Source organism: Neltuma alba, unplaced genomic scaffold (assembly GCF_004799145.2).
Source record: "Neltuma alba isolate B1F8T4 unplaced genomic scaffold, ASM479914v2 tig00013379_pilon, whole genome shotgun sequence".
NCBI lineage: Eukaryota > Viridiplantae > Streptophyta > Magnoliopsida > Fabales > Fabaceae > Neltuma > Neltuma alba.
The window spans coordinates 18,316-90,404 of NW_021637641.1; the positions used below are offsets into that span (position 1 = coordinate 18,316).

The 72,089-nt window shown below is 32.2% G+C and overlaps 6 protein-coding genes and 1 pseudogene across 6 annotated transcripts; 3 read left to right on the forward strand and 4 right to left on the reverse strand.

Moving 5' to 3' along the window:
• Positions 1 to 2,898: 2,898 nt before the first annotated feature.
• LOC114736888 (BTB/POZ domain-containing protein NPY2-like) lies at positions 2,899 to 6,848 on the reverse strand. The gene is made up of 4 exons (XM_028924773.1): positions 6,649 to 6,848; positions 5,571 to 5,640; positions 4,196 to 5,383; positions 2,899 to 3,736 (listed from the first exon to the last, which is right to left on the reverse strand). The coding sequence occupies exons 1-4, from the start codon at positions 6,705 to 6,707 to the stop codon at positions 3,158 to 3,160; spliced, it is 1,896 nt and encodes a 631-aa protein (XP_028780606.1). The 5' UTR covers positions 6,708 to 6,848; the 3' UTR covers positions 2,899 to 3,157.
• Positions 6,849 to 23,956: 17,108 nt separating this feature from the next.
• LOC114736887 (zinc finger protein ZAT10-like) lies at positions 23,957 to 25,052 on the reverse strand. Its single transcript, XM_028924772.1, has one exon. The coding sequence runs from the start codon at positions 24,991 to 24,993 to the stop codon at positions 24,241 to 24,243; it is 753 nt and encodes a 250-aa protein (XP_028780605.1). The 5' UTR covers positions 24,994 to 25,052; the 3' UTR covers positions 23,957 to 24,240.
• An 8,926-nt stretch (positions 25,053 to 33,978) lies between these two features.
• Positions 33,979 to 37,541, forward strand: LOC114736886 (ATP-dependent Clp protease proteolytic subunit-related protein 1, chloroplastic-like). Its single transcript, XM_028924771.1, has 9 exons — positions 33,979 to 34,335; positions 34,819 to 34,934; positions 35,119 to 35,322; positions 35,512 to 35,616; positions 35,724 to 35,786; positions 35,892 to 36,003; positions 36,801 to 36,862; positions 36,950 to 37,132; positions 37,210 to 37,541. The coding sequence occupies exons 1-9, from the start codon at positions 34,113 to 34,115 to the stop codon at positions 37,294 to 37,296; spliced, it is 1,155 nt and encodes a 384-aa protein (XP_028780604.1). The 5' UTR covers positions 33,979 to 34,112; the 3' UTR covers positions 37,297 to 37,541.
• A 2,262-nt stretch (positions 37,542 to 39,803) lies between these two features.
• LOC114736880 (zinc finger protein-like 1 homolog) lies at positions 39,804 to 44,282 on the forward strand. Its single transcript, XM_028924767.1, has 9 exons — positions 39,804 to 40,026; positions 40,340 to 40,420; positions 40,728 to 40,848; positions 40,972 to 41,066; positions 42,100 to 42,171; positions 42,487 to 42,735; positions 42,948 to 43,056; positions 43,245 to 43,431; positions 43,930 to 44,282. The coding sequence occupies exons 1-9, from the start codon at positions 40,003 to 40,005 to the stop codon at positions 44,015 to 44,017; spliced, it is 1,026 nt and encodes a 341-aa protein (XP_028780600.1). The 5' UTR covers positions 39,804 to 40,002; the 3' UTR covers positions 44,018 to 44,282.
• Positions 44,283 to 54,925: 10,643 nt separating this feature from the next.
• On the forward strand, positions 54,926 to 56,460 carry LOC114736884 (transcription factor bHLH84-like). Its single transcript, XM_028924770.1, has 5 exons — positions 54,926 to 55,528; positions 55,611 to 55,868; positions 55,961 to 56,026; positions 56,202 to 56,267; positions 56,362 to 56,460. The coding sequence occupies exons 1-5, from the start codon at positions 54,926 to 54,928 to the stop codon at positions 56,458 to 56,460; spliced, it is 1,092 nt and encodes a 363-aa protein (XP_028780603.1).
• Positions 56,461 to 58,565: 2,105 nt separating this feature from the next.
• LOC114736882 (vacuolar-sorting receptor 1-like) lies at positions 58,566 to 64,313 on the reverse strand. The gene is made up of 12 exons (XM_028924768.1): positions 63,990 to 64,313; positions 62,657 to 63,349; positions 62,474 to 62,562; positions 62,295 to 62,364; positions 62,141 to 62,224; positions 61,953 to 62,029; positions 61,786 to 61,867; positions 60,635 to 60,717; positions 60,468 to 60,534; positions 59,749 to 59,877; positions 59,560 to 59,669; positions 58,566 to 59,003 (listed from the first exon to the last, which is right to left on the reverse strand). The coding sequence occupies exons 1-12, from the start codon at positions 64,294 to 64,296 to the stop codon at positions 58,905 to 58,907; spliced, it is 1,890 nt and encodes a 629-aa protein (XP_028780601.1). The 5' UTR covers positions 64,297 to 64,313; the 3' UTR covers positions 58,566 to 58,904.
• Positions 64,314 to 70,288: 5,975 nt separating this feature from the next.
• Positions 70,289 to 72,089, reverse strand: part of LOC114736879 (cytochrome P450 704C1-like) — a 3,522-nt pseudogene continuing 1,721 nt past the window's right edge.

Here is a 72,089-nt window from a genome sequence, read left to right on the forward strand (position 1 = left end):
GCAACTTGTTAATGAAACTGCTAAAATTACATATAATCTTAGGGGTGCTTCAACCTCATTTCCAAGCAAGTGATTTGGTTTTCACAAATAATTTTACGGTCAATTTTATGTGATTTCGGTAATTTAGTTTTGAAGAAAATAAAGTTGGATAATGTTTAAATCTGACCCACTCAAATAATCATATAAAAGAGAGAAAAGTTATAATAATAACCTTATACTTTAATGATATGAAAACTTTCCACTAAGTGAGAGGCGGGAAATTCAGGGTCCGTTTGGAATAGCGATTGGAAAAGCAGCTTATAGAAAAAGTAGCTTATGGAAAAGTGAAGTTGGTAAAAGTTAAATTGGATAAGCTGAATTGGTTTGGATTGGAGTTCAGATAAGCTAGTTTACAAAATGAGATTGGAAAAAGCTTGTTTGGATTATAGTTGAGTAAAAGTAATTTTGGCTGAAAAATTACCAAAATGGGCATGAGTTTAATAAATAATGAAACATGATGAAAAATTGATTTAAGACAATACAATAAAATTAAAATAAAATAATATGAAGAAATAAAATTTAATGAGTGGATTAAATTATAAAATATTTAAAAAATCAACCAAAATATATAATAATGAAAGCCACATTATGTAATCACCAAACAAACATATATACTATTTTCTTAATATTATTGTAAATGCATTTGTTATCAAAACTCCAATTATTATTATGAAATATAAAAATATTAATTAACACATTATAATTGTAAAAACTGTTTTGCTTTCTTATTCAAAAACTCAATTAATCAATTGTTTTTCTGATTGTTTGAAAAAAATTGTTCATCTTTCAATTAGAACTGCCATATTTTAACATAAACTTGTTAATTACATTATTAAAACCAGCATTATAATGACTAAAAAATTGTTATCAAATTACTTTCTTCAGTCTATTTCACATAAAACCATTGAATGATCAGTGTAACACTCTGATATACACTTCAATCTATTTCACATAAAATTTTTTGTTTTTTTGTACATTTTTCTATCAAAATTCCAGGACCATTGCAACCCAATAATCAGTATAACACTCTGATATACACATATACACAAGCTCATACGCACTACAATATCCAGAATGATCATCACGTTTTCACCAAAAAAAAAATGAATCATTCATCACGTATACATCGGGTCCATTTAAAAACCAGAAGCAAAACCACCAGCAAGCCGTCGAAAAACCAGAAGCAAAACAAAGCAATTATCATAAACCGACCGAAAAAGGCACCGGCGACGGAGAACACCTGACTTCCACCGGCGACAGAAACAGAGCACCGCAACAAACCAGACCGAAAAAGTCTTAAACCGAACACCGGCGACGGAGCACTCTTCACTTCCACCGGCGACAGCAAATCAGACCAAGAATCAAACCAGAAAAGAAAGAAAAATTGTAATCACCAACCTGTAACAGATCAACCGAATCGAAGGCAACTAGAGATAGATCCCACCGTGTATCGCAAGAGAAGATCGACGCACAGCTCCAAACCACAGCAGACGGCGGCGACCTCGGTTGCAGACGGCGTGACCAGCTCGGACTTGCAAGGAAGAGGCAGCTCCAGCCGACCACGGACACCTCACACCCACGACTCGAAGCGCACGACGGTGCTCACGGCGCTCACGGCGACCAGACCGCAACCTTCAACGGGGCGACCTTCAGCTCACGGCGGCAAGAGAGAATGGGAGAGGAAAAAAGGAACAGGCACGAGGGAGAGGAAAAAGACGAGTTGTGTGTGAGACGGGGAAATGAAAATGGGAGAGGAAAAAGACAATACAGCATCTGACACCCCCACAACGGTTCTTTTTTTTTTCCCCGCGAGAAGCTCTTCTGGGCTAAGCTATAAGCTCCTTTCTTGAGCTTATGAGAATCCAGCGTTCCATCAGCCAATTTTTTCATAAGCCCAATCTGATAAAAGTGAAACCAAACAGGCCTATTGGGCAATCTAGCTTATTTTATAATTTAAACTCACTTTAAGCTTGATAGAAGTGAATCCAAACAGGCACTCAATCTTCTACGTAATCATCAAGCAAGCTAGTGCATGCCCCTCTAATTCAAAATAAATTAATTAATTTTGAATGATCCACTAAGTGTCGCATTTAAATTGGTGAAAATACTAATATGTAGTAGTTTAATAATACACGTACACCCTCTCTTTGTATTATTTTCATTTTATTTGCTGAGATATCGTACGGTCAAAAGAAATCATATGCGGCGAATGATTTGAAAGTAATTGACTAAGGGAGTGTTTGGATAAGATCAAAACCATAGTTTCAGAAGTGCTTTTACGGTATACGAAGCAAATATGTGAAGGAAATTGTCTCAATTTGCAGAAAAGTGCTTCTGAAAAGTGATTTTAAGGGCATCCAAACACTCCCTAAAACGACAAAAACTAGCAATGTACAGCAAATAAATCAAACCAATCATACGATAGTTTTTCAGTCCCCACACACATACACAAACACCAAAAAGCATTTTTGAAAAGTTGGTATTTAGCAATCATAAAATAACAGGAACAATGCATAGTTGTAAATCGATCAATAACTTGCTGTTTATTATACCATTTTAAGAGAGAAAAATGAGTGACTATTTCAAAATATTATCTTGATTTTAAACAAAATAAACATTTTACGGGAATTTTTTAATAGAAAAAAGGAATTAATTAACAAACCCACTAATATGTATAAAATCACTATTAAATAACTTGATCTACTTATAATTTGTAAGCTGCAGAGAATCACTAGAATAAGTGTATAGTTGAAGTTTTGATGACAATGCTGAAGCTGATGCCATTAGATTCCTTTCCTAGGAGCAACTATTACTACCATTAGGGATAGGAATACAGAATATAAATACCAAGGATTACATCTCCATTCTTCAAAATACACTGCTCTTCTGAACTATTGAACTTGGATCACTGGAATCACTTCAAGTGGTGTAAAGAGAGAAAACGAGAAAGATTGGACCCACCTCCATAAGATCTATATAAAGGGACACAAAAGTGAGCCCCACCTCTCCTCATTTTAACTTGCAGTAATTCTTCAAGTGATCTGTGCTCTTCAAACTATATGTACCTCAGTTTTCTCGTGTTAAAGAAAAGAAACTTGAAAGGAAGAGTCAAACCACTTTAGGAAACTGAATACCTCCTATTTCTTGAAGGTGTGGATTTAGCTTCTTCTGGGTTAGCAGAGCCAATACTTTCTGATGAGTCTGATCCACTATTTTCTCCTCCTCCTCCTCCTTTGCTAGTCCATGCCTTCATGAATGACCTTTTTGACTTGAGCAGACCCTTCATCTTTGTAATCACAGCCTTGTCTGAGTTAGATTTGTTATTGTTATGATCTCCGGTATCTTTCTCACTGCTCATCCTCAAGGATGCAAGTTCCTTCCTTAATGCCTTCAGCTCCTCTGCTGTTCCCAAACCGTCCACTAAGTCATCTTCTGTGTTAGCTGTTGTTCCGGATTTTGAGCTGCCATGTGAACCCCCATTGTTGAGATCCTTCATTCCTCCTCTGTGTACATCAGGAGTGCTGGCGCCAGATGATGCGGCAGTCCTCACCTGCTCAAAATAGAGCACCTGCACAACTACTCGCATCGGTAACCTCTCATTTTGCACAGCATGCATGCAAGCTTCAGCTGATAACTTTTTGCAGTCCATCAACTTGCATATCCTCTTCCTCTCGCCTTTGCTGATCCCGGGGTGAACCTTAAAATTGACAGAATGCATCAGTTACTTTCGCACACAGTCAGTCATGCAGATTTCTAAGATGTGTTGTCTGTCATCAATGGATTTGTCCATGAGCAAGGCATGCCAATGGATTTTTTTGGTCCGAGCCAAAATTTGAGCCAATTGACTAAAATCCCAAGTCCGTGTAGCAAAGACTTGCAATATTAAGCCACAGGCATGCCTAGGCTTGGACCACTTCAGTGCTTCATATATGATGATTATACCCAAATGGCAAAAGCCAACAGGCTTGAGCAGTTGAGCCCGAGCCCGAGCCCAGCCCACAAAGAGGCATAACCATCATATCAGAAGCATTGAGGAGCAACTAGTAACAATATGATAGACAATTTTAAATCTCCCACTAAACGCAAGATCATATATAGAACTTTAATGTTATGCAATCCAAGTCAACGAATTAATCTTTTCATGAACAGTAGTTACCTTAAGATACATATCAATGGCCCTGTAAAGCCCATCATGAGCTGGACGAGGGATGCCGGATACCAGCTCAGCAAGATCAACAAACTGAGACAAAAGTAAATTGGGGTCCTTTGCTATTTCAGCAAGATATCCATCTATGAGTTTTGCAACCATTAGCTTGGAAGCATCTGATAAAATCCCAGCAGGCTTTCTTGAGTCCTCAATATCACCATCACCTCCAACCGATTCAATTTCAGTATTGAGATCCTGCATCAAATACTCCTTTACAATTTTCTGTACTATACTAACATCATAAATGGTGCTAGCATCACCATCCGGGGCTCGTATCAAAATATCGCTTACAGAAACTTCCTCCAATTGCTGTCCAATTCTCTTCACCAGCTCTTCTATGGTCATGTCTCCTGACTCCAAAGAAATGGCAGCTTTCAATAACTTGACTAAGAATCTACAAGAAACAGAGCCTTTCTCAGCTGGCAATAACCATACAATTGTTTCAATGATCAAATGATGTTTAGACACATCCCCACATTGGCTGGTACTCTTGCTGAAATTTGGCAATCTTCTGTGAGCATAAGCTTTGAGAGCTTCTCCAATCACTTCAGCAGAAAGAATTGCCTTGGACTTGATATTAGTAATTACCGACTTAAATAAATCAACTTCAAGCTCACACAAATCCTCAACCCACCAGTCTTTGGGAACTGACCGAGTTCTGACAACATTCTTGTTTTGATCAATACCATTTTCCTCTAGAAGCTTCTTTCGGTTATAGGTATAGGACCAGTCAACTCTGGATACATCAACACATGCCTTGTTTGCTATCGATTCGATGCACCGGTTGACCACTTTTAGGTCTTCAGCCAAGGGTGAAATAGACTTGCATGTCTGAAGAACAATGATTGAGTCCTTCCAACTGAGTAAAATGCTAGAGCTAAGGAAAACATCAATCTTGTAGATAAGGTTCCCTTTCTCAACAGTCTCATGCATTCCAAGGTACTCAGCTGCACATCGAGTTGAAACCACATTGTAAGCATTGAGGGTAACAACCATGCCATAGCAAAACTTGGCACACATCTCAAAGGCAGCAGCGCCTCCAGGAATGTCAGAAATTTGAACTTCATCTCTGTTTTCTTCTTCATTAGTTGCAGTGATCAACTTCTGCAGGTGAGAACTCTTTGACAGAAGAGGAAACTACACGGAAGAGTAATGAGTTCATTCATAACAGAACATGAATGAATGACATAGCTGTTTATATGTAAATAAAACGAGTCAACTTTGATCAACATTTTTTAGGAGTCGGGTCCTAAAAACAAGACACTGCTAAAAGTTTATATAGAGTATATCAAAAGCCTAGAAAGAATATCGGGTTGAGGCATACCTTATGTAAATAAAACTTTATATCCCCTACATTAACAACGATATCTGATGCCAGCTCATTTGCCACATACCTGCACATGTAATGGGTCCTTTTAAGAACTCTCTACACAGTGTGCATTATAAACTAACATTTACACAACGAATAGAGTATAAGACAAGTTTGCTAACTAGGTCAAACAGAATGAACACAAATTCCTGCATAGATATACTTTCTGAAAAGTTTTTACCAAGTCACAGTTATCAATTGCTTAAATTATGGAGAGCAAAAGCACTTGTCTTCAACAATAGTGTATAGATGAGCATCCAATGTTTATTAGGTTTAACAACATTAGTAACTATGGTATACCGAAATCTTTATTCTACAGCACCTTGCGCCCTTGCCCATTCACCCCAATTCCCATCATCATTTTTTATTCATTTTTCTCACACCTATGCCTTTTAAAAAGTCATACTCATTTGCATTAATTAAAACTTAAAGAAAATCAATTTGTGGCAAAACACATAAGAACATCCATCAGTTTGCCCTCCATTCTAATGGTTTTCAGCTTTGACAGCATAAACAAATTTGGCAAGATAATTTCATCTAGCATCAAAAAATTGAGCAAGACTTCGCTCAATTATTATATTTCCTGCTTTCGAGCACTTCTATACTGTGATTACAAAGAACAGGCAACTCGACATTGACATTACCAAGTGCTTGCCTTTGGATGTACAAGAAATCATTGTTTTTGATAGCTGTAGATGGCATCAACAAATGGCCAAACACAAAGCTTCAGAGAAAATTAAAGCTAAATATGAAGGATAAGAAAATAGAATATGAAGGATCATCGATGTTCATTCACATTGCAGACCTATCAGAATAGTAACTTTAGTATAAAACATTGATCAATACTGGAAAGCCTTCGCTTAATCACATAAAAGCAGATCCCACAACTGAGTAAGCACTTGAAATGAAGAAAAATGGAGGAAAAAATCAATGCATATAAATTACAGCTGTAAAATAAACAAACTAGTACGAAACAACTTTTTTTCGGGTGAAAGAAACAAAAATGTCTTATAAATAACCTGTGTAATCTCACCTAACATTACCATCAGTCTGAAAGGTGTCTGGCTTGGAACCAAGTTTCATGAACTTCATCTTGACAATACAAGATCCGGTTCTTCTCTTTGACACTCCAAACAAGGAAAAAAAATAAAACTTCCCAGAACTCAATAACTAATTGCTAAGTCCAATAAGCCATCGCCAAACATCCCTAGCGAACCATACATAGTAGCCTGAGCTCTATGAAAAATTCCCAGAAAAGGGAAAAGGCAACCCCACCAGTGGGGACCAATCAACTCATTGAATGAATCAAAGTTTCTTGGCTTTAAGGATCAACAGTTTGGAGTATGACCGAATCTTGACAGCAAACAAGGCACAAGCTGAATCAGAGAGAGAAAATGAGAGAGAGATGAGATCGGATTGCCCAATATTTTAGGTAAAGGTTCTCTTGGACGGAAGAAGACTCAAAACTAGGGCTTGTTTCCTTGGTCGGCGGCAAAGCCCAAAGAGCCCGGGCTTACCGAATCAGCTCAGGGGACATGGCCAGCAGAGTAAGAGCACTAAATAATTCTCAAAACAGAGACACCCACAAGCACAAATCTGACTCCACCTCACTTCCCCATATTTCTTTATATTTCACTCTCTGATTCATCTGTTCTATGTTTTCCCCTCCTTTTTTAAAAGCAGTGGCTTTAAAGCTTCCAACACAGAATTATCTAATATAAATGGTATGATCCCTGTCTCTCCTTCTTTCTTTCCTTTTCTTTTACCGTTGAAGTTTGAAAACCTGCAACGGAAAACAGCATCTCGGTATCAGTTGAATAAACCACCAAAACGGCAGACAACAAGCATCTTTTGCAAGGGCATGGGTTGGGTGAGGAAGATCAGGAACATGGGGTTATTTTTATAGTAATAAAAAACGAAGCATGGACTACTTGCAAGTTATTATAAACAAACTTGAGCTGAAATATGAGGAATCTACCAGAATATATCGCAGAAATCTAGTAAAATATTGAAGCAAGATCATGACTTTATGCTTGATAGGGATGAGTATCTCAACCCCACATGAAGCAATATGCCTTACAAGTCGCAAAGGTCACTCTCCGCGTCATTCCCGACATATAATCTCAGGACCCATTTTTCAAGTTGATGAAGAAACAAGCAACTAAATGCATTGCTGCACCCACCACCACCGGGGGGGGAAAAGAAAAATAAGCCGTGCAGAGAGAGAGAGAGAGGGAGATATGCGTTCCCTTTGTGACTTATTAGAGCTGAAGTAACCTTACTATCACAAGACAGAAGACGAAACAAAACCATTGAAAAGAGAAAAAATGGGATCGAGATCTTACACTAGAAGTTCAGTAGAACAGGGACACAACTGCAATAGTTGCTGTGCATGCCAGTGAGTGTTTTTATCGAATCAGGAGCACCAAAACTGACCCACCAAAGAGATTTTCGCAAAACCACGTGACAGAAACCAAAATAAAATCTTAAGGAAAACCAGCACAGCCCATCAGAGAATATGAACAGAAACTGAAGTTTTCAGGGAGGCTGAAAGCACACGAAATGCCGAACTGTTCGGAAATGAAATGCTGTATCAGTGTGGCTCTCTTTTCTTTTCCCTTCCAGCTCCACACTTTCCCAATACACTTCGTCTTTTAAAATGGCGAGAAAGCTAGAAGCATATGGTTCAATTTTGGGAATTCATCATCATCAATGCACTCACTCATCACGTTGCTCAGCTATGCACGCCAAAACTGACACTTCAGCTTTCTTTCGGGTTTCAATAACGCGGAGCGAGGGAGAAGTGTAGTATTAAATGAACCTCATTTCTTGCGTGCTGATCAATGCCGACTGAACCCTAATGAATCCTCTACCATTTTAATTCAGAGAGAGAGTACTATTGTATCAGGATCAGGAAATCTTTTTGCTAGTGGACAGTTGGCAAAAGCAAATCTTTTGCCTTTGACATGTTAACAATTTAACTAATAAGCAATGTATAAAAAATATCGGCGAACCTTTTTGGAAAAACAACAATTTAATGAAGAGTTTAGAGAAAAATTTGGTGGTCTTTGGTCTTACTATGCATTTAACGGTTTTGTACTTTGAGAGTATTTGGATATTCTCATAACTACTTTTTAAAAATATTTTTTTATGAATAGAGATAAATTTTTTTATATATTTATTTTATATATCGTAAAATCACTTTTAAAACTATAATTTTATTTATATCTAAATACATTTTAAATTAATACCTCAAATGATATTTATCATCAAAGTTATCACGATTCACGAGCATCATATTTTGAAACCTGGTCTTTAACGAATAAATTATAAAGCAATTGCTTCAATAAAGCAAGTTTGATAGTATTACTTTGGTTTTGGTTTAACAAGTACATCAAAATTTATTCTTAATATTTAAATTATAGGTTTTGATCTCTTAAATTTTTTTCATTTAAAACATAGGTCTCTATAATTCAATAAAAATTTAAATCAGTGTGCTCATTGAGAGACCAAAATCTATAATTTAAAATTTGAAGGACCAAAGTCAAAATAAAGACAAATTTGAAAAGCCAAAGATCATATTAATCTTATTACTTCTTAATCATTATTTATGCTACTTCTGGTACTGATACAATTAATTAATTTGAAGAAGTTAAAAAATTTAAATAACTTATTTTAAAGTATTTATATTTATATTTTTTAAATTAATTTATCTAACTTATAAATTGATATATAATCTAATGATGATGCATATAAATATTTCAGAGATAATGTAGCATACACTATAATTAAGTAATTTATTTTAAGTTTATTAATCTTTTTAAATTTGTCAATTGGGCCTGATAATATGAATTAGATATTTTTTATAATCACCTAATATAGATTTTCGTTGGGTTAATATTTATTTTTTTAAGAATAAAATACACTCATCAATTCAATCACACAGACTTTAGATGAAAAAATTCAAAAAAAAATATTACTTGAATTTCAAAACCCCTTGTTTCCTTTACTTTAATAGTAATTAACTATATTTAAAAAGCAACTGACAATATATTTTTATAAAAAAATTTTATTTGAGATTTTGAAATTTAAGTTTTTTTTTCAGATTTTCCCAATTTACATAAGCCTTTTATAGAAAAGTCATGTGACACGAGTTTTCCTTTTATTTTTATACAGTGTTTATTATAAAAAAAAGTGTTTTATAAAAAATTTTAAAAAACGCATCTAGCGGACCATGAAATTATTCATTTTGAATCATAATACTCTTTTCCAACTTAAATACTATACTTAAAATCTATTTAAACACTGTTATTACAAAAGAAAATTAACTATAATTCTATAATATTAACTTCTTTATCATAATATTTAAAAAAATCTTTTAAACATGCATACATAAGGATACTTAATAAATTAAAGATTATATATATATGGACTAAATTGGACAACATAAATCATTTAAATATAATCTTATTAATAAATATTTTCGAATAGAAATGTTCCTAAAGGTTTGACTATAGAATTTGAACGTAAATCGGACCAAGTTTTGTCCCCAAAAAAAGGGAGACCAAGTCGCCCGTTTTCTAGTCATAATGGAGAGGGAGCATGAGGTCTTAAATTCTAATCTATGTGAAGTAAAAAACATAAGAATACTATACCAAATAAATCTAATAATATTCGAATATGACCTAATAAGATTAAATATCAAATAATTATATGAAAAAATATAATTAAATACCAAAAGGAAAATTAGAGTATTTTGTTCTCCAACTTGTCAATGATTAGGGTAAATAAGGGCCCCATTCCTTTTTTTATAATCCTGAGTAAAATCATGTAAGGCTAAAATATATTTTTAGTCATTTAACTTTACACAAGGTTTTATTTTAGTCCCTTAACTTTGAAGAGTATACTTTTAATCCTTTAACCCAAAAATTATTATTCTTAAAAAAAAATTTTGTAACAATCATGGTTGTTTTGAATATTAAACTTAATATGTTAATATTTAGTAATATTTTATCAGTATTCAAGAGTTTAATATCATCATTTTTTGTTAACATTTTTAGAATTAGAGGACTAAAAGTTTACTTTTTAAAAATAAAAGACTAAAATGAAACTTTATGTAAAGTTACAGAACTAAAAATATACTTTAATCATCAGGTAAAATAAAACATGAGATGATTTTGTTATTTTCATCATGTTCCTAAAGGTTTGACTAGACGTTGACTGTATGATGACACTATTTATTTATAATAAGAAAATTGAAACTGCTTCACAATATTTTCATAGGAAGAAATGAAAATCTATTTATATTAATACATATAATTATCGGAAGCCCTTTCAGACCAAACAAAAAATATTGGAAGCCTTATTTTTGAATGTTATGTACTTATTTTAGGAAAAATCATCATAAATCCCCATTTGAGAACTTATTTAAAAGGTAGTACCTAAGGTATTTAAGCAATTGAAGAGAAATAGAAAAATATGTGAAATGACCACATTGTTCCTAATAATATGCAAGTCATCTATAGATCAATTTCCCACATATGGATCTTTTCTAAGCAATTCATGGGGTACTTGGTAAATACCTATATGATCATATTTATAAGATAAGAAGAGCGCACATTACCTCTTTGTGATATAAAATGTTTATTAAATAAGAGTAAAATTAGAAAATTATTTAATTTTAAAGCAGAGCTAATAATTTTAAACCGAATTAACAAAGGAATTTCATATGTATATAATATAAAGAATAAATGAGGCTCTCAAGATTCAAGAAGGATTGGTCAACGGTTTAATGTGATGAAGGAATTAAAAAGTATCCAACTTTGCTTTATTTTAACGTTTGGGATCTCAAAAGAATATAATTTCTCTATATATAATCTCTCCCTGCCAATCAACATAATTCAACTGCCACGAATTTGAATGTATCTTGTTAGTTGTGTAATGGCATTACAAACTTGTTCTGGAGCTCTAATAGTCTTTATGATCATACCACTTTTATCCTTTTTAATTATCACTTATAGTAGTTTCTTAGATATTAAAGAGATCATTAAATATATAAAATCTTTCATGTTTACCCTTATTAAATAGTTAATACTCCTCTAATCCTATTTATAAGACACTTTTAACATATTTCACACAGACTAAGGAAGAGCTTAAAATGCATTAACTCTCCATTAAAATATAACAATTTTTTAATTTTATCTATATTTAATATATAAACCTTTCAAAAGAAATAACTACCTACACTATAATAAATGAAGGACAAAATAGTACATTTATGCTGAAAATTTAATGAGGTGACTTATAAATAGGACAAAAAAAATCTTCTCTCTCTGCTCTATAAATAGGACCAGAAGAGTATTTTTTTTCTTACTTACTCTCTCTTTTCACCTTATATTTGTCTCTATTAATCAATAGGGACAGAATTGAAAATGAGGCATTAAAAAGAGTACAAGTCACAAATAAAAAGGACCAAAATTCCTTCCTACAAGTGATAATTAAAAAGGATCAAAGTGGTACTTACTTGACTAAGTTAGTAAAAGTTCAATGTAATTTCATCTTTTAGGTTTCAATTTTTAATTTTCTGAAATTCTTTAAGTTTAAGATAGTATTCTTTAATCTTTACATGTTACTCCTTCTCATCCTAAATACAAGAGTTAGTTTGTATGTTTATTTTTTTCTCAAACATAAAACATCAATATACTCTCTTAAATTTATTTTTTTATCAGGTTATCTTTCTTTTCTTTGGCAATATTTTTTTGCTAAAGCATAGGTATCCTCCTATTGGAAGCAATCTTATTCGAGGCATTGTCATGCACTAAATGTGGACACATTTTCCAGTGGGGATTCGAACATTGGTTCACCACGTTGTGGGAGACTAGTTCTTTCCGTTAGATCCAATCCTATTGTTTTTTCTTTGGCAATATTTGGTCTCATTCTGAAACATCGATTTTTGGCCCATTATGCTCCATTTCATTGATCTAAGCTAATATTGTAAAATAGATGTTTTCCTTGCTTTTATATAAACTAAAATAGAATGATGATTCATATATTGCATAAATGTGTCATAGGTTACTAGATTGCAGGCATAACACTCAGTGATCAACAAATTATAATTACTAATAATCATGTAAGTGTTTTAAATAAAACTAACATAACAAAACAAAACTATACCTATCAAATTCCATCATTATTTATAGGTCATTAGGTTTCAACAAAAATTATATAATAATTGATAATTGATGATGGATTAATTATAAGAAGAAACTTCATAGTACATTTAAGGCCACACTTAACTAGATGCTGTGTATTGCATGTTTGTTAGGAAAATAAACTAAAATAGTAATAATCTATAATAAAGTGTAAAGTATCACTCAACACTTCGATCTTATTTTTCAGGTGCACCTAATACTTTAATTTTCTAGTAGTGTAATTTTATCTAATTTTTAAATTTGATACAATCTCACTCTTTATTTATTTAAAATCACTATTTTACTTTTATTTATTTTAATAGTTAAAATTAATAACTTTAGTTCTTTTTATTAAATTAGTAACAACTTTGATTCTAAATTACAAAGTTACTAAATTATAATCAGATCAGAAAACTGAAACATAAGATTAATATGCTGAGTGCATTTTTATACCTGACAAATGAAAATTTTGATAATGACAATGATATTAACACCCATTATGGCAGGAGCCTGTAGATGTAATTAACACCTGTTCTGTTCCCCCAAAAAATACTTCTTCTGCTTCAGAATAATTAAAAACAGGGAAAACATTAATTAAAGCTCATAATGGTGAAAGCAGCCACATACAGAAATTTGTACCAACATTTAAATGTACAAGTTAAAAATTCTCCTCATAATGCAGCAGCAAACCACGTGGCTTTTCATCATTTCATTTTCTGCGCAGCACTTTTTTATTCGTCTGTCCGGTGAACAAAATAAATTAAAATATTTTCATGAATATAAAAATATTTAACTTTTCACTGATAAATTCAAAAAAGAAATAACTGTATTAAATGGGATATTAAAAAAAAAAAAAAGCTGCGGCACAAAATTGTTTGGGTAACTGTTTTAATATTACACCCTAGCACCGGAATGATACGTCGACTTTAACTCCATTTTGGCAATTTTGACCCATCAAAAGAAGAGCCAGTTTGGTTCGGATGTTGAAAGGACTTTTAAACGAATTGAATTAGAAATAGGAGTGAAAGCAAATAAAGTAATCACTTTTGTTAAAACCCATGTACTGGCTCTTTGGGATTTTTTTTTGGAAAAAAAAAAAGCACTTTTACATTTTATATAACAATTTTTTTTATATATTTATCTCATATAATACAAAACTCAAATACATATATAAGTTGATGATATCTACAAAATTATTTTTATTAAACTTGACAAATACTTCTCCTGGTTAAAAATATAAAATAAATTTTATCTATTTACATTTATCAATAAATTAATTAAAATCAGTTTAAAACAATAAATATATAAGGGATGTATTTTTTTTAAATATGATCTTATCAATAAAGAAAATAAGCAAAAGATACAATAAATGAATTGAAAAGGAAGGAGAATCTATGGGGGTAAAATTTTAAAAAAAAGTAATTAAATATTTAGATAAAAGTGAATGCTATCTTATAAAAAATAAGCCTGTCTAACAAAATTTAGCTTATACTCCTCTAGTCCTATTTATAAGACAGAGAGAGAAGTTTTTTTATCATATTTATAAGTCACTTTATTAAATTTTTAGCGTAAATGTACTATTTCGTCCTTCATTTATTATAGTGTAGATAGTTATCTTTTTTAAAAGATATATATATTAAATAGGGATAAATTTGTAAAGTTTTGTTATATTTTAATGGAGAGTTAATGTATTTTAAAATTTTTCTTAATCTCTGTAAAACATACTGGAAGGATATTATAAATAGGACCAAAGAGTATTTTAAGCCTGTTTAATGAGAAAATATGTTAAAAAGAATAAACAGCTGACCAACTTTTCAAAACCATCGAGAAGATGCATGCATACTCTGAAATGTTGGCGGGTGGAGCAAATGATGGAAAAAGGAATCTAGAAATTAAATAACTTTGTAAATAATAATATATTGGAATATTAATAGTAATGAAAAAGCAAAGACCTAAAAATCATATGGTAATTATGAGGAAGAAACATCATTTTTAAAGGAGGGGGGCATAGGCACAGAACCAAATATTTATACGACTGGCACATGACAATATGAATGCTTTTGGTCATTCACATGTCCCCCTTTCCCATACTCTTTATTAAACCCCAAATTTCTATTAAAGTATGGACCACCATACCATTTACCCTCTCCCTTTATCTTTTTGTCTTTTATTTTTACAATAAGTGTGAATGGGTGTACAGGGTTTGAAAACTGACTCATACAGTACATACTTCATAAATAATGCATTTTGTTAACATTTTGTAATATACTCTATCTATTTTTTCAGGTCACATTTTAGAGAACTTTTCATATTCCTATTTATAAATCATTTTGCAAAATATGTCAAGCAATAGATGTTGTTTTAATAGCGCCCTTATGAGGAATTTGTTTATCTTGGAAATGAGTAATTTCAATAAAATCAACTAATTTTCCCCACTATTTTAACTCATTTTCTTAGCATTTTTTGCTATAAAAAAATTAGGTGAGTTGGATCTTGTAGACTTACTAGGATCAACACATGCTTTCAATCTCAGAACGCTTACGGAGATACTTACAGATTGCTTACTAATAAAGTCCTTACATTAGAAGCGGGATTCGAATTTACGAACGTGTGAGTTGTGAGATGGTTTTTTACTATTTGGACCAACTCTTGGTGGTAACTAATGTTCTTAACTCGTGTAAATTAATTAACTATGACTTATAAATAGGAATGAAAGAATCATTTTTACTTAATTAGATTGGGCTAACGTGTTCCTTGGTTGCAATCAGCCCACCCCGAGACGTGGGCTTCAATGTATTGTGTTAAAATTCTATAGATCCACTAGATGAGGACCCATTGGGCTCTATGCCTGCCAACACTCATCATAGTTACAAATACCTAACATGGGCGTACAAATAAGAAATTAATAGGGTTAGATCTAATAAAAGAAACTAATTTTTCACAATACAGTGAATTAATATTTGAATCCTTTTTAAAAGAGGTGTTCACATTTAGTTTTTGATAGAATTGTCTCCAATAAAAAGATATCTGCGTGTAGCAAAAAAAAAAAGTATTATTCCAAATATTGTAATTAAAAATACATAATATTATTTTTTTTCTTTCTCATGCATTGAGGGATTGAGGAGCTTAGGCTAGAGAGGATTTGTTACCCGTTATCTTCTTTCAAGAATTACCTGATCTCTACTATTTTGCTGTTGTGAGGAATATAAAGAGAAACATTTTGTTTTTCTTTTTGCCCCAAAGACTAAAAAGCAACATAGTTTTGTTCTTTTTGGAAAATTGGAAGGGTTTAAATCCTAATTTCCACTTGTGGACGTTAAGCATTAAGTCATTAAAATCCAGCAACAACTTGATGAACTGAACCTTATCTACTTCATTTAAAAAGAGAGCTGAGTCAAGTGGGGATTTGGGTATTGCAATTAATTAACTAATTAAGAATGAACCTAAAAACCTTTGATGTAGACCCAATTAATTTATTCGGTAATCTTCCTAATCAATCTTATTCATTACCTAATCATTTTCGTTTTTGCCCATTGCAAATCCACTTGGAGCCTAAACTGACCATACTGTTTCACCCAAAAAAAAAAATTCCCATATTAATGTCTAATATAATAAGAATCTCTTTCTAATAAACTCTTATGACAAATAAATATCCAATATTTATTTTGGAAAAAAATGGCAAAAAATCTCTATCTAAAAATTCTATTGGTTAGGACAAGCTAAAATCTGGAAAAAAAAAAAGACATAAAATCCTTTAGAGCATTACTATTTTCTTTTATTCCATTCCTCTTCTAAATTATTATATATATACTCCTGTGATCCTTAATATATGACTTAATTGTTAAGTTGATTTTGGTCCCAAGCATAAAACATATATCTCATATTTATTAATTTTTTCTAAATTATCCCTATAAATACTTCATCAACCATAATCAAGTAAAAGATAGAAAGGAGGATATTAAAAAAGATGATTATAGTGTTTTAAGAAAAATGTTATATTTTTTTGTTATAATTAACTAACTTACCTAACTTCCTTAATATAATCAAATTAGTTAAATAAGTTTTATACTCCTCCGGTCCTTAATATAGGACCAATTCTTGAGTTGGTTTTGGTCCTAAATATAAGACCCATTTTTCATATTTATCAATTTTCTCTAAATTACCCCTATGAATATTCTCTCAACTATAACCAAGTAGAAGAGGGAGAGGGGTATTAAAAAAGATGATTATGGTGTTTTAGGAAAAATGTGTCACTTTTCTTATAATTAACTAATTTACCTAATTTATTTAATCTAATCAAATTAGTTAAATGGGCCTTATATTAAGGACCGAAGGAGTATTACTTATTTAGAAAATGAAAAACGCCAAGTCATTTCCTCACCAACCACCAAACAAGAAGCCGCCATCTCCCTCGTGAACTAAATTAATTAATTAATCAAAATTGTTAATGTCCGTATAAGTGACTTATAATTGTTATTTGTGATAGATCTAATCCACGGATTGGATTAGCTTAATATCTTATTGGAACAACATAGCAAAACGTGGCAGAGGTGAATCTATAGAAAGGAAAAACCGATACAAACATATAATGATTATTATTAATAATTAATTAATAAAAGCAATAGCGATCCCTAATTTTTCACATTGTTAGTACTAAATAACGTGACGTAAAACATCACAAAAATTAATGAGCAGGCTGATGAATTTATAATCGGTAACCTTTAGCTTAGTATATAATATCGAAGTTATCTTCAGAACAATAAGATCCAAGTTAATAATCCCAATCAAAACCGCAAAAGACACAAATACATTAATTATATATGGGTTAAGTTGTATTTAGCACCCTGAAGTTCAATACCTCTAAATATTTTGTAGTGTGTCTAGTACCTTAAAGTATTTTTCAAGGACATCCAGCACCCTTAAGTTTTTTATTTTTTTTGGCGTTAATGCTAGATGCACTAAAAAATATTTTTGGGCTTGGAGAATACTTTAGAGTGCTAGATGCACAAAAAAATCTTTCAAAGTTTGGATTCACTTAGAAAAATATTTCAGTGTGCTAGGTGCATTACAAAATACTTTAGAGTGCCGATATTCAGAAAAATATTTCAAAATACTGGGTGCACCTTAACCCATTATATATTGATGGGGTCATTAAAAAAATATAACAAAATGAAATAAATGTCGTGATTTCAAGAGAGAGATATATATATATATATATATGTATATATAACGAAGAGGCTTAGAAATATGTTTAACATAGGAGCTACTTGAAAATTAGATTAGTTACAAATATAAGACTTCAATCCAATAAATCTCTCATATTTTTTATAAACTAATTTACTTAACTAATAAACTAATATATAATCTTATGTTATAATGAGATATTTTAAGAATATCGAGTCTCATTTATTGTGATTGAATAAGTTATCTAATTTTTTAATATATTTAAATTATTTAAATAATTTTTATATTAAGAATAGAAGTAATACTAGTATTATATTGGATAATGAAGGTGGTGTTCCTTTGATTTTGCACGTTTTTCAAATGTTTTCCACTTAAATTTCTTAAACAACGTCTTCGCTGTTGTCCACTTACCCCGACTTGAAGTTGGTCGGCTTAAAACCTTATATTTCCCCTCAGTGCTGAGTTCTCAGTTTATCAACTTAATTAATGAATCTAAATTTGTTTCTTGTGTAATTTTTGATTTTTTTTTTCCTTTTTATTATTCTTAATAAAAATGAAATAATAGGCCCCATGAGTGTGAAACATTTGCCATATATAATTAAGATATATGATTAGCGCCATTTTTAAATTGGCAGGGTAATTCAAATCCAATTTATGGAACATTTGTTTAATCTTGAAAAATAAGAAATCTTCATTTTTTTTAAAAATGATTTATTGTTTGAAAATTTTATTAAAAAAATAGAAGCTAAATTACATTATTTAAAATGGTAGAAAGGGGTCCTTATTTAAAGGTGTTTCAACAAGAATACACTGCGTAACCAAAATGAACATACACGTAACTCAAAGCACTACAAGGAGTGCAAGCAAACTCTGGTCAACAAGTTGATTGGATAACTTTGCTCCAAAAGAAAAAGAAAAAGAAAAAAAAAGAGTTTATGGGATGATTATATACGTTGGGAAGAAAAAAATTGATTAGGCCTTAAGGCTCTTTTTTTTTTTTTTTTGGGTAGGGGGAGTACACGTGTCTCATGTGGCAGCAAACACCTAGCAAGTAATGACACGGAAAGCGAGACGAGGGGTATGAGTGTGTGAACTTTGTGACTTGGTGTTGAATCAAGGGATATGCAATGTGATGTATTTTTGACATCGCTTGTAAATTTTTTTTAAAAAAGTCAAACGCACGATTTGGAATGACTTATGATAAACAGTACTCTTCCGGTATTTAATATAGGACCTAATTATTAAGTTGGTTTTAGTCCTAAATATAAAACTCATTTCTCATATTTATCAATTTTCTCTCAATTATCCCTGTAGATACTCCCTCAACTATAATCAAGTAGAAGAAAGAGTGGGGGTGTTGAGAAAAATGATTATGGTATTTTAGGAAAAACGTGTCATATTTCTTATAATTAACTAACTTACCTAACTTTCTTAATCTAATCAAATTAGTTAAATAGGTTTTATATTGAAGACCAGAAGAGTATTTCAATTGTGATTTACATAATATAAGATAAATACTACCTCCGGTCCTTAATATAAGACCCTGTTGGACTTTTATTTTGGTCCTAAATATAAAACCCCAATCCACTTTGTCTCTCATATTTATACATTTTTTTTCAAAGTAGCCTTTGTAATAATGATAGTTCTAGTCAATACACTTGATTAGTAAGGATATTTTAGAAAAGACAATACCTATTTAGGACAAATAACTAACTCAAGTTACTTCTTTAATCTTCGTAAATTAGTCAACTGGCTCTTATAATTAAGACCGGAGGTAGTATGTAAGAAAAATTTTATCTTGATTTATATAAAATATATTTTATTAAGAATTCCTCCATCACAGTGTCTGAATGAGAATATTTATTGCGCTTGGCTCAACTTATGGTTTCAAAGTCACGTTCTGTACTTTTCATAATTAATTTTGTTTGCAATTCTTTACAATCCCCATACAATTTCATTTCATTCATTCATTGGCCCATGCCTGGTAGGCATGTTTTACGCTCCCTCCCCGCCTCCCGTCTTATATGTAAACTTTCCTTAAAAAAGTAAATCTAGTTTAAAATATAAACTTTATTTTTAAATTTGTCTAAATATTTATTATTATTTTGGGATAATTAATATATAAGTCCTTATAGTTTCAACTGGTTTTTAATCAGGTCCCTATAATTTTTTTTCTTTTTATCAGATCCTTATACTTTCATATATTTTTAATCAAGTCCTTATAATTTTTTTTCTTTTTATCAGGTTCTTATTGTTTTATTTTGTTTTTAATTAGGTCCTTCTAGTTTTTATTCTTTATTTTACAAATAATAACATTTTAAAAATAATAAATTATTGTAACAATCTTATGTTAATATTCTTTTAAATTTTTAGTTAAACAAATATATTATTTATTTTCAATTCAATTTATAATTATAAAATTCAAATTATAATAATAAATTTATCTAAAATTAAAATATGATTATAAATAATTTATATTTGAGCATAATTATTATTCTGATTATTTATTAATTACTAAATGATTATATTAATTATTTTGTCCAATTATATAATTATTAATTTAAAAATGAAATTAATTTTAAAGAATAAAGTTAATAAATAATTTTTCAAAAACTACAAAGCACGTAATTAAAAAATAAGTGAAACTATAAGGACCTGATAAAAAGAAAAAAAAATAGAAGGACCTAATTAAAAACACACGAAAGTAAAAAGATCTGATAAAAAGAAAATTTTTTATAAAGACCTAATTAAAAATCAAATGAAACTATAAGGACCTGGAGATTAATTATCCCTATTATTTTTTATTTTTCTCTTAGTTGATTATATCTCTCTTATTAATATTATTTCTATATTTTTTTCATTATTTTTTTCATTTATTGTCTCTTTTCTACTTTTTTAATAAATAAAGGCAAATTTCAAAAAAAATACTCCTATGGTTTTATTTATAAATCATTTACAACATGTTTTATATAGACTAAAATTTCTTTTAGTGCCCTATAAATATAACTAAAAAATATCTTCTTTCTCTACCTAATAAATAAGATCAAAGGGGCATTTCTTACCTATTTATTATTTTTAACTAATTTTAACTGTTAATTCATTAAACATTATTCGTTTATTTAAACTTTATAAATAGGACCGGAGAAAGTACTAACAATATATACACATATAATTAAACTGACAATTAAGATAATATGGCATCCAATTTTATTGGTGTTTTTTTTTCACCTTTGGACGATTTTTAAATTGTAGGAAATGTTTGGACGTGTTTGGATTGGGGGGGGGGGTGGTGGGAACACAAGGTGACCAGACTTATAAAAACACGCTAATCGCAGTGATTTGGATTCAAGCTTCACATAAACACGTTAACACGGGTTGACTCTATCATTATAATAATTATAATTATAATTATAATTATAATTATTATTATAACAAACCCACGTTTAAGCATTCCCCAGACAACTCTATACAGATGGAGTTTGGTGGCTGCGGACGCAAATGTAGCTTCTAAATCTAATCCTACTCTTTTTAATAAAAATCTTAATTTTCATGCAAGTTGATATTATTGAAGAAAATTGTACTTTGGAGTACTTTTCAGAGACAAAAAGAAAGTGGAAAAGTTAAAGTATGATTATGAAGCGTTTTCCCACAGCGAGAGAGAGAGAGAGAGAGAGAGAGAGATCTAAATTAAAGCATTAAACCTTTAAACAAAAATAATAAAAAAGAACTTTTTAATTTTTATCCGTTTAAAAAAGTTAAAAATACCTCACGTGTTTTTTTTAGCCATCTATAAATACCTCACGTTTAATGCAACTAGAATATGGTTTTTTTAGGTATATTTTCTTAAAATCATGCCGTGTCCAGGATCACATAAGAAAGAAAGTGAAGTTCAGCACGAATTTTCTTTTCCAATAAAAAAACCTTCGAATATAAAAAAAAAAAAACGAGCACATATATATAAATATCAATGTATCTATAATCGGTACAGAAACAATTTAGCAAGAAAAAAGGTGGCAAAAAAGTAGCTACGCACAATTTTATATACTTTGGAAGATTATATTTAAGACCATGAATCTTAGAGTTTTAAAATTAAAATAAAAAACTAAATCAATCAGTATATAATCAATACAAAATTTATAACAGAAAGTACCATATAATTCACATGAATTTTTCTTATAAATTTTTTCCCCAAAATATTATTATAACTTTTGTTAAACTGTAAAATTTGCAAGAAATCTCAATAATTTTTAAAATAATTACATCCCTTCACCTGAAACCTTTTAAAATTCAAGTTCACATGCCAAAAGTTATCTATAAATAGGAGTAGGCGAGTGCATATATTAGTGGAAACGTGGAAACCAAAGGGGTGTAATTAAGAGGTGTTTAAATTAATTAATTAATTAATTAATTAGTGGGGTTTAGCCAACCTGCAAATGAAGGACAAGAGAGTACGTATGGAATACAGAGTGTGTTAAAGCCACACAAATAAATTAAAAAAATATCTTCTCAAATTTGGTATTATCATTACCAACATGTGGCTTCTGCCTCTGAACCACATGCCCTGGATTTTTGGTTCACCTCACCTTACCCTTTTGCCTAACTCACTGCCCGTATTCGCCCACTTATTATATATATCTTCTACTTAATTATCTCCTACGTTTTTATTTCTTCTTTTATTTTCTTATTTCTTGAATTAGAATTTATAAACTAGAATGGTATATCATATAGGGGCCCCACTGTAAAAAAGAAAAAGAAAAAGAAAAAGAGACATAATATAGTTAGATTCATGTACGGGTGGGTCTTATTGGTCTGTCTTGGACTTCAATGGGGACAGGTCATTTAAGCTGTGTATAAATGGAATAAAATGACTAGTAAATATATATATATGTCAATAATAATAAATTATCATGGCTTCCCCTTCTGTTTCTGCGTTGTTCACGCGTAGTTGCATCATTCCTCCCCCCCTCCTTTTCTTTTTTCCTTCCTCAATTTCCCGGAAAATTTTGAGTCCGATAAAATTTCCACACCCTGACTATTCACATTCAATTATTAGTTGTGATTTAGTATCACACAGCACTTTGAAGATTCAAAGAGACTTATGAGGTTGTTTGGATAGAAAACAAATCATAATTTTAGAAATGATTTCACGATACACAAAAAATATAAAAAACTTATCTCGATTTACAAAAAATATTTTTAGGAATTACTTTTAAACAAATCCAAACACCCCATAATATCTGTTTGTGTATTATAGTTTTTTTTTTTACCTTGCGCTTGTGTGTTAGTTGTTAAAACTTACCATAATCCAATAAAATTAGTTTAATGAATTTTTTTAATTTAATGAATAAGAAATAAATACATAATAGGAGTTTTGTCTCAAATGGAGTAAATAAGTGCTTTTGAGAATCCGATCACCACCCCAACCAAGCATAATTAAGGGATTGTAAGTTGGATCAATTTTAATTTTTTTCCTTTTGGTACTAGAGCTGATCATTCAAAATTATAAAATGTAATTGATTTAATTCAATATTTTAATTACACATATCATTTACCCCTTTTTCTTAACTATATAATGTGCAAATTTATGAGTTTGGACTTATAAGGTAAGCAAAGTTAGAAGACAGCAGAATCACGTTGTACTCCTCCGGTCCTTATTATAAGACCCCATTTGACTTTTTATTTGATTCTAATTATAAGGCCCCAATTCATTTTATCTCTTATATTTATGCATTTTTTTTCAAGATAATCCTTCTAATAATGATAGTTTTAGCTAATATACTTAATTAGCAAGGATATTTTAGGAATGACAACACTTATTTATTATAAATAACCAACTTAACTTACTTCCTTAATATTCTCAAATAAGTCAATTGGGTCTTATAATTAGGACCGGAGGAGTATTATTTTAAAGTGTAATTAGTCTAATAATTTTTCATGAATCGCTATCAAGATGGTAGAGGCTGCGAATGAACTAAATGGATATGCACAAATGGTGAGAATATAATTAAATTAAAATCACAGAGAACTAGCTTCCAAAAACAATAATGAACAAATCTGTCTGTCTGTACAGAGCAACAATGCAACTAAAACAAAAACAAAATCTCGAACTTGTGAGTTAATCCGGTATACCCAACCCCCCCAGGAAAAGCAGGAAAAAACAAGAAGATATGATCAAATTCTTGAATCTATCTGATTCAATACTCTAAATTATAAGAATTCCGATCAATTTTTCTGAGGAAGAATCATCGTCTTCACTCTTCGTCCATGAACAAACGAGGCTTCTTGGTGGCGGGCGTCGGTAGCGGGCTTTCCACCTCTTCTTCTCCGATCCTCACACTCTTCCCGGCGGCACCGATGATCCCAGCCGGGGAGAAGTCGGTCAAAGGAGCAGGGAGGTTCAGGTCAAACCCGCGGTGGTGGCTGTGCGTGACCGATGAGGTGTTCCCCTCAGACGATGTGATCACCGTCGTTCCACCGCCGGTGCCACTGTTGTTGGCGTTGCCACCGTCATAGTGGCAGCGCTTGTGGCCGCCGAGGGCCTGGCCGGTGGGGAAAGCCTTGTGACAGATTGAACACTCGTGCAGCTTGCCGCCGCCAACAACAGGTGCGGCGGTGGAGGTGGAGGCGGATGAATTGTCGGCTGCGGGAGGGTGGTGATCGGAGGAGGAGGATGACTTGCGGTGGCTGGCCTTGTGTCCTCCGAGCGCTTGGTAGGAAGGGAAGGACTTGTTACAGACAGAGCACTTATAAGAAAGCTTGACCGGAGAAGCAGAAGAAGGATCAGGGGAGGAAGACGAAGTCGTATTGGGATTGGCGCCGCCACCCTGAGCGAGCATGAGGAGACAGATAGCGAGGTACTCTTCCTCAGCGGACGGCGGATTCTGATCAAAACGGTGGCGTCTGGATCGCTTGCCCTTGGTCCAAGCCTCGATAGAGTGAGGATCATCGTCTTTGAACACAGGATTGGGAGTAGCAGTGGGAGAATTGAGAGCCTCCAAAGCCATTTTAGAGAGAGAGAGAGAATGAGGAAGAAGAAGTAGTGAGGAATGAGTGGAAAATGAAGAGGAGGATTATATATATATATAAGGGGGGAGAGAAAGGACCTGGAAAAGGTTGGAGAGTGAAGTGGGTCAACTTAGCAAGGCTTGCTTGTTAGGTAATGTGAGGGAAAGAGAGTAGTGGAAAAGAGGGAAATAAATGGAATAAATGACTGATTCCAAGTCAAAACAGAGGTACGTCATACGTGTGCGCTTATGGAATTGGGAAGTGGGAATCTGATGCACCTGTGGGCTTCCCTTACCCTGTTTCTTTCATGTGTTCTGCATTTAACAATTCTTTTTTTTTATTTAAAAAAAAGTAAGTTAAGTTAAGTAGTGTTTGGATTTGTTTACTTTAATTGGGATAAGTGTTCCAGATCATGGGTAAACATTTCCAGATTTGAACATTCAATTGTTTAAAGACACAGCGTAGGAGGAAAGCTTGAAGTGATGGAAGGATAAGGTCAGGAATGAGGAAACGTGTCGGTGGGAAGGAGATTGAAATTACTACATGAAACTGGTAAAATAGGAAGGAATGAGATCAGCCATTTAGATATGAGCCGAATCTTGTAATGGGATATCCACATACTTTATGTGTATATTTGGATTTAGCGAATAATTAAAAATGAAAGGAAGAAAAGAAAAAATACAGAATGCGTGAGGAAGCTAATTAAGTCGAAGGGGTTTCAAGATGATGATGATGATGAGGCGATATTCCCTGGAATACTCACTTTGCGTCTGGTGATCCACTACGTTTTCTTACTGCTTTGCTTGCCACAACGCCACCTGGCACCCCTCCCTCCCCAGCTCATTTGCGCTGCCTTCCCACTTCACACCTTTTCATCCATTTCTTTAATTTATTATCTTCTTCATTTTTTTCATATATATATATATATATATTCATTTAGTTTCATTACGCAAAAAAAAGAAAAAGAAAAAGGCATATCGTGTCTGCAACCTGTATTTTGTGTTCCACACCTCCACTATCTGAAATTTTGCTCTGCTTCGTGGCTCCCCCACGTCCTCTGTTGCATTACGTCTCATCAGGATAGGTGAACGCTTCCCAAAGTCCTCTTCCCTCTATAAAAGTTAAGTTAATACATTTATCAATTTTTAAAAACCAATTTATCTAACAAAGTTTAATATATAATACAATTATTTATTTATGCACTTTTTTAAAAAAAAAATCACGTCACGCCTCGGATCCTAACTATAACAGATAGTTCATAATGACTATAAATTATATCTTATATTTTGGATTGAAAATCACAATTTATTTAAATTAACTAAGTTGTTTTAATATTAAGAATTGAGACAGTAATTTTTTTTTGGGAGAGGATAAATAAAAAATTGAGCTGAGTGAGGAAGCGAACTGAGTGGAGTCAGGATGAGGCAGCACAGTTAGTGGCGGTTGGGAGCATGGCCGACGTATTATTTTATTATTATTCTTTTTTGCCCCAGAAAAAAGGGGTCAGGATACGGCACGCGAGGGAGGAGGGGATTGACTTTGTGATTGGTGACAGGTGGACGATGGAGATTGAGGGGGATTCCGGGGACGGGGGAGGAGGAAGCAGGGCAACATGTGGGAAAAGGAAAGCGTGACACGTGGGAAGCTGCTGGTGGGTAAGAGAGCCACGTAGGAAGCCCCCGAGTGGAGAATTCTAGTGGCCCTCGCTTATACTTCTCGTGTTGCGTCGCCCAGCCCCTTTCTTCGTGGACGTCAGGCATATATCCTTCAAGGCAGCCCCACGATTCTCCTATTTCTCTCCGTTTTTTCATATTTTTTCAAACCACTTTTCTTCTTTTATTCTCAATAACACATATTGTGTGTTACGCACAATTTGACATCCATATAGATAATTTATTTATTTGTAAAAACAAAACTAATGTGATGAATTATGCGTCACACAAAGCCCAAAAATAAATTATTATTTTATCAACAGCTTATAAGTAGGAGCATGGTTTGATTTTTTATGGTCATTGATCATAGCCACTTAAAATTTTTTGGTAGTGGTTGTTTTTTTAATTTAAAAAAAATAAATGAAAAATAGGTAGAGGAGAGTGAAGTGAAGTCAAGACAGTGAATCTGGTAGTGTGTCCAGTTTCATGCATGTACTGTGCAGTATGTAATTCATTAATGTTCATTGTATTGAAATAGAAGCAAAATATAAAGTTAAAATCAAGCAACTCAAAACTATGGTGGGGACCTCACAATTACTAATCCCACGTTGAATTCTAATTCAACAGTTTTATTAGTGGACGGAAACTGACTTTGGTGACATGTTTTTGGCACACATACATATATATATTATCTCTAATTCTAATTATAAGATCTCGTTTGTAGACTACAAATAAAACCTCGTAATTAAAACCAGAGGTAGTATAAATAATTGTCCATCATCATCATCCATCAGAGTGTTTTGGTTTTTTGAGCTACTGTACATAGGAAAGAAGATGAATCCAAAACAAAAAACTTCGAAGGGAAAATCAAATTTGCAATGCAAAGAATGGAGAAAAGTTAAGAGAAGACGTAGCTTTCTATGCCAAGTAGGTATATATTGGCTTCTAGGTTCCTCTTCATCATATCATAAACAAAGATTAAGACATGGCTACCTTGAAAAATTTAAATTCTTCAAATTAAACGAACTGAAGAAGATAATAAAGGTGTTAGATTCTTATTCTCAGCAGCTTCCAAAGCTTATCCGCACCCCTAGCTATAACAGATCATAATAACAACAACAATAATAAATGAAAAGGATCGAGTGCAAGCATATATATGATATAGATTTTTTTTTTTGGTGAAAATGATAATAGATTATTAAGTACAAGCAATTAATAGAAAAAACAATTGACTGTGTCATGAACAAACATCAAGTCTCCGCATATATCTTTAATTCTCTCTCTTTGTTTTTTTCTTTAAAAAAAAAAAAAAAACTGGTCGTGAATCTCAGGCATTTGAATGGATCGTTTTATTTCTGGCATCTTACATATATGCGGGTGTAATATTGCTTCTTAAGATTAAATGGTTATTTTGAATGGGTAGTTAATTCTTCACATTTTAATTTAATTCATTTTTTGTTTGAATGTTTTTTTTTTCCGAAAACATGTTTGAATGTTGATCCCTGTGCTTTTGCGGTGTGAATTATTTCCTAGTTTAGTGCTAAATTTTTAAATTTTTTTCATGAAAATTCTAGTCTTTACAAATGTAGTGAATTTCACAATTCTATATATTTTCAAGGCACACAAAATATATAATACTCCTCCAGTCCTTAATATAGGACTTAATTATTGAGTTGATTTTGGTTCTAAATATAAGACCTATTTATTATATTTATAAAAATTTTTTCTAAATTACCCCTATGGATACTCCTTCAACCATGATCAAGTAGAAAAGGGAGGGATGATATTAAGGAAGATGATTATAATGTCCTAAGAAAAACATATCATATTTCTTACAATTAATTAACTTACCTAACTTCCTTAATTTTATCAAATTAGTTAAATAGGTCTTATATTAAGTATCAGAGGAGTATCTCTACTAAGTATTGCCCCTAAACTGAAACCCTGATCTTGTTTAGCTGCCCAATTTCCGTATAAACACACAAGTTTAGCTCAAAGAGCTTGGAGATTAGGCTTTCTAAACATCAGTTTGGCCTAATTGAACATTTTGGAAGGAGATTAGGATAAGATATTAAGATTTTAAAAAATTTCTGGTTCACATCTCTTGCACACGCTCCCTCATTTTCCACCGAAAATCGACCGAATCACATTTTTACTAAGTATCCCGTTATTAATAGAATTCTCATGCACCGTCATAGATTGTTAATTAATTTCAATTCATATTTTGGGCCTGAATCATCTTATTCTCCAGTCCATAACGTTTTTGTTTGGTGTTTAGATAAAAGGATACCCAGTTAGCCCAAAAGTAATACCAACTTCTTCTAATCATTAAATTGAAAATAAATATACCAACAAGAGTTGGTCCATTTAGTAAGAAGTCAACTCATAACTCATAAAGTTATGAGTTCGAATCCCACTGCTGATTTGAAGACCTTGTTGGCTCACCAAAACATTTTTGCACAAAAAAAAAGATGACAATATCACTTGATCAATGGCAAATAAAACAATTAATATAAATATCAAAATAAAATATAAAAAAGTTAATATAATCTTTAGTCGCTTAAATTTGTTTTCATTTTGGTTTTAGTTTCTCAAACTTCAAATAGTAGGTTTTGGCCCCTTTAAGAATAAAATGGTCCATGTTTTTTTATTAAATTATAAGCACTAATATTTTAAGTGAAAAAATTTGAGAAACTAAAACTTATTATTTGAAATGTGACAGACCAAAACTAAGATAAGAGCAAATTTGAGAAACAAAAATTATATTAACTCAACATCAAATTTAAAATGAGCTGGGCATATATAATAAAAATCATTTTTAAAAAAGCTTTGTGCAATTTATATAACCTATATTTAACAAATTATGGGTCCGTTTGGATGAGCGATTGTAAAAGTAGCTTAGAAAAAAGTAAAATTGGATAAAAGCTAAATTGGATAAGCTGAACTATATTTGGATTGGAGTTCAAAAAAGTTAGTTTGTAAAAGTAAGATTAGTAAAAAGTTGTTTAAATGATGGTTGAGTAAAAGTAAATTTGGTTGTAAAATGACGAAAATGGGTATGAGTTTTAATAGATAATGAAATGTGATTAAAAAAATAATTTCACATAATACAATAAAATTAAAATAATTTAATATGAAGAAGTCAAATTTAATGAGTGAATTAAATTGTAAAGCTTTAGAGAAATCATAAAAAATATTTTAAATATAAAGTGAAACATGAAAAAAAATGAATTGAGATAATATAATGAAGAAGTGACATTTAATGAGTGAATTAAAATTGAAAAATTTGGAGAAATTATAAAAAATATTTTAAATATAAAGTGAAACATAATAAAAAAATGAATTGACATAATACAATGAATTTAAATTAATTAAATGTGATTAAGTGAAATTTATTGAGTGAATTAAGTTTGAAAACATCAGAAAAATAAAAAAAATATTGCAAATATAAAGCGAAACATAGTTTGAATGGATAAAAATGTTTTGAACTCCAATTTGCAGTATTGCGACAAAGTGAAACAAAATAATATTATATAATTAATTAACTGATAAGCTATGGATAATTTGGTTTTTGATTGTATCACGGACGCGATTCACATGTAATGAAGACTATGATGTAACATTTAAAGATGATGGTTGACTAGCTTCAGTCTGATCATGTTCGCCAACTATATTATCATTTTCAGCTTGTTGAAAAAAGAAGTTGGAGTTTGAATGTCTCCTTATAAAGTTATGAATGGCCATTGTTACACAAACCATGTACACTTGTGCTTAGAAGTCGTAACACGAGGGGAGGAGGGCACCATGTGGGAAAAGGAAAGCGTGACACGTGGGAAGCTGCTGGTGGGTAAGAGAGCCACGTAGGAAGCCCCCCAGTGGAGAATTCTAGTGGCCCTCGCTTATACTTCTCGCGTTGCGTCGCCCAGCCCCTTTCTTCGTGGACGTCAGGCATATATCCTTCAAGGCAGCCCCACGATTCTCCAATCTCTCTCCGTTTTTTCATATTTTTTTTTATTTTTTTTTGTTATTGATCATAGCCACTTAACATTTTTTGGAAGTGGTTGTTTTTTTAAAATTTAAAAAAATAAAATGAAAAATAGGTAGAGGAGAGTGAAGTGAAGTGAAGTCAAGACAGTGAATCTGGTAGTGTGTCCAGTTTCATGCATGAACGGTGCAGTACGTAATTCATTAATGTTCATTGTATTGAACTATTGAAATAGAAGCAAAATATAAAGTTAAAATCAAGCAACTCAAAACTATGGTGGGGACCCCACAATTACTAATCCCACGTTGAATTCTAATTCAACAGTTTTATTAGTGGACGGAAACTAACTTTGGTGACATATTTTTGGAATATATACTACACATATATATACTACCTTTTATTTTAATTATAAGACCTCGTTTGTAAATTATAAATGAGGTCTTATAATCAGAACTAGAGGTAGCATAAATAATTATCCACTGTTATTATCATCCGTAGAAATGAGGTTTTATAATTAAAACCAGAGGTAATATAAATAATGATCCACCATCGTTCACAGTGTTTTGGTTTTTTGAGCTACTGTACGTAGGAAAGAAGATGAATCCAAAACAAGGACTTTCAAGGGAAAATCAAATTTGGAATACAAAGAATGGAGAAAAGTTAAGAGGAGACGTAGCTTTCTATACCAAGTGGGTATATATTGGCTTCTAGGTTCCTCTTCATCATATCATAAACAAAGATTAAGACATGGGTACCTTGAAAATTTTAAATTCTTCAAATTAAACGAACTGAAGAAGATAATAAAGGTGTTAGATTCTGATTCTCAGCAGCTTCCAAAACTTATCCACACCCCTGGCTATAACAGATCATAATAACAACAATAATAATAAATAAGGAGGATTGAGTGCAGGTATATATATGATACAGATTTTTTTTTGGGTGAAAATGATAATAAATTATTACGTACAAGTAATTAATAAGGAAAAAAAAAATTGACTGTGTCATGAACAAACATCAAGGGCCTGTTTGGTTTCTTGTTTTGAAAACAATTTTTTGTTTTTAAAAACAGAAAAACAAAAAAACTTGTTTGACAATTTGTTTTTAGTTGATTGTTTTAAAAAACAAAAAACAATAATATGTTTTTTAAAAACTGAAAACCAAAATAACTTTTACATGTTTTTTTGTTTTTGTTTTTGTATTTTGTATTTTTTTGTTTTAAAAATTGGAGAAATCTTCTTCTCTTTTCTTCTACTACCTACTACTTATCACTATCGGTGATAACTACTATTTTTCAAATTGTAATTTTTTTATTTTTTAAATGTGATTTTTTAAAAATTATTTTCCAACCAAATTTTTTTGCTTTTTGTCTCCAAAACTTGTTCTTAAAAACAATTTTATAAAATTGTTTTGAGAATAAGAAAACAAAGAACAAAAACAAACAGGCCCAAGTCTCTGTATATATCTTTAATTCTCTATCTTTGTTTTTTTTCCCCTAAAAAAAAAAACTGGTCATGAATCTCAGGCATTTGAATGGATCGTTTTATTTCTGGCATCTTACACATATGCGTGCGTAATATTGCCTTTTAAGATTAAATGGTTATTTTGAATGGGTAGTAGTTAATTCTTCACATTTTAATTTGTTTTATTTTTTTGTTTGAATGTTTTTTTCCCCCGAACACATGTTTGAATGTTGATCCCTGTGCTTTTGCGGTGTGAATTATTTCCTAGTTTAGTGCTAAATTTTTAAATTTTTTTCATGAAAATTCTAGTCTTTACATATGTAGTGAATTTCACAATTCTATATATCTTCAAGGCACACAAAATATATAATACTCTTCCGGTCCTTAATATAGGACCTAATTGTTGAATTGATTTTGGTTTTAAATATAAGACCTGTTTATCATATTTATCAATTTTTTCTAAATTACCCCTATGGATACTCCTTCAACCATGATCAAGTAGAAAAGGGAGGGATGATATTAAGGAAGATGATTATGATGTTTTAAGAAAAACATATCATATTTCTTACAATTAATTAACTTACCTAACTTCCTTAATCTTATCAAATTAGTCAAATAGGTCTTATATTAATGATCGGAGGAGTATCTCTACTAAGTATTGCCCCTAAACTGAAACCCTGATCTTGTTTAGCTGCCCAATTTCCGTATAAACACACAAGTTTAGCTCAAAGAGCTTGGAGATTAGGCTTTCTAAACACCAGTTTGGCCTAATTGAACGTTTTTAAGAGAGATTAGATAAGATATTAAGATTTTCAAAAATTTCTGGTTCAGATCTCTTGCACATGCTCCTTCATTTTCCACCGAAAATCTGACTGAATCATATTACCTCTGTTCTAATTACAAAACCTTGTTTGACCAGATGTAGTATTTACCAAGTGTCCCGTTATTAATGAATTCTCATGCATTGTCATAGATTGTTAATTAATTTCAATTCATATTTTGGGCCTGAATCATCATATTCTCCGGTCCATGACGCTTTTGTTTTTGGTGTTTAGATCAAGGATACCCAGTTAGCCCCAAAGTAATACCAACTACTTCTTCTTCTTCGTTTTTTGCCAACAAGTAATACCAACTTCTGCTGATCATTAAGTTAAAAATAAATAATGCCTCCGATCCTAATTATAAGATCTTATTTATAAATTACAAAAAAAATTTTATAATTAGAACCGCAGGTAGTATAATCCATAATCAATCAATAGATAATAATATCAGTATGAGAACCTTATTGATTAGCAACCTGTAAATATCTTTATAAGTGTTTTTTGAATTTGGAGGCATACTCACCAAAACCTTTTTGTACAAAAAAGAAGAAGATAATAATATCACTTAATTGATGGCAAAAAATGCTTAATATAAATATCAAAATAAAATATAAAAAGGTTAATATAATTTTTGGTCTTTTAAATCTGTCCTCATTTTGATTTTAGTTCTTCAAATTTTAAATTATAGATTTTGGTCTCTCTCTAAGAACAAAATGATCCATGTTTTTTATTGAATTATAAGTACTAATATTTTAAATGAAAAGAAATTTAAGGAATCAAAACTTATAATTTGAAATTTAAAAGACTAAAATTAAAATGAGAACAAACTTGATGGACTAAAATTATATTTACCCAACATAAAATTTAAAATGAGCTGGACATATATAATAAAAATCATTTTTAAAAAGGCTTTGTGCAACTGATATGATCTATATTTAACAAATTATATATCCATCTAGATTGTTGTGTTTAATCGAATTCTAATTTGTTAATCGTTGTGCATTTACAATGGACAAACCGTACCCGACCCGGTGAAGCGTGGATCGCAGTCGGCAAATTGACCGCAGGAGCTTCTCCTGCCTCTCGCTCGGTCCTCACCCCAACTTCGCCGTTCCAACGAAAGTTCCAGCATTTTCCTCTTCCAGAGCCCAAGGAATCAATATATCCTCACACTGCTAGTCTCTTTTCGTCTTTCAATCCATGGCTTCTTCTATCTTCTACCCGCTCTCTGCTTCTTCCCTTCCCCTTATCGACGACTCTACTTCTAAATCCTTCCTCCATGGAACCAAGGTCTCGTCTTGGGGCCCCTCTGTTATTGCTCGTGCGAAGCGAAGTTTCACTGGAAGGAGTTATAGGTCTCCTTCTGCCACGTCGCTCAATCATATTCCCAAGCAATTCAGGGAAGAAAATCTCAAGGATGGATGTGAGTTATTGCGCCTTTCTTCATTCTCTTAAGAAACCATAATTTAATTCCACCGTCACCCGCATATTTTGTTTAATCTTCTTCTATATGGAATATGTTGTATCCCCTGTAAAATAGGAAAGCCCTAAAGCACTTATCTTTTTTAGGGCAGCATGTAAATAAACATAAGAAACTGAATTACGGACACACGCATTTCATATATGTGATTGGCGACTATATCGTCCATGTGCAGTGACTTTTTTTTTTTCATGTGAGCTCATCTTGTACTTGGGACTTAAGTAAAAGCATCGAATCTAGTTACATGGACGTTTACCGTTATCCTTATTTTGTCCCTTCAAGTTTTATTGCTTGCTGAAGTTAATTCGTTCTCGATAAAATTATTGATAGCTTATCTTCTTTTCTAAAATTCTGAAGATGTTCAAGTGACTGAAAAAAGCAAAGAAATCAGGTGTCTGACTTTGACCTCTGTTTTCCTGTATGTAGTGATGGACAATTACAAGAATGTTCCTCAATATCTATATGGTCTTACCCCATCACAAATGGACATGTTCATGACAGAAGATAACCCTGTCCGGAGGCAGTCTGAAATTGTTACAGAGGTTTTCATCATGTGCTTGCTCTTGATATCTTCTAAATTGCTTTGATGTTATGACGACAGAATATGAGTATTGTCGATCTAGTTATAGCTTACCAGATGCTGATTTCGTCTTGTCCCCAATTTTTTCTTTTGCGTTGATGGTTTCAGTTGTCCCATAAGTTTCTTAATTTTAATCAATGTGACAGGAAAGCATTTCCTCTGCTAAAAACTATTTGGATAATGGAGGGATGTGGAGTCTTTCTGGCATGGGAGATAGGGGCCCTGCACAATGCAGTATGAGTGTTAGCATGTATAGAGGAGGAGCCAGGGGATACGGAAGACCTAGAACTGCTCCGCCGGATTTGCCTTCTTTGCTCTTGGATGCCCGAATATGCTATCTGGGTATGCCGGTAAGCCATTTTGATGTCTCTTATTTTAACCTGGCCTGTTTCTCATAAGCCTGTCAATTACTTTTGAAAATCCTCACTTGCCTCTCACTCCCTCCCTCCCTATATATGTGCACATGTTTGTATGTGTGTGTATATATATATCAACATTTAGCTCATTCACCTTGAAATTCCTCTTTCTGATGTTTGCAGATAGTACCAGAAGTAACTGAACTTCTAGTTGCTCAATTTATGTGGTTGGACTATGACAACCCTTCCAAACCGATATATTTATATATTAATTCGTCTGGAACTCAGGTATAGCAGGAATCATTGTTTTCATGTCTAAATCTTTTCCTTGCTTGAAGTTTTTTTTTTTTTTGGGGTGAAAAAATGTTAATTATGTAATTGGATTTTCCTTATAGGATGATAAGATGGAGACTGTTGGATCAGAAACTGAGGCATATGCAATAGCTGATATGATGGCAGTAAGTTGTGTTTTATGAACCACGTATCACTTGTGGCTTGAATTTGGTTCATCTCTTTAAGCTCAGCCTTCTAACTCAAGCCTCTTTTATATGATCTACCTGAAGTATGTTAAATCAGATGTCTATACTGTGAATTGTGGAATGGCATATGGTCAGGCAGCAATGCTTCTGTCACTTGGAGCAAAGGGTTTTCGTGCAGTACAGCCAAATTCATCTAGTAAGGCTCTCTTAAGTCTTGAAATTTTTATGTGATCACTTGCACTTAATTACCATGACTTTTTGGGACGTCTGGCAAATTTGCAGTCTTTTTAATGCCTTTGGAATATACCTATGATTGTCATCCATGATTATGGAATCTACTGTTTTCAATTATATTTTTATTATATGCCATTTTCTGGTTGCCTATGGAATCCCTCAATCGGATGATAATTGATCCTCCCGTTAGCAACAATTCGCTAGAAGATTGGTTAGACAAATTCTAGTTCTGCAGTGGCTTTGGCAAGCTTTCTGCTAGACCAGGGAATGAAAAGACAATTTAATCTGAAATCTTGGAAGTTTTAGACTCTTTGGACTCCTTAACGTTGGCATCTATTGTAAATATAACTTCTTGTGAGCATCATGAAATTTCTAATGTAGAATAAAGAAGTGTTGATATTAAGTTACAATTCAATTGCATGGAAAGCCATCCTTTCTGGCTGATCAGCTAGTTTCTTCTCCATTGTTTGTGTTATCTAGCAACATCGGACATGGAAATGGGATGTGAACTGACATGAACATGGTGACACTACAAAATTTGAAGCGTGTCATCAGTGTAGCGTTATGTTTTAAAATATTCTTGAGGCTGGGGAAAGCTGCACTTAAGAGAGGTCATAATAACATATGATTGTTTCCTATCAATATTTAGAACGGTGTTGAAAAATAGCAAGATAGTATTTTTACATTAATTTTGTGTTTGGTTACATGCAATGCTCTTCTCTTATTGTGGCTTGGCTTCCCAACTGTTTTGTATTGCAGCAAAACTATATCTCCCAAAAGTCAGCAGATCAAGTGGTGCTGCAATTGATATGTGGATTAAGGTACTACCTGTCTATGTGTGGCTTTTCTGCTTGTCTCCCTTTGTTGTTATTAATGAGTGAGTACATAATGTGATAAAATGTCCACAGGCAAAAGAGCTAGAATCAAACACCGAGTATTACATTGAGCTGCTGGCAAAAGGAATAGGCAAATCTAAAGAAGAACTTGCCAAAGAAATTCAGCGGCCTAAATATTTTCAAGCTCAAGAAGCGATCGACTATGGAATTGCAGACAAGATCATCGACTCAAGGGATGCTGCATTCGAGAAGAGGGTAAGTTTTCAAGACTATTCATGTTTATGCTCTAAATCTACTTGGCATAATTGACTTATCATAATTTTCTGCATCAGAATTATGATGAAATGCTTGCTCAATCAAGAGCTATGAGAAGACAAGCTGGTGGTCCTTCACAGGCAGCAGCATCTGGATTTAGGTAAAATCATAGAATGGCAGGTTAAAAAAAAAAAGCATGGTTCCTTGTTGACGATGCTTCACATCCAATGCCTTTCAAAGGCCGTGGGTTTTGGTGAAAAGTGACAAGTTTCTTTTTATCTCAACGTAATCTATAGTGTGTAAAGTTTGTTTTGGGGGTTATGTATTATGTTCCCTGAATAACTTAGTCTTCGCTTTTATCTATGAAAGAAAATGGAGCACCTTGGTTATGCTTGGTTGGTTCATCCTATATTTCAAAGAAACAAACCCAAGTGTAATTAAGCTTATTTATCAATAAAATTAAAGTAGTTTTTGAGCTGTTTGTTATTGGGTTCTTTTAATACGAGCCTGACAAGATTGTTTAAACATCAAAAAGTTCTCCATGTGTTTTGTATGTACTGCAGAATTTAACAGCGAATATCATTAGTTTTGTTATCAACAAAAAAACTGCTCGCAAAACTGTTTTCTTTGGGGGGGGTTTTGGTAGCACTTTTTCGTAAAATGATGCAAATTTTTTCACATTTATTTTGGGGGTGTTTGGGAATCAAGAAAAGTGTTTTTTAAAAGTATTTTTACACAAATTGAGATAAACTCATTCATATATTTACTTTATATACCGTAAAATCATTTTTAAAATTATAGTTTTGATTCCATCCAAAGGTTTTTTTTTTGTATACTGTAAAAGTATTTTTAAAACTATAGTTGGGTTTTATTCAAACATTTTTTAGTAAGAACATGGCCAAACAATGAAAAGTCAGATATCTCTATAATTGTAACGCAATTTCTGCAATGTGCAAATATTGCTTCATATTCCTTTGTAGCTTTCCAGGAAGCCAGTTTTTCCTTCAATTTGTGGAATATCTTACGCAAGCCATATTTACTCACTGAAATGTTATCCTTGTTTGGGATGCAATATTTTTTTGAATGTGTTATTGGTACGAGGAAAAGTACCTTTACAAGTGATGAGCAGCCGTGACTACGCAATTCTAGAGCAGAAAAAGCCACCATAACGTTTCCAGAGGAAACCAGACAAAAAGAATGTAGGGGCAACAATGTGCTCACAGCATGACTTTTTGAACCAAAACAAAATGCTAATGACTTGATAAATATTTTATGAAGTCTTCTATTAAAAAATTTATTTGCGAGAAAAACCCGATAAATTTTTTTATATAAAAAGAATTGATGAATTTTGCTCGCATAAAGTATCAATTCTTTGATACAAGTCATTTTCGCCCCTAAAAATTTTATTGATGAGAATATGATAAATTTTATATGCAAAGAATATTAGTTTTTATATTGGTTTATAGGCCAGCCTAGCTAGTGGGCTTAAAAGGGCTGGCTATATATAGCTGAAATTTTAAAAATATCCCAATTTGTTAGACCCAGCCCTTAAACTAACAGGTTCAGGGTCAGCCTGCAGGCTTTCAGCCTGTTTAAGGGAAAAAAGTTATTTTTCATATTTCTCACATTTTTTATAAAAAAATAAAAATAAAAATAAACCAATAAAATTATTAATAAAAGATATAAATATAAATAAAATTATGTCACAAATAAAAAATATCATCATATATAAATATCCATCAACATTCAAGAACATCTAAAACATTTATTAACAAGATAACAACATTTAAAATATTCATCTATAGTGCAAATGTGCAATAAACAAATATTATTATTAATCTTTTGAAACTTCATCATCACTATAATCAATTACTCTTCTTAATAAGTATGTTTTTCTTTCATAACAAAAATATTAAGGTTTTCTCCTTCATAAGAATTTCATTTTTAAATTTTGCAGTTTAGCTATTATTTTACTTTAATTTAAGAAACACTGTTGAAACTCATAAATTTCTAATTCAAATTATAGAATCAAAAGTCATATAAGTATAAAAAAACTCTTTTATCAAATATATATAGTTTAAAAATATCAGCACATATAATATAAATTAAATCATTATTAAAGTCCAAATTAACCTGTTTTTTAAAAAATTTAATTGGACAAATTATTGTCTAAAACTAAATAAATCAAACCATTCCATGAAATTTAATTTTAAAATGATAATAACAACTAAATATTTGAAATATCATTAATAATTAAAAAATTAATAATATTAGAATTACACAAAAAAATTTTAGAAAACAAAAAAATTAGAAAGAAAACATAAATGGGCTGACTCTCGACCTTGTAGGGCTGGTCCGTTTTTTTAGCTCTAACATGATTTCGCCCTTTTCCAAAGAAAAACCCTTAATCTGACGGCCGAAAGATTTCCACGAGTTGACACGCATTCAATTCTCGCAAGGAATCCAGGGCCCATTTGAGATGCCGGAATTTTGTAAAACGACAGCGTCGTTTACAGCATATTTTTGTTGGCCCAATTTACAGCATAACTACTGGACCAAAACTCAATCAGGCTGCCCAATAGATATGTAGTCCCAGCCCGGCTGGACTTTTTTTTTTGGGGGGGGGTTCATTTGCCCGCCTCCGTTTGTTGGTCGCCGTTCCGCAGTGAATTGAACAAAACAACTGAAACGGATCTTAATCGCAAAGCAAGCATGACAAACTGCAAATTGAGATTCGGTTGAAGGACGTGTGATGAGAACTCTGATTATGTTGATTCGATCTTGAACTTGGCTTCAATTGTTATATTCCTTTTCAAATTAAGCTGAGTTGATCTGAAGGTTGTTTTTATTGGATTCTTGCAGTCAATGCAATGGTGGTCTGCAAATGTCGCAAGGTTTTTGCCCCTTTCTCTTTCGATGCTTTTCTTCCCCCACCCCCCCCCGGGGAATTCTTGCAATTACTTTGAATTCTGTTGGTCAGTTATGCTTGATTTGGTTGCTGGGCATATACTGATCGGATTTGCACCATAATTTCATTTAATGGGCGGATTTATGCGCTTTTGGATTTGTTTGTTTCTGTCTAAATGCGTGTTGGAAAAGGGTGTTTGATGCCGTTTATTTCTAGGCATATTGATGCATGTTAGTTTGGTTTTTTTCGGGTTAATTCACTCATACTAACGAATTGCATGGGTTTTCTTTGGTGTTTAGGCTACTAAATTATATTGCTTCGTGCACAAAGTTCCTGTCTGTGGAGAATGTGTCTGTTTCCCAGAGCACCAAATTTGTGTGGTAAATTCAAAACTCAGATCTTTAACTAATTTCAAATGAATGCTATCCTGGCCACGAACTCTTACTTCCTCATGGTGACATTTAAATTTAGTTGATTTTGTGTTTTCATAATGCACACTATCTAAGTTCCGAGGTAATATACTATAGTTTCATTCTATCTTCGGCTTAAATTATCTTGAACGCTGTATTAAGTTGCATCTGAGCATCTCATGAGATTTTTTACTGGGATTAGGTCTCATGTGGGAAGCCAAATTACTGTTGTGCTGAATTTAGAGTTTATGAGCTTACTATTTACCATCTTTCATAGGTTCGAACATATTCAGAATGGGTTATAGATGGGGATTACGACTGGCCTCCTAAATGCTGTCAATGTCAAGCTGTCCTTGACGAGGGGGCGGGATCTCAAACGACTCGACTGGGTTGCTTGCGTATGTAATTTTCCTTGTTTACGTGTTTAAAGGAAATCCTGTTGAGAGCTGAAATCCATACTGAATTTTCTTTGTTTTTGGATTACGAAATCTATTCTGAATTTACATAATATGATTTTATAGATGTTATCCACACAAACTGCTTGGTATCACATGTCAAGAGTTTTCCTCCACACACTGCCCCAGCAGGATATGTGTGTCCGGCATGTTCCACTTCGGTAAGAGTCATAAGATTTCCCTCAAATTACTTGTTTTTGTTCAGTAATAAAATTTCAGGCCAAAACCTGAACTCAGGGGACTTATGTGTATCCTTTGTTGTAAATTTCTTTATTCTGTCCATTCACGCTGAAACTTTAAAGTGATGTTGATTAATGATGTTTTAAACGCCTTGAATTTTATCTGTGAAGGGAGAAATGGCAAGGCACATTTTATTCTTGTCTGTTATTATCCTTTATGTCTTTCTTAGTTGGTCTAAATTTCTTCATAACCAAGCACTTGAAAAAAATTCCAAACACTCTGTTCTGATTTAGGATTTGTTTTGGAAACATTGTAACTTCTGAAAGGCCGCTGAGCTGTAGGTGCTAAGAAATAGCTGTTGTTTAGATGCTGCAAAAGATAATCATTCGAATATTTGTAAAAGCCACCTTTAGGAGAAGAAATTTGATTGATAGCATATTTGTAATTTGATTTCAAATGTTGCTTTAACATGTAAAATGAATATGAATATGCTTCCTATACTGGAAACAACTTTATTTTGTACTGCCAAAAGATTGTAGAGAAGCTTATTAATCACGTGCAAGAAATATTTGTCATGAAGACATGTTTATATTTTTATATTATTTTAAAAATTAATGACATACGTCATTTTAGGCACAATAAAAGTAGTCTCAATTGCTTGGAAAAGTATTCCCTATTGCTGCGCTTATTTGAAAGCACTTGAAGATGAACTATAAAAACAATTAACCATAGATCTGTGTCTTTTTCTGTTAAAACTTGAAAATGCTATAAGCAGAAGCAACATCATTCCTTATAGAGGAAGCCTTTGTGTCTCCTTCAAAAATCAAAATCATTAATTACGGTTGGTTTTTTGAGACTACCATGAAGGTAGTTGCTGGTCAAATAGAAGTGGCCTGTGATTTACCTGTGACCTATACATTTATATGATCATTTTGCTCTGAAATCATGCTCTCACCTGTCAGTTTCTTCACTGTACTTGCGTCACTGATTTTCCATCTTTAATTTTTTATGCAGATATGGCCTCCTAAGAGTGTGAAAGATTCAGGATCCCGTCTTCATTCCAAGTTGAAGGAAGCTATCGGGCAGGTTATGTATGAAGTTCTTGATAGATTGCTTTATGGTTTTATAAGATAATACTAGGGTAGCTTTCTTGACTAAATATAAAACTTGAACTGGGCTGTATTATCATTGTGAATGTTTCATGGCTATAGATGAGAAATGAATTGTGTCTTTGAAGGTATAGTAGCCTAGGACTGGAAATGCATGCTGGTTTGGAAACGAAGCAGGGGATATTTTCCTTCGCACCCAGATTTATTTGCCATATCTTCCCCCTCCCCGTTTCTATTTTTTTGCCATTATAGTAAAAGAATTCTGAATAGATTATGACTGCTTTTTGTGTAGACTGGTATGGAAAAGAATCTCTTTGGAAATCATCCTGTTTCATTGCCAGTCACCAAATCCTCCAGTCTTCCTCCTGCATTTGATTCCGAGCCATTGATTAGTAGGGAAGATATTACAAACTCAAATTCAGTAGAGGGATACTCACGTGCAAACGGATCAGGACCTTCTACAGTTTCGGTTACAGATATTGTGGAGATAGAGGGGCCTACTCCAGCAGGGAATTTCATGAAAGCCTCGAGTCCAACTGCGGTAAGCGGGTTTTACTTTCATTTATTGCATCCAAATATATATATATGTATGTATATATTGGGTTTCTCTTGATAGATATTGCGCTATTGCATTCATCAGGCATCTTCAAAATCAGATCTGAATTTTCTTTCTTGTTTTATACCAGCGTATTCTATGTTGTTTCATTTACTCTATTACTGGTAATTTTGTTCTCATTTCTGTAAATAATTCAGCCCGGTGCTACTACAAGGAAGGGCTCACTCCATATTGACAGGCAAAATTCCGAAGTTCCATATTATGCTGATGATGAAGATGGGAATAGTAAAAAGTACACAAGGAGAGGTAATATGCTCTTTATGGGAATTAATGTTTTTGAATGTGAATAATGATGGAGCTATTCATATTCTGCTTTTATAGCCTTTTAATTTGTTTAGAAACTTTCCGCCTTCTTTTAATTTTGGATTTCTTTTATCTTATTACTGTGCAAATTAGGTGGTGCTTTATCCAACCTTTTATATTTGCAAGTGTAGGTTCATTGCGCCATAAGTTTCTTAGAGCATTGCTTCCCTTCTGGTCTGGTGCTTTACCTACGCTGCCAGTGACGGCACCTCCGAGGAAAGATACACCAAATGCAAATGATGTCTCAGAAAGCCGTACACGGCATCAAAAATCATCAAGGATGGACCCAAGAAAAATCCTTCTCGTGATTGCCATCATGTATGACTTGCATGTCCTCCCATCCATATCTATATTAATACTAAAGTAGGAAGCTCAGAAGAATAAGAAAATGATGAAATTATCTGAAGTTTGAAATGAATTTTCCGTCTCCCAAGTTGCCTTTGAGTTCTGAGTCATTGTTAATGGCTACTGGGGAGTGCTATTCAGGGTAAATGGGAATGCGGTGAGTGATTTTGTTGGAATTCTGTTGCTGCTTGTGGCATGTATTCCAATGTTGATGCAGTTAAAGCACCTTGTGGGGTGAGTTCATGTCAATTAATAATTGCATCCGTGGTATATGATAATTTTATCCTGATATTCTGTCCGGGGCTTTCAGAACAAGAATGCTATCCTAGCAGCAAATATCCAAGCTGTATACAAATAATTATTAATAGGCACGCACGCATGAATGCTTGTCTTCTTTATACTTTTTAAGATATGGCTTGGACTAGAAATTTGGTTTTTAACTAATGAAACTATTATCATGTTCATATGCAGGGCATGCTTGGCAACTATGGGTATATTGTATTACAGACTAGCGCAACGAGGTCCTGGTGAGGAACTTCCTAGTGATGAGCAGAGGTGACGCGCAATAGGTTCTGAAAACCAGATGTTTACTTGCTCCCATTTTCATATATTTCTGGTCACTTGCTTCCCTAGTTGTTTTTCCGGTTAAAGCATACCAGTGAATGGTACATAATTTTCGTTTGAAATCTGATGACGGCATTGTTACATAAAACCCTTCTCAGTGATCTTTGTTCTTTGCCGTCAGTTTTGGCTGATTTTACGATTGGTTATATGTAATTATAAAGTGTTTGCTAAGAGTGCCTGCTGTTTAGTTTTGCCTCAAATATAGGTTCTGAGTTACTCGCCATGTTTTTCTACCGATGTTTCTGAAAATTCATCGAGACATATTATAGCAGTGCTTGGGGATGAATGTGCTTTTCTTCTCAGTGGATTAGCGTGCTCTCTCCTCTTTAACGGGGAGTAAATTGAAAAGTTTAAAATTTATAATAATCTTGTTACCACCTTGAAAATTGAAGGAAAATTTATTATGAGGTGTCAAAGAATGAATGTAATTACCAAAAATTTTAATAACAAATTCTGGTGCGGGATTTGTAGTGATTTTCTCAAAATTGAATGAAATATCAAGGACTAATAAAAGATTAACCAAAATAAATTAATAAAAATAAATATGCAACTTTGTTAAATTTAGTTTAATTATCTCACCCAAACAAAGAGGAGAAATTATAATTTAATTTTCTTAGAAAAATTATAATGAGGTCCCAAGAAAGAAAAATAATTATAAAACAAGTCTCAAAAGTTATCATGTTTTATTTTGAAACTTGTCATTACAAGTTGTTTAAGTTGTTATTGAGGTTTTTTAATAATTATTTTTTGAAAGGACCTCTATGTAATTCTCTCTTAATTTTTCCTTTGTTATTTTCCTATCCCTTTTCTAGTTTGGAGTTTTCTTTTCCTTCTTTACTCCTCCCAACTCCCAAAAATACCCTTAAAAAGTTACGGGAATTATATTTATGTCCGAAAAGATAAAATTTTTTTGCATCTAAAAGATAAATTTAATGATAACTAGATATCAAAAATTTTCCAAACACATCAAAATTAATAGGAATGACTTGTAAAACTTAATTACTTGACTTGTAATTGAGACTCCTATATCCGCAACTATCTAAATACATATTTTCAACTTAATTGTCACCAAATTTCAAACTGTCGAATGGAAAACTGAATAAATACTTGTTCCTGATCTGGTTATTGGTATTATGGCTGGGGTATAAAATGGAAAACTTAATCCCTTTTATATAACTAAATTATTCTTTTCCCGGCCAAAAGAAATCATTAAATCATTTTCCTGCGTAGCAACAAAGCCTATCAAATGCAAAGTTTAATTAATAAGAATTAATCAAACGGCAAAAATTCAGGTTGACTATCCTCAATATGAAAACCTTAACCTGTTTATGCGGAGAAGTCAACCAAAAAAAGATAATGGAGCAAAGAATGAATGAAAAATAGACTATATCAATAAAAAGATTTAATATATTGTTTAATGGAGTAGTTTTAGTTGTTCAGATTTGATTTTTGATGATTTATGTTTTTATTTTATTCTATATCATTGATGATTTTTTTTTAGTTTTAAGGAAGAACATCAAATGAAAAAGTTGATTATAATTTGAAAAATAATTATGTAACCTTGTGAATCAAAGTTTGACATGTAAATTATTCAAATTAATTATAAACAATTGACCAGATCTCTTAATTAAAAGAATAATCAAAGTCAACTCAATATATTTTTTTGGGGGTAAAATTTGGTATAGAATTCTTCTCGATTGACTTCTATTGGTTGAGATGATTATTAAAATTAATGAAATTCAGAAGTCAATTATTTTTAAAAAGGAGGTCTCATGCTGGAAGATGCAGGAATCAAAATCCATTGTAGAATCAAAGAGAAATAAAGCTGTACATTTAGTTGACTTGCTTGCCCTTGTGGTTGTTTATCATCATCAACCCCACAAGAAAAAAAAAGTTAATCGGCAAAAGAAGTAACACATGTACTCCCTCCAGTCTAAAATATAAGAATTTGCTAACCCATTTACAAGAACTAAAGAATATTAGTTAAGTTATTACATGTATCTTAAATTGATATAATTTACCTATTTTATCTTTATTAAAGAATGTGATTAATTGGAAAAGTATTTCTTTTCTGTTTTCTGCATTTAAAACTTTTTTTCCTCCATGTAATGAGAGATAAAAGTGAAAAAAAAATCATTAATTATCTTGTCTATCTTTTATCTTTTAGATCAAAATTTTTTTCTAGAATACTTTTTATATTTTGGACAGGATGGAGTACATTTCTTGTTGTTAATGACTTTTTTCCCCCTGAAAAAACAAAGTTTAAATTACATAAGGCTCCCTTGAATTTTGGATGATGTACAAATAATCCTCTCAACATCTGAAATTTAGCAGTGAATCCGCCTAAATTTTCAACTCTGTAACGGATTAGAAACCAACCATCAATTTTATACCCCTTTAAATTATATTGTTATGTGTATATAACTCCTCAAGCTTTGAGTTATAAGCATATATATTAACCTACTAAATTTTAATACATGTGCAGAAAAGTAATGAACAAAACTATTAACAGTAATAAGGGATTAAAGTCATCTGCATAAACATAAGAATTTAGAAGGTCTCATTGTAAAGTTTCAAAACTATCTATATATAATAAGAAATTCCTAAGAGTCATACGTTAAAAAAACTTTAGATTTATCATCCTAACTTGAGTTAAGAAGAAAATTTGAATCTTGTGAACTGAAAAACTGATCATGTTAAAAGAGCTGTTCCGTGTTAAATCGGACAAAATATGAATATGATCCTATAATGTCATAAACCAACTCTAGATTTTTTATGTGTGAAAATATTGATTTCCTTGTTTGATAAGGACACATTAAATTCCTCTCTCCGGTTTGACTAATCTATTTATATGTGGGTCAATTATGGAAAACGATATCTAAATTCATATACATGTTGGGATTTGTCATATTAGGATAGCATAATCTGAGGAATTTTGTGATTTGATGTTTAATTCATTGAAATGCCAAGTCGTACGTCCTTGGTCCTCAAAACTGGACAGCACAAATCCTTTTTTTTTTCCTCACGCTTTTACTCAAGAGTATGCTAAATTAAGTTTAACACTTCAATATAATACATTGCAGCTGCTAATTAATGTATACTTAATTCAATTCAAGCTGGATTAATTGATAACAATGTATTACTGCACTCTGTCCTTAATACAAGAGCTGGTTAGAGATTTAATGTGGTTCTAAACATATAATTGATAATAATGTATTACTAACTCCGGTCTTTAATATGAAAACTAGATGGAAGTTGGATTTAATCCTAAATACTCAATCCATTTTATCTTCCATATTTATAAATTTTCCTCGTAAAATATCTTTACTGATTGTAACTTAGTAAAGGCTTTTTATTAAAAAGTAGTTCTAATACACATGATTTAAAATGATAGTTTAGAATTCAATACACATTTGTTATTAAAAACTAACTTAACTAATTTTTTTAATATCCTTAAATTAATTATCTAGCACTTATATTAAGAATCAGAGATTGTGTGTGTATATGTATAGCTACAAACTCACAATAATCCAGCCATATGTATATATAAATGTATGAAGAGTCACTTAAAGATCACAAATATAATTATTGACACTGGCATTTGGATTGGGGCAAACAACATCAATATAATCAATATATATATATTTATATATATATATATATATAACTGATATGATTCCACACACACACACTCCTTAAATTAACATCTAGTGTCATTACAATAATTAAGTAACTCTGATGTTTCTGAACATATATATTCATCAAGCTGAGAACTTTAATATTATTGATTTGGTTTGATTCAGAATATCCCTGTGTCCATCTAGCACTGCAAGGCAAGCCCCAGTTGTGTCTCCAATCTACATGTTTGATCTTCTCAAACAATGTTAATTAACCAATAAATTTCTTAATAATAATTTTAATATTCATGTAGTAGTAGTAATAGTAACAACAACAACAAAATATCTTAATTTATATAGTTTTGCTCTTCCTCCATTTTTCTTGGCCAACGCTCTTCTTCCACTGTTGGATGATTTAAAAATAATAATTTAAAAAAAAACAACTCCATTCAAGTTCCCTGTCCTCAATGCCATATATAAACTGTAACATTTTTGCTATAAATTCAGTTGCTGATAAAATTAGAAAATCGATGTTAATTAATATTTATTTTAGTAAAAGCTAATCCTATCATTCTTCCCTCCAAAATAATGTGCTATAAAAGTTCTACAAAGAACTTTACTTTTTCTGGAGGAAAATCCTTTTTGGCCAACAATCAACATATACTTAGGAATGTAAATATGTCAATACATTAATATTGTTGTCTGTGTATGTAATGACATTTATAATCAATTAATCGGTTCATATTAAATAAAAAATATGTCTAATTTGAAGGTTATCGTATTGAAGAAAGTGTCATGATCACAAATTTAAAAAAAGAGCTCAATCCCAAAAAACTAATCTATCAGTAAAAAGGAAAACTCCTTAATAAATCACACCATATTTACAAGACTTCTCGATATAAAACTCATCACAATATACCCCTTTGTCGTACTTCACTCGCCTTTTGTCAGTCAGAATTCTTTATGCATAGCGCTTTTTATGAAGATCATGCTCTAAATAAATGCGCATTTATTGTGAAATACTACCTCCGCTCCTAATTATAAGAGCTAGTTGACTAATTTCAAAAAATTAAGAAAAGAACTTAAGTTAGTCACTTGTCATAAATAGGTGTTGTCTTTTCTAAAATATCATTACTAATCAAGTGTATTAGCTAGAACTATCATTATTAGAAGGACTATTTTGAAAAAAAATATATAAATATGAGAGATAAAGTGGATTGAAATCTTATATTTAGGACCAAAATAAAAGTCAAACAAAATCTTATATTAAAGACCGGAGGTAGCATATATGTGAAAAGAGTCTAATATCAAAAGATTAACTTTTTTTTTTTGGGACTCAAATCAAAAGATTAACTTTATTATAAGAGAGGCTCTGCTTGATCCATAAACCATCTCCATTGCTTGTCTGCTTCGTACCTGCCACTTGACCTGAAGGATAAAGAAAGGGAAAAATTAAATTTCTAATTATATGATTTCTAAATCATTCCATAGTTGCTGGACTTACAAAGATGTATAATTATATTTTAATTGATTGCAGGTGTACAGTTCTCTATTATTTTCTTCATCATCGAGCAATTAATTGTTATTCACTGATAATTAAACTGCACGAGGATGGAAGAAGGCATGCAAGTACAGAATCAACATAATTGTTAATTGCATTTAAATTTATTTGTTTTTGGGATGGCTTCAGATATATAAATGCGGCATGTTTGTGATGACCAATCAGACCCAATAAACACGCACAAATTATTTGGTAGAGGAGCCAAAAATATATTGAGAGTGCCAACGCAAATATTATATTTGATATATAAAAAAAGAAATAATTAATATGCAGTCCTTAGAATTTCACCTAATTTTTTATAAGATCCTTCTATATATATATTATTAGGTCCTTATACTTTCACTTGATTTTTAATCAAATCCTTGTATTTTTTTAATTTTATGTATTAATTTAACTTAAATTAACTAAATAAATAATATTGAAATTTAAAATATTAATAATAAATTTATGTTAATTTCTTATATCATTATAAAAATAAATGAATAATTTATACTGAATAATTAATTTGAATAATTAAATATAAATTAATTTAAGTTGTATTATGTTTTTAGAAAATTTTATTATTATAATTCAAATCTTATAATTAAAGAAATAAATGAAAAATTAAAATTAAAATTATAAAATAAATATAAATGTAATGTTTTATTCAAAATTTCGAAAGAATATAAAAATAAAATCATTAAAAAAGATTATTATTAGAATTTATAGAATGAAGAATACAATTTTTTTTAAAGATGTAATTAAAAATCAGGTGAAATTAAATGGACTTGATTAAAAATTAGTTAAAATTATAAGGACCCGCATATTTATTAATTCTACAGAAAAATTTTAGGAAAAATTGTTGAAAAATCTCTTAATAAAATATTCATTGCACAAAGGTGTCTGAATTTTGTAGGTTTTTGAGTAGGTCTAAATGTAACTCTCTCTTTAACTATGTACAACATGTCTTAAACTATGTGCAAAAAATTTTCGTAAAACACGTTCGACTCATTTTATAGCAAATGCAACTTTTTTTTGAATTGTGTACAGTTTATTTTTAACTATATGCAAGAGTTTTCAAAATAAAAAATATTTATACAAAACCTGAAAATATTTATGCACAATTGAAGAACAGCTGTATTTGTTGAAAATAAGTTGCATATATGTGAAGAAGAGCTATGTCCATTAAAGATAAGTTGCACCTTTGGTAATAAAAATTTGAGTACTTGTTCAAATTTTAGGTATCTTTGGGGAATAAAATTTTAGGTATCTTTTGGACAGTAAAATTTTAAATTAGGAGTTTTCAGACATTTTCCCCAAAATTTACCAAGTATTAATCCAGAAAATATTTGTTATTTTTCGATTAAATAAAATCCTCCGTTTTTGAAAATCTTGGTAAATTTTAGTTAATTTGATTAGATTTAAATGACATCACTGAGTGAAGTCAAAAAATTAGAGATTATTTTTATGTGTTTAAAAAATTTGAACTCAAATTGTTGTTAAAAAAATTAGATTTTCCGCCGCTTAAACCAATAAACACCAGTACACAAATATTTAACCGACATAATCTTGATTCCTCAACTGTGCAAAAGGTCAATAACATCAAATATAAAACAGCATTTTGCATAACCTCATTCACATATATAATAAATTGGCAGTTTAAGTTTTACTTAGTAATGGAATTAATTAAAGAAGTCTATCGTCCCAAAACATTAATTAAAAATTCAACTTATTGATTATTTTTAAATAAAATTAAAACTAAAATAGTTAAAATATCTTTATTTTTGAAGTCTTAAATTATTAAAAGAGGTCGAAATATATATATAAAAAAAATAATCAAAACTCTGATCAATGGGGGTGTCGTATAATATATTGTCGGAAATTTTACATCTTGTACTCACTATAAAATATTGCACTAACATGATGAACGTTGAGATTCTTTTAAATTAAAAAAAAAATGAAGAAGTTGGTGCCATGATCCCCTCATATTCCAGACACAAAATTGAAATTATAAAATACTCTACTTTCTCTTGCCTTGTTAAACGTAATGGCCCTAAATAAATAAAATCATAATCCTTAATTTTTATATATATAAATATATATAGTTGAGGGACCCATTCCCTAGTCGGTTACTCCCGTCTTTTTTTTTTTTTTTAATTTAACAGTGATCAATACATTTTACTTGAAGTGAATAGAGGACTTTATGTAGTTATTATTGAGCTTCAATTTGAATTCTTCATACTTAAAAGTTTCAAGAAAATTAACTTAATGTTTAATATAAAAATATAACAAGTATATGTTTTAATCTAAAATTGAAAAAGCACATCTTCTTTTAACTTTACATAATTTTTCATTTTAGTTCCTTAATTTTATAAATCATTTTTTCAGTTCTTTAATTCTAATACTAATAAACAAAAATGCTGACATTGAAATTTTATATATTAAGAAAATATTATCTGCTGGAAAAAAAGATATTATCAAATGCTGGCATAGTAAATTTAATTTACAAAATAATAATGATTGTGATTAAAAATCATTCTTTGTAACAAACGATGTTAGGGGTTAAAATACTACAAAATATTTTATAAAATTAAGGGTTAAATTGAAAGCTTAAATAAAGTTAAATGACCACATGTGCACTTTTGTCTTTCAATTATATAGTTATTTATGGAAATTATATATTCTTAAATTATTATTAAAAACTCACACTTGTTATGTCTGATTATAGAATGTAATGCATATAAGAATTTTCCTAATTAAGATAAGATTAGAAACAATTACACATGATCTGTTTCAAAAAATATTTGTACAAAGAAAAAGGATCAATGATGTGAGAAAGCAAAGCAATATTGTTTAGCTCAAGCCACATTTAGACATTCTCAAAACAAAGTGATACAAAAATGTGATTGCATGTGTGTACGTAGGGCTTATATTTCATAATTATAGTTATAATCTCTTTTTTCTTTATATACATGTAATGTTGTAAATTTTGTATCAATTTCTTTCTTACTTTCTCTATCTTACAGAACACCAATTGTCACCTTCTTTTTTCAATTTAATTTTCGTACAAATTTCACTTTTTCATCATTACGAATTTGGCTTCTTCTTTTCTTTTTTTTTCTGTATGCCAAATTAATTGTCAAAAATCGGAAAATCCAAGGGTGAAAATATAATCCATCAGTTAAATCTTAGTAGTTTCATATTACATTTGCGAATAAGTAAATATGAAAGAAGATGAATCAATGAGAATAAAATAATGCTTTAACGTGTTTCATGCAGGAAATGCAACAGAAAAATTTACTAAAGCACCTCTTGGCCAACTCATTATTCCTTTTCTAGAAAGTAAACATATAACGTACGTTCAAACAAAATAAAACAATTTTCTACAAAAGGGTTTTCTCTTAAAAATAGTAAAAGCTATAAATATATATGATAAAGATAATAATAATCAAATAATGCCAGCTTTATCATGTTATGAATATTCCCCACAAATTAAATTCCTTTCAATAAAGTCGTGCCTGCCGACTCATATAAATAAATAAACCATGAAAGAAAATAATAAATACATATATACATGAATACAATATTAATTAACATGACGATAAGGATTAATCTAAAATATGATAGCATGCGAGAGGAATAAAATCAGATTATCAAAGAGTTTCCAAAACCTCGAGATTAATTATTTATAGAATTTGTTGGCAAAAAAAAAGTCATTTATGGAATGAAAGTACAAACAAAAAGAATACCTTTGGAATGATAAGATTTTGATTCCCGCAACAATATTAATTAATTAAACTGCTACTCAATTTATACGTACAAATTAATGTCACGTACTACCGCAAAGCGTGTGTTGTGATATACATGGCAGGCTCTAAGCATAAAAAATAATAAACTCGCATCGATATATGTGTGTGTGTGTCTGTGTGTGTATATATAAGCTTCATTAGTTGGAAAATTACTTTAAAAAAAAAAAGGAAAATCAATAATTTAATAAGGAGAAACATTTTTTTTCAAAAAAAAAAAAAGTGTCCCTTAGTATGTGTTTGACCCACTGTGGAGGAAGCGCCTTTGACGTTAGATTTTACGCGTAAACTCATAAGCATTAAAACCAGCTACGCATGTTGATACAACTTTTTTTCTTTTTTCAATAACAACTCAGCTTCAATTTTTTTTTTTTTTAAAGTTTGATTCAAATGAAGTTGCACTGAACATTTGGATTGACTGGTAGGAGTTGTTCCAGGTTAAGAAAAAGTTAGGGGTTTGATCCTTCTTTTTTTCCCAGGAAAAGGTTGTGTGTGGCTCTGCTATGCTTAAGATCTCATTTTAAAGAAACGGCTATATACATGAAACCAATAAAAAAGTGTGTGTGTGTGTGTGTAAAGTTGAGCAGAAATTACATAGTTCATGCCAATTGTGAGTTACCACTGTACATATATCACTCTGATTTTAAATGTAAGTCACTTGTAGGGAAAAGTTTTGGTCGAAGATGTAAATCACTTGTAGTGTGTTTAATGATTATTTTTCAGTTTTACCTTTATATAATTCTTATTAGAAAGAAAGAAGGGAGAGATATAAGAATGATTTATACTAGAAGGGGAGGAAAAATATTAATAAGGATAAAATTAAAAAATCTTGTTAATTTAATGCATTTATTACTATGTAAAAATGTGCTACAAATGACTTATATCACGATCGAAATTTGACTTGAGCCTTGCCTTAACTAGTTTGCGCGTATTTAATTGTACAAAATAATGATTAAAAAAAGATTTTACACAGTTCATTTTGCAGATACCAAGACACTCCATAGTTGCTGCTGTTCAATAGCATAGTAGATCATAATATCTTGAACTGAACTCTCATATCTTTGAAAAGAGATAGGACAGTTGGCAGTTCATGTTGTCGAGCCTGAACATAACAGAAATGGAAGGACCGTTACAAACACCCGCTCATACCTAGATTGCCATGTTCACCAACATGGCATTAACATGAAATGCCTAGCAAATCCCTGAAAATGTTAATCTGGGCAGAAAGAATCCGCCTTTACATCTGTCCACGTAATGTCTGCAAATTCGTATAAAAATTTCCTTTATTTCAAACAATCTGGAAAGTCTGAGTTATATTCTTGAACAGGAATATTAATGTGGTAGCTAGGATTTTCATGTTGTTGCAGACAAAAATCCAGTTAGCAAGATAACCCTGTCCGGTTTCCTTAGCTTTTTAATAATCTCGGACTCATCCCCACGATCTCAAAGCCGTCCTTCTTTAGATGTCGTTTCCATTCCCTTTAAACCCAAATATCATATTCATTCTCCAACCCCACGTCTCCAAATTGACAGTTGTAAAACTCTCTCTCTCTCTCTCTACCAGTCTACTGTGCAATATTTGACCTCTGTGCTTCTCTCTCGCCTCTCCTGATTACTAGTTATTTTAATGCACACCAACTGCTTGAAGTGGGTCCACTGAGAACTTCAAGTGGTCCCACTAAGGGCTTGGTCCTGAAATTTGATTCCACAGTACGAGGGCTTTGTCTTATGCTGCTTATTGGTGATGGTGAAGCCAATCCCTGTCTCTCTTCATTTCTGCTAGTCGGGTATAAATAGAGGAATACCCATCTCCCGAGAGGCAAAGAAACAAAATCTAGCTTCTTCTGAGAGGGAAAAAAATAGAACACCTTCAATAAAAAATGGAGGCTTCTGGGAGGATTTCCGAAGAGTGGAGTTCTCTTAGTGGATTGTACACAGCTGAGGAAGCTGATTTTATGAATCAACTGCTTGGTAACAACTGTTCAGTCCCGGAAGAGATACTATATGAAAATTCAACTTTGGGATTTCCATGTGCGTTTTGGCCTGGACATGAATCAACAGTTGTGAGCGTCACGGGCATCAATAACAACACTTCATATTTTCCTTCCAATGATGCTGATGCTAATGCTAATGCCAATTTCTTCAGTTTCTCACAAGGAAGTAGCTCCAGTACTGATATTGGTGTTAGATACCGCCCTAATGATCCATCCATCAATTTTGATTCTGTGTCCATGGGTTTTTCTTTGGGGGATGCCAAAATTTTCCCATACAGTGTTCAAAGCCATGACCATTTGAGCCATCAGATCAATGAAAATACTCATGAAGAGTCAGTTGTTGACCCAGTTAAGAGGGTTCTTGCGGTTGCTGACAAGAATTTTCAGGCTAATAGGGAATGTGAAGAACTAGTTTCTTCTGAACCAGCTGAAAAGGGTAAAAACACCAATCTAGAGAAGTCAGAGAAAAGATCTAGGAGCTCTTGGGAGGTAACATGACACTAAACATCATGCCCATAATGTTAAACAATGTTTTTTTGGCAGAGTTTAAGCGTTTTTTTTTTTTATGCAGGTACAGAAGAACAAGAGGAATGTTAAATCAAAGAAGAACACAAAATCTGAATGTATAAGCAAAAATGAAGAGGATAGGAGCTTGCAGAGGCAGAGCTCGAGCAGTGGCTGCTCAGAGGATGATTCCAATGCTTCTCAGGAGCTAAATGTGGGGTCCACTTCAAGTTTCAGTCCTAAAGATTCTGCATCTCTCAAGTCTAATGGCAAATCAATGCCTGCTAAAAGTCCTGCCGCTGATCCACAGAGCGTATATGCGAGAGTAAGTTCCCTGAAAAAGGAGTTTCTATCTACCATTTTTTTCCCTAAGGGTAAAGGACGAGAATTTAGAGGTTTTCCTTCTGTATTGTGCAGAGAAGAAGAGAAAGAATAAACGAAAGGTTGAGAATCCTACAAAACCTTGTCCCCAATGGAACTAAGGTAGCTTTCTCAACTGCAATTTAACTACTGCTAGAAACTCCATTTTGGTCCAACTGCAATATTACCTGCTCCCTAAGAAATTATCTTTGATTTGGATCAAATATTGTTTTACTCTTGTTAAATGCTTTGATTTAGATGCTTAGATTCTGAGCTTTTCTTCCTTGATGAATTGCAGGTGGATATAAGCACCATGCTTGAGGAAGCAGTTCAATATGTGAAGTTCTTACAGCTTCAAATAAAGGTAACAACAAGAAAAGAAGCTCTAAATTTTCATCTAAAAACTAAAGATTGGATTATTTCTTTTTTCTCACATTTTTAACTTGACTCTCTGACAGCTTCTCAGCTCTGACGATCTGTGGATGTACGCTCCTATTGCTTACAATGGATTGAACATTGGCCTAGATCTTAACATCACACCTACCAAACAACCATAGGAAATGCGTAGGATAACAGCAATTTTATTCGGTCACTGATTCCTACAGACAATGGACTAAAGTAATAAATTGGGCAAAGTTTCTAAGTATTCTTGAACTATAATATATCAATATGAGTTGATTTATTGATTCCTAATTAGTAACACATTTGGTTTGGGAGCAGAGAACTATTGCCAAGAACTGTGTTGGTTCACTAATCTCAAGTCATTGGCTTCTTATGTATAATATTGTAAGCGGCTTCTTATTCATTAGCTTGAGTTTCTAAGCTATAGATCCTGTTCAGTTTTCTGCAAAATTGACCTGCAATAATAGATATATGGCTTGATTGTACTTTCAACATACATGTTTTAGTCAAGAGAGCAATTTAGTCTCTTTTGTTCTTTTTCAACTTAACCCTTTTGGTTATATTAGAGAAATAATGATGCCCTTCTTTCTTTGTATATTTGTTTGAGAAATCTTGTCACTAAAATGCTAATTAAAGTAAATTATCTTTCTAATTATTTGAATCAGAACACTTTAAAATAATAATCAGCCATGGCAAATGTTTGACATCGTTTGATCACAAATAACTATCACGTCTAACATTGTCAATAATTAATTTTTCATAAATAATTCGAGGGACTAACTTGTCATTGCACTTGTTGGCATGAGAATTAAATTGAAACACTACTACTACAATGTTTAAGTTAATGCAATAAGATGATAACAATTGTGTCCGGACTCCGGAGTAATTTAACTGTACCTTTTAACTTAGTGATAAATGTTGGACCTAACCCAAAAATAAAACAAAATAAAATGCATCCTTGTATAAAATTTATATATGTGTGTGTAAAATAAATATATAAAAATTATCATGTAAATACTGCAATTTTCTGTATGGTGCTCCTGGCCATGTGCAGGCTCCACCGTCTGGTTGAAAAGAGGGGGCAAAAAAGGAACTCAAATAAAAATAAAAAACTGTGTTAGTGCTGAACTATTTACACACACACACACGCTGCGTCCTTATTATAATGCATTCTCTAGAGGGAGTATGTACTCCCTTGGTCCTAATTATTTTTAAATCACACCATTTAATCAGAAATAAACTTGAAAAAAAATTACTAATTTAGGACCTATTTAATGCTTTAACTGCCAAATTTTGATATGTGAGAATTAGTTAAGAATAAAGACGAGAAGAACTATATATGTAAGCATGGATTCTTGAGAGAACAGAAAATAAAGGTCAACTAAAGAAGGTGCACCTAGCACGCTGCGTAATGGAGGTAAGGTTGACGTAGTTTTTTGCTCTAATGTTGAAAACTTGTAATCAGATTATAATAAGAATTAAGACAGGATGAGAAAAATAAACGACCATTCCATTTGTGGTGAAATCATTGCGCATTAATTGGAATTAACATTTTTTGACCTTCCAAGCTATGTTTGGATGACATCCCATAGATGTTCATCATTAAGTTTTAAAATAATCTTGAAGCCAAATATATTTAATATATATTAATAATGTTGTTCTAAATTATTCAGTATATTCATTTTATACACTTGATAATTTTGGAGGCCTTTGTTCTTGGTAAACAAAAACATTGTAACAGTCCGATTTTCTTGAAGGTCAAGAGTTCAAATTGAGATTTTGTAAAAAAAAAAAAACCATTGAACATGTCACCAACACTTGGTCAATTACTGCCTCAGATAGCAAGTGAAAAATTCGGCCATGATTTTTTTCCCCAACAAAATGGCTATTGGCTTATTTATAGCAAAAATACACTTATCATGGTAATTTCCTGTAGAAATAATCTAGCATTGCAAGGTACAACATCTCTATGTACAATTTGTTAAATGACTTGATGGCAAAAAGAAAAATCTTTTGAAGGTTAGGTTTGTGTCGCATTCTTTTGGGTGAAGGGTGAACACCTCTTCTATGAGCTTCCAAGTCCTAAACACTGCAAAAGCGTCCAGTCATACAATTTGATGGTTTCCCAGGACATCTATCTTCAAAATTACATCTTTATGTCTTCTAAAATAACACCATCAATTTTTCAAAGAAAAAAAGTACGTGACCCCAAATCCCATTCTCTTGTCCTATGTAAGTATTAAATACTCAGAAATCAATCTAAAAGTAAGTACAGGGGGGGAAAGGGTTAAAAATTACAATCTGAGCATCAAATGCATGGAGCAAAGATGTGCGATAAAGTGAACACTCTGAAATTACAGACTCAAGTGAAATTTCGTGGCCAGCCCTAAACATTCAGTTCTTACAGTATCAAGCAGGCTACATCCCCAACAAGAAAAAAAAAAATGCAGGACAAGTAGCTTCTGGGGATATTCTAGTGTCCATGTATGATACAGCTAAAGCTAATATATAAAATTCAATGCACAGAATTCTGGATGGGCTCACAAAGGAAATAGGAAAAGCCTCATCCATGACATCCCGGGAGATTCACAAATTCTTCTCACGCTCTTTCATCACTGACATGATTTGGAACTTCTGCTTGGCTGTCCAATGGCATATACTGTGCCATGATTGCCCTGATCTCAGAATCCATGTATTGCTGCAGAACAACGCACACAAATACCAGTCAAATTTTTACCCAATTGTACACAAATTACACAGAGGAACTATCATTCACTGATAATCAACACCAAATATTATTAATCAAGCAATCTCATGTCAGCAAATTGAAGCAATCTTCTTGCTATGGAGTCATTAGTACACCATGGTAATATTTTATAAAAATTAACAAAGCTAAAAGTGGTGAGATTTTAAGATTCACATAGTTTTTGAGTGGCATAAAATATTGACCAAAGTGGTATCATCTTAAGCAACCTGGTCTCCTTATCAATAATAATTTGTTTTTGATGTCAGTTTCCCAACGAGATGCATCTGGATAACACAAGGTGTCCAAAATACTGGGGCTGAGATGACAGGATATAAAATGCCTCATGCTTTTGTGTTTTCCGATTAAGATTTCTAATATAAGTTTGGCAGACTTGAAACGTTGTGGGTCTAGTGATCTACTTCCAACCAAAGGCCACTATAATGCTATGGAAATTTGACAGCAAGTATCCAATAAAATCACCGAACGGGCAAAAGGTCAACGAGCTTACCCTTATTCTATACTTGTACACAAGATATGCCCCACCAGCAGCAATAGCTAAGCCAAGTAAAATGACCCAAAAAGCTGCCCATGCAGATCTTCCCTCACTTGCTGTCTTGCCTGTAGATTACACAACAGGGAATATGAAATCATGTTCAAATGAAGTATATGAAAAAGAAATGGAGTGTAATGGACTCACTTATGCAAGCATCATGGTCTCGGATATACAAAAGATTCCCACTACAGCTGCAGTCATAACTTCCCCAGGTATTCTTGCAGCTACATTCAGGGCACTGACAAGCTTTCTTCTCCCTGCACTCATCAATATCTGCACCAAGGAAAAAAATGAAAAGAAAATGAAAAAGAATAAGGATAAGGAGTTCAATCTCATTCTATCCTTTTCCAGTTGCAGCGGAAACATTCCGTAGATTCTTGACCCATCTCATTTTCCAGTTATCACAATCAAGTCCACAAAACTTGTCAAAAAACCAAGGATTAAGACCCCACAATTACTTCACAACTAAAATGAAAATCTGGGGAAAAAGAAGGGTTAAAAGTTCTCATTTTACATCAAGAAAGGTTTCAATTGACAATTGGGAGGCAATGGAAATGCCATAATAGAGGACCATACTTCAATCTAATACTGTCATTTTCCAGTCACCATGCTTGATCCAGGCGATCAGCATTAAGGGCTCAAGTATTCATAGCATATAATATTAAACCATAAACTTAGAGAAAGCTTTAAAATGTTCCACTTTAGCTTCACAAAAAATATTATACAAGGTCCAGCATTTTATTGATGATAAACGCTGTAATTAGCAAGCATCATGGATAACAACAATGAACGACAAGGTTCTGGTCCCAGGAAAGAAATATCACCCAATACACACACACAAATAAGGTCACAGCATCCCTCACCTTCACAACTTTTGACACCATCCCCTCTAAACCCTGGAGGACATTGGCATTTAACCTCTCCATCATCCTATTCAGTAACAACTTTGGTCAGTTACAAGGAAATGAAATTCAACTGTCATAAATTTGAAGGGGACAAACAAAATGAGCAGAAGATACACATTGCTCACCGAACAAGCAGAAAATGCATGTCCATTCCGGGCTTCATGCCAACAACCTCCATTGTTTATCTTGCACCTGCCAGGTCCACTGGCTGCAAGCCAGAAGAAACCAGAATGAATGAAACTATCAAATATAAGAAGCAAAAGAACCACGTGTTTTACTTGCTTGTGAGATTGAGAGGGCCAATGACAGAACCCATTTGAAAGTCAGGACCATATGGCCGTCCCATCAGCAGAACTGATGACAAAACACATCCATACAAAAAAGGACCACACTATTTCATTTAAGTTCCCCACCGACGAGCAAAATATTGCAGAGATTCATGCCAATAATTTGAACATGGAATGGTTTCTTCAATCTAAGGAAGGAATCTCAAATCAAGACACAAAGTGACAATGTTACTGATAGCAAATCATTTAAGAGATCCCAGATCCGGGAAGAAAGAAAAGAAAAAAGAACGCTAGGCATGCTCGGTGGCAATAATCCAGGTGAAATCTAACAGAATTCACCATGATTAAGAAAGCAAACGCCAAAACCTCTATTAATGAAAAAGCTGCCCTCCCAGAATTAAGACGTTAGATTCCTAGTATCTTTTGAACAAGAATCAGTCCAATGAATAAGTACAAAATCTACGCGGCACAAGGTCCATGAGTCTCTAACTCCCAATGATACCACAGCAACATTTCAAATGAATGATTATTTAAAGGACCTTGTGTCATCAACAAAATAACAAGCATGCAAACACATAAACATATCAGATATCATTTTCCTTGGAAAAATAAACTCCCATATAAGTTATAGAAGTAGGCATGAAAAGTCAATAAGCAAAGCGTTACAGCTAACATTCTAGTGGAACTGCCCCTCTTAATCCAAAATCTCCCTTCACACTCCCTGGAGAAATGTGCATGCATTTGCGAGAAAGAGAGGGCATGAAAATTTCAAGTTTGGGTAGGTATTCTAAATTTTATACAAGAAGCTTGGAAAGAGTAGAGGAAGTATTTCACATGCATCAAACAGTCAGCCGCAAACTTATCGAGATCATTATCCACAATGTATTTACCCTTCTTTTTTTATTTCCTTCTGTTTTTCATTCCAAGCATCATGAGCATAATCGGATAAATGACCCAAAAAGAAAAGGAAAAATTTATTGTATTTTAACCTTGACACATAGTATAACCATCTCCCTTGAACTGCACGCCATCAACAAGGGGACATTCACATACTCGCCCACGGAATGTATCCTGAGCAAATGTAGATGTGTAAATAGGGGAATAACTATCTGTTAATCAGAATGAATTAAGTTATTTCATAATTTTCGATAACTACCTTGCATGCAGTGATGTTGGCCACTTTATCCTGCCAACAGCCACCATTGTTGTCCAAGCACTCATTTGTTTCTACATCTGCCAAAAAAAAAAAACCATCAAGGTGAAAAAAAAAATCAGATTGACATAATAAGCAAACCAAAAACGCCCCGGGGGGCTCTATATCATAGCACCAAAAGCAATGTGAACCTGAGCTCAAGCAAACGGCTGGTTCAGTAGTTTCCTCAAAACCAGCACAAATAGCCTTCAGAACAGCACCTTTCTCCAACTTTCCTGAAAGTAAAAGCCTTAGGATTGGAAAAGTCCATATCATTATCTATTATACAAGGCAAGAAAGACAAACCTCGATACTGTCGATTATTGACAACAAGAGTGGGCAATATGGTAACATCACCCCGCGAACCCTTCCCAACCTGAAATTAGCAGTGTTTTGTAAGTGTCCTGGATAGATAAATTGATATAACCAGAGGAATAACAGCATAAATTTAAATTTAAAATAATAACAATAGTGAAGGAGAGTACTTGAGCATCTTGCTCTTCTTTCAGAACAGGATTTTCAGAATCAGCGTCTGGATCTCCCATGCACTTTTCAATCTTGTTATTATCAAGACCTGCAAAATTAAAATAGAGACATGAGATGTCATTGTCAACATTCAGCACAGCAGCACCCAAATAAGGCATAATAAGCTGTGACAGATTACTAACCGAGTGACTTAATAACAGCATCTGCACATTCCTTATTGTATTTCTTTTCCTTCATGGGGCATCTTATTTGAAAATCAGTCACATAGTCCCACCAAACCCAGGGCTTTTTAGATTCATTTGCCACTTTGAAGACACATAACTGCCTTAAATTCTCAATAACCACATCTTTCCCGTCATAACCTGTGCTGAAGTCCTGCTCTGGATCAGGGGCGCAATATCTTCCATGATTTATGCACTGGGACTTGCACTGCTTGCTTAGAGTGAATGCCTGAGGACAGTACCAAGTTATATAATGCGGAGTAAACTGAGTGTAACCACCCTTCTCTAGTATCTGCGCTGCACCCTTGAAATCCTTTACAAATTCCATCAACATATCACATTTGACCCCACACTCATCATTGCTGTTGGTCCATAGCTCATATTCCACACGATCATCTGGATGAGGTACAGCCTCTCTCCAATCAAGATTTACATTGACCATCTCTCCACTACTTATAGCTTTCTTCAATCTTTCACCGAAACTTTTCTCAATGAGAGCAGAGGGTATTGTAATATTCTCTATGTATTTTGCAGATGACACATCCTCTTCAGGTGTGTCCATTGTTATTAAGGGTTCCTCAACATCATCCGCCACAAGAACTGCAGAAGCTCCTGCCTTTTGAGCATTCCAGACCTTCAAAGCAAAGAAGCAATCTGAAAGGAACAGATAAAATGCCTATAAATACACCCCCAAGAGAACACTTTTAAGACTTATAACTGTATAACGTGCTACTTTGATGGGGGGAAAAATAACTGTAACAAAATGAACAAATTATTACCATCTAAAAATAGAAAACCAAATAACATATCTGGATTTGTAGGCGTTCAATTATCATTAAAAATCTAAATCATGCATTTAAGCATCAAACCACCCAAAAGAGACACAAACTGCCCCTTTTTTTGATTCAATTAATTAAAAAAAAACAGCATCCAACGGTTAAAACACTAGATTAAAGTAAAATTGTTAATGAACAAAATCTTTTCCCACCAAAATTAGAGCAAAAAGGCAAATTACCCAAGCACGTAAAAGATACAGCCAAATTATAAATGCAAAATGACATGATGAGATACTACATTATCCATGGACCAAAGCAAACCGAGAGAACTACCACTGACAAAGAAAACAACTTTTGCATATTAACAAGCAGAACAAACGATTGAGCTAGAAGGAGCATCTGCAGTGAAGCGAACCAAACTGCAAAACTCATAACGACTATCAATTAAACCGAAAAAAACAAAAGGATTAGTTTAACCTCAATCCCCAACAAGACATGCAAATTCATCAAGTTCTTACTTCCACGATCGAGTAAAAGGATTGTGGGAAGAGCTCCAGGCCTCGATTTGAAGGAGAGGCCAAAGTCATCGAACTCTTTACAAGCCTTCTGGTTATCCTTAGGGTACACAACAGTCCCAGCCATGCTACCTCCATACTGAGGAATCCCAAAGTTCCCGATCGCACTGTCATATGTACCTTTGATTTTGTCCGGCGAGGTCACCCTCAAGCTGTTCTTCTCCACCACGAATCTCCCCATTGACGAGGGGGCGAAGGACAGTAGCAGAAACCCTAGAAAAAACCTCAGCAATGACCTCCGAAGCTTCATCTTTAAACCCCAAAAAAATCAGGGTTTCCAAATGGGTTAGCTTCGAAAATCAACAAGAACACAAATTTATTCCTTCTCTCAACTCCCCTCTTATTTTCCGTAGTTCTTCTGTTTTGCTGAAAAAAGAAAGAACTGTTATTGCTATCGCCAAACAGCAAACGAATATCGTTTAAAGATGAAGAAGCTGTGGAAACTTGGAGACGCTCGACTCCCTGGTCCAGTGAGAGACAACACCACGGACTCTCATTTCTTAATTAGTGGTAGTTTGATTTGATCAGCTTATTTAATTATAAAAGTTAAACTTGGTTAGTCTATCTTCATATATTGATTGGTTGAAGCGAAGAAGACAGAATTAGACTTGATATTGGACCAAAAAAAAAAAGACTTGCCTTTAATAATTCGTAATTTTGAATATAAATTATTATTGTTAATATTAGATCTACAGATATTTTTTAATTTTTCAGTTATACTTACAAAAATAAGATGCATGTAAAAAAAAAATTTTTTTTGAGCAATTCAGTTTTCTTTTCAAAGAATTGGGAAATCAATTATGTGTTGAGCTGTTCCATGAGTTTAAAATGGTGCCTTCACCAAATTATCCAATTAATTATTTAATTTTGTCATTTTCACGCTGATGTTACATTTTCATTATAATTGATGTCTGAGGGTTAGATTTTTTTTTTCCCCCCTGGTTTGCGCGTTAATTGAAATTTTAAATATTGGAGGCTGGAGCCACGTAAAACTTAAAACTTTAAGCTTCTCTAAAGCTGGCTCAAGTAAAAAGAAATGAGTAATGTATAATTAGTGGCTAATGCGCCAAATAATCATGACCTAATAAATTTAAGATTCTTAATGTATAATAATTCAAAGAATCAAACATTTAGAGGTATTTTTAATTTTAAATATCCCCTTGTGTGCGGATAGACTGGTGGATCCAAATTCATTATTCAAAACTTTAATTTGAAAGTAACACTTGTACTTCATTTAAAAAAAAAAAAACAGCAGCAGGACAAAAGATTCATACCCATCTAAATATAAAACGGCAAGAGATTGCATTTTAATTTACTGATTAGTTTTTTATTTGGACAAAATATACTGATTAGTTTAATTTCAATCAAATAATGGCTGGTCGATCTTTTTTTCTGAATAAAGCAATAAGTTTTTTTGGCCTAAAAAAGAAATAAAGTATTTTTCTTTTTTCGGTTATGCCCAAAAAATATGAACTTATTTTAGAGCGAAAGATGCAAAGAATCCAAGAAGAAACGGGGTAAAAACAGAGAGAGCCACAATCAAATAAATGCTAGTACAATTTGATATAATTTTTTATCTAAAAACATGCTACGTTCAATTCATAATATAAAAACCAAATAATAATTTACAAAAATTAAAAAATTAGTTAAGTTAGTAAAATGCAATAAATATGTATTCATTTTCTTAAATATCATCTTTAATTTGTGTATTAAAAGTATTCCTTAATAAAATTCTTTTTAATTTATAAGATATTTTAGAAAAAAAAATTGTGAATTTTAGAGATAGGGCAGGATAAGATTTTATATTTACAATCAAATTTAATTTTTAATTAGTTCTTATATTAAAATCAGAAAAGACTATGCAAAACATGGTTACAAAGAGAAGCATTTTAGGGGGGAAAACATAATTTATATAAGTGACTACCTTATTTAATTTTCAAGAGAAATATACTATATATTTTGATTTGATATTATTGATATTATTCTAAGTGGACGTGAGTCAGTGTGATTCCCATAGAGTGTTGATTAATCAAGTATCACACATTATAAAAGTAAATTAAAAAATAGACAAAAAATAAATAAATTGATCTAAACATACATTTAATATATCGAATCAGCAAAATAATGTTTATGCACTGTGGCCATAAATAAATGTAATTAGGAATTATGCATGTCAATGTGAGAAACGTTTCAACGAAATTTTTTTATTAAAAAAAATCGTCTTATTCAAAAGGAACACGTTATTTGGGCCACCAGCCAGCTTAAGCAATAGGAGTTTGACAAGTGTCCACAATGACTCACCCAAACCAATCCTGGGAGGCCACCGCGTTGAAGCAAAATATTGAGGACCAGGACCACAGATTTTCCTTTTATGTAATGAGAACGCAATTTTTAGCATAAGGAAAATAATATCTTTTGTTAACTATATTGTTTATTATTTTTTGAGATAGTATAATAATAAGAGTTATCCATTCATATATATAATTTATTTTCATTACGTAACAAGAATTTGTTTTATTTTATACGCCCAATATAGCAAGGAGTTTATAATACTCCTCTGATTTTTAATATAAGATCTATTTAACTAATTTAATTATATTAAAAAATTAGTAAGTTAGTTAATTATAAAAATATAATATATATTTTTTAAACTATCATAATCATCTTTCTTAATATCCTCACTCCCTCTTCTATTTGATTATATGGTTAACAAATATCCATAGGTATAATTTAAAAAAATTAATAAATATAAAAATATATCTTATATTAATATCAAAATTAACTTAATAATTTTTTTTACAAAATTAATTTAATATTAAGTTCTATATTAACTTTTAGTAGAAAAAGTTTTTTACTGATAAAAAGTGGTCTATTGAACCAAGGTTTAAGGTTTTCGTTGGAAGACACACTCCGGCAAAAAACAGATCAGTCGCTTTGTGAATATTTATTTGATATAAAAAAAACTAAGAAATATAAGCAAATTACTCCAATTCCAATATATGTAAGGAAAAGAGGACGGAAGGTAAAATAAAATAATGAGAAACGTTAATCACGTGGGGATACGAGTGTGGGGACTGGGGAAGAGAGAGAGAGAGAGAGGGAGGGTATAGTGGTCCATTCAAAGAATATAGAAGGACAGGTCCTGTCGATTCTGCACATTAATATATTTTGTCGGTTAGCACATGAAAGGCAGCGATAAGATTGCTACGGTCTGCTTTGCTTCGGGAAGGGCAATGCCTCCACCTCCACTTCCATATTTAATTTGATTTTAAGAAAATTGCGTTGGGGATCCCAAGAAGAGAGAAAATACAACAAAAATTTAGTAATTGTTTACAAATCCCACTTAGGAGCTGATCCTAATAATATAAAAAGTGAATAGACTCATTTGCACATGGAATTCTGACGAAAAAACGGTAAAGAGAAACAGAAAGAACTGATTTCTTGCATTTTTAAGTTCTTAAACATGAGAAAAAAGAGATTGACAACAAAATAACTAAATTTTAAGTGTCTTCCATCTTTATCATCTTTTGAGGTTTAAAACTTTCTTTCCCCTCATCTCTTAGAAATTTTAGTTAAAATTAACTCAATGAATTTATAAAAACACATGTATAAAAACTTTCTCCCATTTTGATTTTTTTTCTGATTTTGATTTTATTATTATTTATTTTTGAAGGAGTTGATTAATGCAATGAAATGATTGTTACAATTTTAGACATTCCTTAAATATATTTTACTAATTTTAGGCTAAGTCCAAAGGAGTTTTGGCTTCATGCTTTTATGCCGTGGAAGGTTACATGGGGCTCGGTTTTGCTTTACCATTATTTAGATTTGTTTATTTAAAGTACTTATAAGTACATTTTATATATAAAAAAAAATTCTTACATATTTCGTATTTTATAAATTACGATTAAAAAACTACTTATAAACTATTTCAAACACAATTATTTGTGTGGGATGCTTTGAAGTTGAAAGATTACCAAGAAGTTTCTTCCACCTTTTATTTTTTGTAAAAAAAAATTTAGGTGAGTTAGGTCCTAGGGTTTACCATGATTAAGACATGTCTCTAAACTCAAAGAACATTTACAGAGATATTTACACATTACCCATTAATAAAATTCTCATATTAATAATGAGATTTGAACTCAGGATATTATACATTTTAACTAACTTCTTATCTAGAATGTTTGTATAATGCAAATGGAAAAGCTGTGCTGGCATATAGGCCTGGGCTTGTGGGGCAACTCTTTGGACAACTGCTCTTCTAGGTGTGTTTGGTATAGGGATTTCTTAGGGAGGGAGGGAGGGAAGGAGAAGGATTTGAATCATTTCCCTCTTGTTTGGCAACACCAAATTTTATGAGGGGATAAAAATTTATAAATTCCCTCCCTCCCCTCCTTAACCTCCCTTCCAAATTGGAAGGATTTTGAGGAAAGGCAATATTTATCATATTTGACCATTATGCCCATATTTTGTCATGTTGTGATTATTATGTCTATATTTTGTCATGTTGTGACCATTATGCCCACTTAAATAATAAGAGTAACATTGTTCAGTATTAAATATTTTTCCTTCCCCTCCCTCTTTTTTTTTATAAATCCAAACAAATAATGAAAATCCGTTCCACTCTCCTCCCCTTCCCTTCCCTCCATTAAAATCCTTCCCCTCCCCTCCTCTCATTGACCAAACTACCCTCCTTTTAGCTCTTTGGACAGCCACCTCTTTTAGCCGCTTGGATAGCTCTTGCACGACAAAGCACAAGTTACATATCATATTCATAGGGCTGTTCTTTCCTCTTACTGTTATTTTTCTCTGTTTGGTTTCATTCTTCATGAGAGAGGTTTGCACATTATTAAATGATGGTTTGTGGATGCTACTTGTTAGGTTTAGATTCGATTAATAATACAATATGATTGTTGGCCAATAAAATTAGAAAAATGAGTTATCCATTTTATAAGCTTTATTTTAGATCTATCCAACCATTTAATATTTTTTTTTAATTTTACAATTAATTAATTTATTCTTTCTCATTTGTTGTTTTCTCATTTCTCATCCATTCCCTTTCGTTATCTTTCTTATTTATTATAAGGCATATTTAAAAATAAATATAGTTCTAACATTTTATTATTTTTAACTAATTTTAACTGATTTTTATTATGTGTAAATCAATTATTTAAAGCTTATATTAGAATGACTTCGTACTTATTTTGAAATTGTTATCTTACGTAGACTGTATAGAACTGGAAGGAATACATATTAATTTTATTACTATCCGCTTTAAAAGAGTATTGTTCTGTACGAATATCTTTGACTTAACCCTACTTCCTCTGCTCAAAATATAGTTAATTTTATTGGAGGGACTTGATTTTTTTATAAAATGAATTTATTTTTGTCTAAGCACATTTAATGATTTTTTTTTCAATTTTATCCCCATATATTTTCTCTTCTCTTTAATTTATTTATTATATTTTTTATTTATTCTCTTTATTAATAAGAGCATATTTAGGAAAAAATAATGTCTTATATTTATTGTTTTAAACCGATTTTAACTAGTTTTTTATCCATATAAATAGATAAAGTTAGCTTATATTTTGAACTGAATGGAGTATCAAAGTTATTCAGTTTACACAACAATTAATTAATTGCATTCATAATGCAGCTGGCGCCACACATGCGCTTATTAAATTTTGATTCCCAAAATTTAAGACCTATATTTAATTCCCTAATCTAATCATGTTATTGTGTTAACTAATCTTTCCCACTCACAATACAAGTCATTTTCAGAAAAATAACTTGATTCAAAATACAAGTCACTTAGAGAGTAATTAATGCTATTTATAAATTTTATCCATGGATTAATGCTTAAATATAACTTTATATATTTTCTCTCATTAACAAGCTCATTTAATATGGATAAAGTTATGAAATAAGATAAGAGTTCTATTCAACTAACGTATAAGTGCTTACAAGATCTTAAGATACAAACAAGCTCGCTCTCACACCCACATATTCTTTTCTCCACGGTCTGAGACTCTCAGTATATGTAACTAAATATTCTTTTGAAAAATGTGATAATTCAAAAACAAAAAACAAGCTAAGAAAATTTATTTGAATAGGTAAGAATATAACACACAAGATCATAAATTCAAATTTTAACGTTAATGTGAATGCTTTATTAGTAGATAATTCTCTAAGTACCTTCCCACCTAGAGACCTTATGAGATGTATCACTATTTCCATCCAAATAAAGGAGGCAATCGCATAAATATATTATCACTCGCCTTTTTTTTTTTTTTTTAATCTTACCATTGAGAACATGAGAATGTGGTCATACCACTTGGCAGACATGTCTGAGCCAAAACAAAACATGAAAAAAAAAAAAAAAAACCACTCGGCTGGATAGTACATAAACACAAAATATAAAAAGACACACCATAATTCTTCACCCTTTTATTGAGAATCACAGTTCTGAAACGTCACGGTGAAGAAGAACTAGAGATGCCCTTCACAAGAAGTGAATTTGCCAGGCTTCACACATTAACACGTTCATCAAGACCTTGGCACTGCAAGTAGAGGGAGACCCTTGTCAACGTGAAGTGTTAACATGACATGGTAAGTCACTTTCCTTGTTTCATCTTCTAATTTGAATCTGAAGAACCTAAGAAGAGCCATTGAAACTATCTTCATCTGCCTGTAAGCAAATTCCTTCCCTAAGCACATCCGAGGTCCAGCCTGCAAATGATCATGGCATAAGGGAAGTATTAGCACCAGAATGAGTGAAAATTGTCAGCAATGAAGAAAATAGGAGAGGGAAAAATGATACAAACATGGAAAGAGATGAACTTGAACGGAGATTCAGGCTTAAAAACTTACATCTCTTTGAGCCATCGTTCGGGGCGAAATTCCTCAGCATCCTCACCCAAAATGTAGGTCATGCGACCCATAGCATAGGACATGTAGTACACTCCATCGCCCTTTTTCACAGCGTAGCCATCAGGGAGGATGTCATCTACTTCTGCTGTCCTTCCATCCTTGAGTTACAAATCAAACATAGATAAGTAATTACAGCAAAATGCATATCGTACAAATTACAAAGCAAGTTTGTAACACAATGCTGCTTAAACCATGTATGATCACAAGTCAGGTAGAGGGTTTTATTTTGTATAGAAATAGGAATGTGTTGGGCTGCATTATGGCAGTAATAGGTTGTCGGTTCAATCTCATTTATAATCTCAGGTCATTAGTGCTTGTCTTTGTGATTCCAAAAAAACAAAAAATCACAAGTTGAGAAAACTCAGGCCCATAGCCAAGCTCATGTCAGCTCTCATCATGGCCTGTGAGAATTGCTGCGTATGAAACAAAAGTCAGGTAATGGCAATTTGCTTTACAGCTTAAGGAGATGTGCCAAAAATTGCTCATTCCATAAGCACATATTTGAACAGGTTATATCCAAAATGGGCTGTCTCAACAAATTCAGTTTCCCTCTGCCAGAATCAAATCAATTAGTGCATCTGACATGGCTAACAAATACAAATCACAAACTGTATAAGTAAACATCTGATAAAACCCTATACAAAACAAGAACAACGGAGGTTAATTGATAAAGTCTAGAACATGAAACGCGAAACAGTTCTAAAAATGAAACCGCAGGATACATTCTTAAGCAATAAGGGTGAAAACTGTTATACAACTTACAACTGGAACTGCAGGGTACAACCTCAAAGTCTCCGACAGAGCCGCATGAAGATAATGCATTTTCTCAAGGATGTCTTCTGTTATATTGTCCACAAACTCATGTATGTTGGGCTTACCTTCCTGCGTGCCAGTGACTTCTGTCACCTCTTGTGCAACCTTCTCTTGGATGAGAGGGTGCTTGCAGAGCAAGTAGAAGAACCATGATAGAGTGTTGCCAGTAGTGTCTTTGCCTGCAATCATGAAGTTCAGAATTATATCCCTCAGATACTGATCGTTCATTGTGGGGTCCTTCTTGCTTGCCATCAGAAACCTAGAGAGTATGTCCTCTTTATCAATCTGAAAACCTCCCAA

Bases quoted from the DNA above. Each gene is read 5' to 3' on its own strand.
- LOC114736880 (XM_028924767.1), top strand. From the start codon at position 40,003: ATGGTGGTCTGCAAATGTCGCAAG. The intron at 43,057-43,244 runs GTAATATGCTCT...TTGCAAGTGTAG, and splicing joins TAAAAAGTACACAAGGAGAG to GTTCATTGCGCCATAAGTTT. The intron at 43,432-43,929 runs GTATGACTTGCA...GTTCATATGCAG, and splicing joins CTTCTCGTGATTGCCATCAT to GGCATGCTTGGCAACTATGG.
- LOC114736886 (XM_028924771.1), top strand. From the start codon at position 34,113: ATGGCTTCTTCTATCTTCTACCCGCTCTCTGCTTCTTCCCTTCCCCTT. The intron at 34,336-34,818 runs GTGAGTTATTGC...TCCTGTATGTAG, and splicing joins AGAAAATCTCAAGGATGGAT to TGATGGACAATTACAAGAAT. The intron at 34,935-35,118 runs GTTTTCATCATG...TCAATGTGACAG, and splicing joins AGTCTGAAATTGTTACAGAG to GAAAGCATTTCCTCTGCTAA.
- LOC114736882 (XM_028924768.1), bottom strand. From the start codon at position 64,296: ATGAAGCTTCGGAGGTCATTGCTGAGGTTTTTTCTAGGGTTTCTGCTA. The intron at 62,030-62,140 runs GTTCACATTGCT...TTTTTTTGGCAG, and splicing joins AGCCGTTTGCTTGAGCTCAG to ATGTAGAAACAAATGAGTGC. The intron at 59,878-60,467 runs GTGAGGGATGCT...TCCTTGGTGCAG, and splicing joins TGGTGTCAAAAGTTGTGAAG to ATATTGATGAGTGCAGGGAG.
- LOC114736888 (XM_028924773.1), bottom strand. From the start codon at position 6,707: ATGAAGTTCATGAAACTTGGTTCCAAGCCAGACACCTTTCAGACTGAT. The intron at 5,641-6,648 runs GTGAGATTACAC...TTACATGTGCAG, and splicing joins CAGACTGATGGTAATGTTAG to GTATGTGGCAAATGAGCTGG. The intron at 5,384-5,570 runs GTATGCCTCAAC...TCTTCCGTGTAG, and splicing joins TAAAGTTTTATTTACATAAG to TTTCCTCTTCTGTCAAAGAG.
- LOC114736884 (XM_028924770.1), top strand. From the start codon at position 54,926: ATGGAGGCTTCTGGGAGGATTTCCGAAGAGTGGAGTTCTCTTAGTGGA. The intron at 55,869-55,960 runs GTAAGTTCCCTG...TGTATTGTGCAG, and splicing joins CACAGAGCGTATATGCGAGA to AGAAGAAGAGAAAGAATAAA. The intron at 56,268-56,361 runs GTAACAACAAGA...ACTCTCTGACAG, and splicing joins TCTTACAGCTTCAAATAAAG to CTTCTCAGCTCTGACGATCT.
- LOC114736887 (XM_028924772.1), bottom strand. From the start codon at position 24,993: ATGGCTTTGGAGGCTCTCAATTCTCCCACTGCTACTCCCAATCCTGTG.